Genomic DNA, 72,089 nt, shown 5'->3' with positions numbered 1-72,089 from the left:
AATAAACAATATTTACCCGCTCGACAAACAGAAATAAACAATTTTATGGATAAATATTTTTGTTATATACGCACCAAACATACGACCGACAGCAATGTTCGTGAACAAATTTAAAAATTTCACAAGTGAGTTTAATGAACAAAATTTAAAAAAAAAAAAAAAAAGTATAATTATACTATCACCAACGCACGTTCTTAATCATTTTTCAAAAACAAAATTCTGTCACTCATGTTGGTAACGTCGCACCTGTGACGCGATGAAAATATAAAATATTTCTTATCAGAAAGTCTTTGGTGTCCGACATTTGCGCTTGCTTCACTGATGTGTCAAACGTGATTGGTTGAGGAAATATTTTATTCGCGTCGCGTGAATCGCGTCGCGCCCGTCGCGTTGTTGTGGTTATGCGCGCGCCTCGATCGCCATTAGGATTCCTGAGGCCGAGTGCATTCGAGAGGAACGCACTGTGGAAGAAACTGATATGTGACAGGAGAATGGACTTGACAAGGCATTTTTTTCTGTCTGCTTTCAAGGGGAGTTCATCAAGATTAGACTAGTATTTAAGGACACAAAAATAAGGTTTTAGGTGTTGTTTCCTAATGGTATTCCTAGTGCACGATAGGACACTGCAAGTCCCTTATTTTTAGGGAACGGATTTCAGCGTCCTATCAGTGACCGATCTGTTGCCCAAATTCCACGCATGCGCAGAGCCCACTTTTTCCTTAATTTCGTCCAAATGGCGGACCTGCGTCTGGCGCCTCTAACTCGTATATATTCAACTGTTTAATATTGGGGTACGTACCAAACGTATTGATGTGCCAAATAAAACTTTATTGTAGCAAAATTATCCTGGAACACCTTTTTTATACGTTATTGGTCATAACAATAAATAATCGCAACTTAAAAAGTGCTTGAGAAGATGTGAAAAACATTTAATTCGTGCGACGGTGCTGCTATCTCTAGGATTTTTGCCGTAACAATTGTATCGATGTTTGCCAAACTTCCGCTAGTGTGCGTTGAAAACATATTATAGCCTCGCGAAGGGCACTGTTTATTAAAACGGCTTCCGATATTTTTCCTTACTGGGATTCGGTTTGGGCACGTTCTGGAATACGGCCCACGAGTTAGGTTACGTTTTTATCACAACAAGGCAGTATTATTTCGCTACCTTACGCGAACGTCTTGGAATACCACAGTGATCCTATTCAAATTTTAATATATATTTTAAAAAAAAACAAATGTTTTCCTTCTTTTCTCTTCATTAAGTTTGTGAACAGATGTGGCGGAGCAGTAGAACAGCAACCAGATCTTACGAGTTTGTGCTCTCTCCACATATTTACTTTTTTTTTAGATTACATATGTCTTCAGGTGTGACCATGTGATTATTATCGGCAACGCCGGTTCAATGAATAGGTAGAGAACACTTCAAAGAACTTATTGTAATAATTGATGGTATAGTAACTTTAATGTTAGCAACAGTTAGCACCATTTGCTATGTAGGGAGACCGGGGTCGAATGTAACGAGGGTCGATTGTAACATCCATAGAATTTGTCGCAGAGTTAGTTCAGAAAAATACCGCTAAATGACAGTGAGAGCCTCTTCAAGAACTCTAACGCGTCACAAGTACTCGAAGATCTAGCGCTAGTCGTGTGTTTGCTATTCAGCGCGGAAGATTGTTGATGAGGTAAGTAAATTTTATTCATTGCTTTATTTCTTTTATATAATTATGCTGTTATAGTAAAAAGTTTTCATTTATATTTCATTTTGAAGAGGATTGAATGTAGTTTATTGTGGCTATAATAGTAAAGGAGTTAAACATAATGGATTCGAATTGTAAATTTTATTTTGTTCTTAAATGGTTTGGGGACGATTGTAACACGTACTTCGGGGACGGTTGTAACATGTTACAATCGTCCCCATCGTACGCATTGTCTCAAACAAAGTGTTTAAGATTATTCCATTGCGGTAAAAAAATGTCACCGCGTTAGAGTCTTTTCATTCTGGAATAAATCAATATGTAGTACTTAAATAGACTACAGGAGAATACATAAGAAGTTATTGGTGTGTTTTTAGTTATTTACAATCCTCTGCTTAGTTGTACAATTAAACAGTGAACATTTCACATAATTTATTTTAACCAAAAGATTTATCGTATCTCTTTCGATAGTTTTTTTTTAATGTTATGTCCCGATATTAGGCTATATCTTTGTTTTTTTCTAGCATACAATACAGCCTTGAAAAAATATGAAGAAAATGTTAGGCTTATGATTTATTTTTACTGTGTTGCAGAATGCCAAGTTTTCGAATCAGGACAACTAACAGAGGTATTCCTCAGGCTGTTATGGATGCAGCCTCTCATGAAGTAATATAAAAAGTAAAATCAGTTAGGTCAGTAGCAAAGCAATTTGACATTTGTCATGTAAGCCTGTACAGATTTGTAAAAAAAAAAAAAGTACGTGCTGCTTCGGAGAAACAATTGCCTAGGCCGATAACTGGATACAAACCACACAATAAGGTATTCACAGGCGAGCAAGAACAAACACTCAACAAATATATAATAAATTGTGCTGATCTGTATTTTGGACTTACTCCTAGAGACGTTTGGAAGCTAGCATATGAATGTGCCGTTAAGCATGACTTGAAAGTTCCATCTAGTTGGACAGAAACAGGGTTAGCTGGGGTGGATTGGTTCACTAGTTACCTCAAGCGTAACAAAGATTTGACTATTCGCAAACCAGAGGAAACCAGTTTGGCAAGGGCTATGAATTTTAATAAAGCCAATGTGAAGTCATTTATGGATAATTATGAAAGTGTTCTTCAGAAATACAAATTTGAAGCTCAGCATGTGTATAATATTGACGAAACTGGAATCACCACAGTACAAGCTCCGAATAAAATTGTGGCTGCTAAGGGAAAGAAACAAACTGGTGCAATAACTTCTGCAGAACGGGTTAGCCTCGTTACAATGTGTAAATGGTACGGGAAATTCAGTCCCGCCAATGTTTATATTTCCTCGCGTAAATTATCATGAATATTTTGTCAGAGGTGGCCCTACTGGTTGCATAGGAACCGCCAATAAGTCTGGATGGATGCAAGGAAGTGATTTTCTATTATTCATGAAAACATTTTTCAAACCATGTTCACCCTACAATTGAAAGAAAAGTGCTAGTGTTATTAGACAATCATGCGTCACATTTATCTCTTCCAGTGATAGACTTCTGCAGAGATAACGGGATCGTTTTACTCTCATTTCCACCCCACTGTTCCCACAAGCTACAACCATTAGACCGTAGTGTTTATGGTCCACTGAAGGAATATTTATCCCGAGCTATGGACTCTTTTCTCAATTCTCATCCTGGTAAAAGAATTACAATTTATGACATTCCTGAAGTAGTTTCCTCTGCACTCCCTGAAGCTATATCTCCTTAAAATATTATAAGTGGCTTTCATGTTTCTGGCATTTGGCCTTTCAACAGAAGTGCTTTTCAAGATTCTGACTTTTCCCCAGCATCTGTTACAGATCAAAATTTACTTGAAGATGTGTGTATCCACGATGTTTTGGAAAGAGAAATTGGAACCCCACAATCTTCTGTGGACCACCCACAGGCAACCACTCCTGAGCGGGAATCCCCCACACCCCAGCCAGGAACATCAGGATTGAGAGCGGCCAAATTTTCACCAAAGAGTGTCCGCCCCTATCCGAAGGCAGAACAGAGACCAAAGAGTGTATCATCCCGTGGCAGGAAAAGAGGTAGAAGTTCTATTCTTACTGATACGCCAGAAAAGAACATACTAGAAGAGAAAGCGAAAAGAAAGAGCAATGTGCCTGTATTGGGTAGAAGAGGCGTAGACAAAGAGATAAAATCAAGGAAAACCACATGTGAAGATAAAATTCGTAGACCTATTCTGACCCTGAATCAAAATGATGAAGATGTTTGTCTCTGCTTGGTGTGTATGGAAAAGTTCAGCAACAGTCGTCCACAGGAAGAATGGATTCAATGTACAAGCTGCCACATGTGGGCACACATTGCATGAAATGATGACAATTCCCCATTTTACTTGTGTAATGAATGTTCTAATTGAAATTAATATGTTTATTTAATATTTTATTTTCCTAAGAATTTTAATATTTGAGTTTTTTAAAGATATTGTTTTATAAATCTGTACATATTGCCTGATTTCATACTGATATAGTGATTGTAATGTTAAATTTGCCAGTGTTATTATTGACCCCACCTCTGTTACAATTGACCCTATTATGGGGTCAATAGTAACAATACTTTTTTCAACTTATTTAGTGTTACAGAATTGTTTCATGTAAGGAGTAAACCCTGTTATATTTTTTTTCAGGTAACATGATGTCCAAACTTTCATATTTAGTACATACATATCTTGTATATGGTAATGTGTGGTATAAAACAATGCAAATGTGAAAAATGTTACTTTTGACCCCGGTCTCCTACTGCGCCCTGGGCGTGACACAGACTATAGACGGATGAAGGCAGGACTGGACTGGAGTCCGGAGGGCAATGGGAACACAGGCAGGAATTCAGATCGATGCGCTTAGGACGCCACAAAGTCGCCCACATTAACTGGAGAAAGGAACGCAAATGACACCGGCCATGCTTTAGATCTACTCGTTCGTCTGTAAGAATCTACACAATGCCACCCTAAACACTGAATTAGAACTACACAAGAACTTACAAACAGCGCCACATAAGGCACATAGTAAAACAAATAATAACGCCCCTAAACATATAATTGAAATTATTGACAATAAAATCAATTACGAAGCATTTTTTTAAAGTACTAAACTGACTTGGTCTTTTTATATTTTATTCTTTAAATTACTTTTTATATGATATTTCTGCCTGTTACAGTGTTCTGTAGTATACTGCTATATTTTCAGTGTTGAATTATGTTACTCTGTTTAAACACGATGAATTGTGAACAAGTCTAGCGCTCAAATTTGTTCGTGTATAATCAGATAAATGAATGAATCAATCAATAAAATTCTGATTATAAAAAAACGTTTCCATGCATGAGAAATGTGCCATAGTTTTGGGGGTAAATCTCCCATCCATTTATAATTTAATGACTTAAATAATATATTTTCAGTAACATTTGCATTATTATTTTTTTCATATTTATTATTAGCATTGACAGTGTAGCTCTGTAGGTTTACCAACACCTATGATGTAAATAATCTACTGAGTGTAAGCTTCTCTCTCCCACCTCCTCTTCTACCCCCCAAGTCGTGTCGATCAGGTCTTATAAAACTCGTCCAACTCCAAAGGGAAGATTTTCCCACGTAAATCGGCGGACTGTTTGTAGTGGTGGTCAGGTGAAGAGGGGGAGAGAATCTCCTGAAACACTCTCGTGTCGCCCGGCGTGAATGTGTCCTTCCCAATACCCCCTCCTCCTCCTCCCCCCGGGTCTACTTTCCACTCATTCCTTATTCCCGCAGGAGGATATTGGCTTTGCCGTCCATTACCACGGAACCAGAGAGGGCCGTCCCAGTCTTCGGTCCTGGCGCCAACCCCCCCCCCCTACTTTCTCCTTCTCCCTCCCCCGCCCTGGGTCTTCGCCAACACCGAGATCTGGACCGCTTTATTGACTCGGCCAAATGCAGCCTAGACGACGGTGCGCATTACACCGAGTAAAATTTGCACTGATATTATTGTGTTGGCTCAGTGGTTGCCGACCTCCAAGACTATGGCTTGTCTCGTCTTCAGTTTGCTTTGTGCATTTTTTAATGGCCATGTAGCCTACTCTCTCTTTCCAAAACAAGATTTCTGCCATCAGCGCTGTCCTTGTTTCGATATAGGAACGATATAAAACACAAAAGATTTTAACCTAGTTTATAATGTAATAAAAGTTTGTTTTAATATATCAGAAACATTGTATTTTTTTTTAAGACCATTTGAAACGAGACTATTCGAAGTTCGTTTTCTTGTTGTTGTTTTTTTTATCAAGAGCGTCATATAATAATTTCCAATTTTTATTTATAAGTAAACGTAACCTAAAGAAACAATCTTGGTATTAACGGTGTTTGGTTTTACCAAAGCACACAATAAATTGTAACTGACTGCTACAAATAGTTTCTTCTGTAAAACAATAATTTATGTTTATAATTAATATTTTTGATGTGTGACATCTTAGCTCTCGGTATAGTATACGGCATTTGGTAGTAGTAATTTCGTGAATGGCTCGGAAATGTGTAACTACGGTGCTGCAATATGTGGCGTATAGCACCAAACAAAGTTCACAATAACAAAGGGAAACTTTAACGTATTAACTGTTTAATGAATTTTAACAAATTGGGCAGTGTTTCAATAAAATTCGTTATCGAAAATTTAGGTCCAAAGCTAGAGTTTACTTAAGTTGTTTTTTTTTTCAAGTCTTTTTTTGCGTTTATCGGAACCGTTTTATTACATTCATTATATAATTAAAAATTTCGCTCTACAAATGGAATGATTCGTTAGTGGACGTAGCTACTCTGGCAGCGAATTCTAGCGGTCGTTGCGGAAACTACATGTGATTCGCGTTCAGAAATGTACTTCATAATTATACAAAATGGACTCCAGGCGCAGGGTGTGCCAAGTGGGGGTCTGTCTACAAAACACAAGACGATGCTATATTGTTTTGAACACACAACAACTAGCAACACTAATGAAGTTTAAAATATTACATTTTCTTTATTTTTAAAACTTTTTTTCATTCAAATTTATTTGTTAGAAAAATAACGTATGCAGCCTTTTCGGCTGGCTAATACCATTTGAAGAGGCCAAACATGGACTCCCGTCCTTAGGCGTCAAGTGAGGCACGTAAGGTTGCAAGTACACAGCTAAGTACTTTTTTTTCACTCTTATTTTACTGAAAAAGTATACTAGTCATTGGTAGAGACCGGAAAAATTCGCGAGTTCAATGACCTTCAGGATAGACTCCAATATCCACTACACACTCGGGAAAATGCCAACTGTTCATTGGGAGATGACTTGTGAGTCGTCTCGACTGGGTGGCCTGTGATTCGACACTTCTATGAGTGAGGGTCTCTTATTGGCCCTCAGTCCTCCAGATTAACAGTGAACCAATGACAGAAGCAGCTCTAAGGTATAATTATTTGAATTTTAGCATAACACGAAATGAATCCGCGAATTTTTGAGGTCTCTAGTCATTGGTAGAGACCTGAAAAATTCGCGGATTCATTCGGTGATAGGCTAGAATTCAAACATATACCTCTTAGATAATTTTGCTATTGGCTTACTGTTCATCTGGACGAATCTCAACCAGTTATAAACCCTCAACCAAAGAAGGGTCGAATCACAGACAAACCAGCTGAGATGACTTACAAGTCGGCAGCCAATGAACTTCCGTTATTTGCCCGAGTGTACAGGGGTATGTGCAGTCTATCCTGAAGGCCATCGAAACCGCGAATTTACCAGGTATCTAGTCATTGGTGATCGGTGTGAGTTTACCTAGCTGAATGGGTAATGTATTCCTGAGCTACAACTTTGCTTCGCAACTATTCGTAACGTAAAATTTTTAGGTTAGGATGACAAAGTTGCTGCGTGTGACTTGTTACACGCAGGCCTTGTACCAGTTGAGACCTGCAGCTCGGTGTGCTTGCAGTCTTGTGTTGGTAGCCTCGACACCCCACTGTCGCGGGCAGAAGACGACAGGCTGCCTCGCTGACTCGTCTGTAGGGACCGGAAATATTCGCGGATTCAATTACCTCTAAGATAGCCTCCATTATCCTCTGCACTTCTCAAATAAACACGCGTGTTCATTGGTTACTAAATTGTGAGTCATCTCCACTGGGTAGCTTGTGATTCGACGCTTCTTTGGTCGATAGTCTCTCATTGGCCCAGAGAGCTCCAGTTAAACCGCGAGCCAATAGCAGAACAAGCAGAATTATACACATGTTTGAATTTCAGCCTATCACGAAATGAATCCGCGAATTTTTCCGGTCTCTACTCGTCTGGCATGGCCACGCGTGACCTCGCTGGAATAACGCGCGGTGTCCGAACACGCGCTTTCACCAGCCGCCACTGTCACTCACCGCTCGTCAAACACTTTTCCACTTCCCATGACCCCTCCGCTTCCAAATCGTGGCGGTAACAAGTTGAGGAGTTGGCGTGTGCAATCTTTGAAAATTATAATAACTTAATTTCAAATTAATACAACCCCCCCCCTCCCCGATTCTCATCGTCACTGTAAAAATAATTTGTAATCTCACACTAGATGTACGTGGTAACAGAGTCTCTGCCGATGTTAGTGTAATTTTTATGCCTACATACGTTGCTGTATTTTTCCTCTTGTGCTCAAGTAAAAATACTATCAAGAGTGTGGCAGTACAATATTGATATGGCTCGATGAACATGTCATACGTAGTTAATGATGTATTATTACTTTGGGATACAGAAATTTAACATATGCATGTGCATATTTGCCACAACTGTCATTTAATTTTACTGCATCGTTGAGTAAATTAAAAATAACAAAGTGTTGACTGACTGCTTCCAAAAATATTTTATAGCTAATAACTGTTAATGTATAAATATACTTCAAAGTTATTGTAAAATTTAACACTTTAATTTTTTTGAATATTAACTCCTAAAAATGTGTACGGCTTTTTGGAGTATCAAACTCACAACTTTATGAATATTATTCTACCGTCTTAACGTCTCGTCCATCGTGCTCACTAATATATAACTGTGTAATGTGAGTACAATTTTGGTAACAATGTTAATAAAATAGGAGTTTGTGAGTACAAATTGAAAAATACATTGTTTTCTTTTACAGTTCCTTGGTAGTTTAAAATTCACTCTGAAAATATACTTCACTTCTAAAATTTAGTACGCATGTACCTACCAAGTACAATGTGCTGATATCAACCAAGAAATGGATTTATTTAATACTTGTTGCAATGTACCTTCATCAATACATCCAAATATTCAAAACGTGTAATTTAACACATTATTAATTGTAATAATAGGAGTAGATTCTTAAATTTTTACCAAAGCCTGTATCAATTTTTTATTCATTCAAAATTACGCAACAAAAATTAATATTAATTTATGCTTTGTGTACATAATTTTGCGATTTTTTAAAGCTAAACTTTTTTTACGTTCTTTAAATGATTCATTCAATGGGGAATTTAATTTAATGCAGTTTTTTGGACATACGCCATGGCAGTTTTGCACTGTTTGTCATGGGACAATTTCGAAAATCAAAAAATTATTTAAAATATGAAGGTAAAAATTCCAAAGAAAACAAGATTGAATGAGCTTATGTCGTAAAAACGGAACCAATGATGAAACTAAAAAAGTATTATGGACAACACATCGATGACAGCAGGACAAAAAATGTTCAACACATAAATATCATACAGCACAAGAATTCCGTTGAGGGAACTTTATCATGGAAAAAATTATATAACAACGCAGACAAACAGTGGGCTAACAACGACGAGACAGATTAAATGCAGGCAGACAACAAATCTGGACAACGCAGCAAACATATAAACACAACTATGAAGATAAAAATGTGTTAGGAACAGACAACACAACAACGATAGCACTGACGAACACAGAAGATTTCCAGTGACAACAGTTGCGACGTTTCGGGAACTGACATCTGTTTTCGTCATCAGGCACAAACAGATTTTGATTTTCAGAATTTTTCCATGACAAACAGTGAAAAACTGCATTGGCGTATTCCCAAAGAACTGCATTAAATCAAATTAAACTATTTTGTTTAGTTTAACTCTTATACATTATTGTTGTGTTGTTAACATCTTTGTGCAACTTCTTGATAGTTTTTTTATTTACAATTCTTACGAGCGATTTCATTTTAAGATATTTAACAAATTTCTAGCATTGGTCTTTATACAGCTACGATTTAGTTTTTAACCAATTGCTAGTAAACAGAGTGTCTTCATTTTTATAACTGACTCCCACTTCATTGACTAATACCAACATGCTTCAAATGTTTAATGAAATTCACTACTAGGTGCTTTAACGTGAAGTATGAATTGTGGTTGTATTATTATCATCTACAGCACACTTTTATATCTCTTGTACCGAAATTCCATTGAAAATGTATGCTGTTTTCACAACGAGATATTTATTAACGCTCTGTTTAAGATAAGTTTGTCCTATTTGGACATGTGCTTTACCGAACGTTTAGACTTTGACAACTGACAATTATTATAAAATTAACAACATTATTATTTATACATGATTAGCTAAAATGGTGCATCATGAATTTGTTTTAGTTTCGTTTATTTCGTCATAGTAACCAGCTGTAAAATTTTATATTTTTATTTCTGAAGCAACTGTCGCTTTATCTGGAACACAGTGAATGTAATTGGAATTTACAGGTTTATATAGTTTATATTGACGTTCGTGCGTCGTGACTTTGTGACAACTTGTAACACTGGCGTGGAATGTCCGGGGACAAATCAAGTTGACAATTGAGCAGAGGATGGAGGTCACGTGGACTTGAGAGGCAGGGACCAGTCAACCAATCAGCGTGCATGCACAAAGCGATTATAAGTCCATGCTGGCAGATTAGTCGCGAGAGGTCTGAAACCGCGTTAGCGCCAAGTGCGACGCTGACTCAATGTGAAGCACACTAAACTAACAAGCAATTGTTTGTTGGAAACTCACTTCTATGGGATTTTGGGTTGTGACATGACGTCGCAATTTTGTAGCTGAATATTAAAGACGTTGACTTCCTTCCTTCAACTATACTATTTATAATATTGCGTGCCATATTATTCGCATATAAGAACGTGTGTGAAAACATCTATTTTGGCATTTATCGCTGTCCATAAAATACACATCGGATTATTATAGTTACTAAAATAAATAGATAGCAGTCAACGATATTCATTTTTCATTAAAATAATATTTAAATTAATAAGGTTTTGAGTTGAATCAGTTAGTTCATAATCGCCAAAGTTATCTTTTGAAAACGAAACTTAGAAATGAAACTTGAATAGAACGGTGCAAGGAAAGCTTTTGAATGCTATTCATATCAAAAACCTTTCAGAACTCTTGATCAGATTTTAAGAAGCGCGATGTTGGGCGACCCAGTCTAAATTATTTTGCTGCGTTTATTTTATTTTTTGCACATGATTTTAAAGAATTTCATAACATTAACATATTTAAAAGTTATCAGAGGGGTTTTTTTTTCGACTCAACAAGACCTTGTTAAATAGCTGTTATGAACGAAAGGCAAAATTTTATGTCATTCCTAGCATGTGCTGACAATATGAAATAATGTGGTGAACAGTTTTCAATTAGCCGTTAAACTCTTAAAACTCTATATCCTTAGGAATTCATTCATAAATTTAAAAAAAAAAAATTTTCCAAAACCCTGAAAAACTGAATTTTTACTGTTTTAACAATGATATACAAGAAATAAAGAGATTTAATTTGAAGGCTACATTTTAACAGTTATTCCTAAACTATATACAACGTGATTTCATGCTTTCAATATATGCTAGCACTAACATAAAAGTTTGCATTAAGTTCCTGAAAAACATTAAATAATTATTGATTTAGTAGAAAAAATCCTTTTATAAACAATTAACTGTGGTAATATTAAAATTTATTGAAAATTATTTTTGAAAACACGACAGAATAAAAAGAAAAATAATTTAAAACAATACTCCTTAACGTTCTTCCTCACCCAGTGTGATTATATTTTTAGTTCAGTAACTATTTTTGGTTCACTAATAATGCATTACTTATCATTACGTTTTGTTGCGAAAAAATTTTTTTTCTCGTTGTACGCAATAATTTGTAATACATGAAGCGAATATTCGTGATTGAAAGTATTGCATGATGTTGACTAAGCTCGGTGATTGCCGCAGCTCGTACAGACTGAGCAACCAGCGAGCACCTCACTCACCGGCGGGTCGGTGAGCAGCGCTATGGCTTGGCTGAGGTGCTTCAGGCTGAGCACGTCTCCCCCCGCGGCGGAGGCCTCGGCCGGCGGGGGCGGCGGGGGCCGCGGGGGCCGCGGACCGCCGAACGGACACAGCGACATGCGTCCCGCCTGGCCCTGCCGGGGCTCTCTTCACGGCCACGCACGTGCTGGCGGCATCGCCCTCCTCCCCTCGCACACCAACCCCCGGAGCGTGCTCGGCTGCGCGCCTGGCGAGCGACTGGCCCGCAACCCGCGCAACTTCCTGCCCTTCCCCTACTGCGCCTTTCCCCCTCCTCCTCCACCCCTTCCGCTAGGCTCTCCCGCGCGTGCGCGTCGCCACCGAGCCAAGGAGCATGCAAGTAGACAGACATTTCACTACACAACTCCGTGGAAGTATGTATGTATTAGTCTATGGAGCGGATGTCTCGTACAGAGAAGCCTAAGACGTCCATCAAGTTCTGTCCCTGCCCGAACACGCCCGACTATATTCACCTTCGGCCAACCACGGGATTTGTTTTATTTTTTGCGCAGGAAAAAATGAATTCAAATAAGTATTAAAAGTGGTCGGTTAGGTTGGCTACATTAAAACACTTTAAAAAACTACGGACGGTTAGTTAGGTTAGTATAGCTACATTAAAATAAACAGAGAAATATAAAAATATATATATAAATAAACACGAGGTTGGCCGAAGGTGAATATTCGGGCGTGTTCGGGCAGGGACAGAACTTGATGGACATCTTAGGCTTCCCGTCTCGTATAATGTCAGAACACCAATCAAAGTAATTTAAAGTGCGGAAGCAAACGCGTCCTGAATGGTCAGTTCAAATAAGGGAATGGCTTCTCTAGCAGGCGGCCGCCAATTACAAGGAAGACGCATTTGGCGCGGTCTAATGAGCGTTCAGGTTTTTTTTTTTTTTTTTTTTTTTTTGCGAAAAATGCCTGCCCCTACTTATGAGGTCTCCAGTGGGCTTTATTAGCGATAGACTTGCAATTTTTTTCTACTCATTAAAATAATATTCTCCTGGTGCCCGAGCCCTGAGAACGTTTTTGCCCACCCCATCCCCCAATCCTCCCCCTCGACAGCCCAGGTTGTTTGAAGGGCAGCCGAGCACGTGTAAGTTAAATTGTTGGTAGGAGAAAATTATTTTACTAGAATGGAAAGTAAGTACTTAACTGGTTTATCTTTTTCAGTAACCTTTTATTGATGTAACTAACTATTTGAGAAGCATGTCTGTGGGTTGATATTTTACTCAGAGTTTGAATTTAATTTGGCACATATGACCTTCAAAACAAGATGATGATGGTTAATGCCCACACAATAATTGTGAAAAATTTAAAAATCACCCCATTACCCTTTCCCACTTTTCGTTTTCGATTATAATAGTATCGATAATTCGCGGTTTCGTTTGGTGTCAGGCTAAAACCCACGGTGCTTTGGCGTAACCTCTCCTCCTGACAGTCGAGGGTGAGTCGGTCACTCTGCTGCCAGCTGACAGGTGAGTGGCGGGGAGTGGCGAGAGAAACACGGACCAATCACCGGAGCAATGCGACCAAACAGACTTAACTCAATTACAGGGTTGGTCTCTAGTCGTAATCATGCAAGCACGGCAATGTATAATCGTAATAACAATGAATAATTATTAAAAAATATCAATAGTAATTTTCTTATTATACGCCAAATATGTGAATACGCACACGCATGATTCAACCTAATTTTCGATTACTTTCTTTTTTTTTTACATCTAGTCTGCGTGAATTTGTCATTCCTTTTGTGTGTGTGTGTGTGTGTGTGTTTTCCATTTTAGATTGTAGCTTGCAGATCCGTGCTATTTGCGCGTTCCTACCCCGTTTGCGTGCTATTTGTGTGCAACAATCAATAAATTTCAGCCCAGCCTTCAAAGTCTGCGAGGACGCCAGTTGGGAAACCGGTGCAGGTGCAGGGCTGTTTCTCTCGCCCGACAGGAAGAGGACCCTTGAGAGCGGTTGCGGGCGCGGTGTGTTCGGGAACGAGAGGCGCGTGTTTTGCCGCGCGCAAGGCGACCGGCCGGCCCGTGACTGCTCCAGCGGCGAGGGTCGCGGGTTCGATCTTTCTGCGGGGAACCAGTTCACAAGCACCGAAACCACCGAGGTCCCGTTTGTCTCCAAGGGACAGCATTCTAAATTATTTTGCTTCAAATTAATCGAGTTTTTGCACATCATTTAGAACAAGTTCCAAATATTACCAAACTAGCTGAAGTACTCGGCGTTTCCCCGGCTAAACACATCATAATATAAGGAACGTCACTACCGAGTTTCAAATTTATGTGACATACACTTTTAAAGCTGGAAATTTTGATTTTAAAGTCCCATTGATTGCACAATCTCGGTGCATCAAAACTACGCATCAGCAAAACCGGGACACCAATTTTCAGCTTCGTTTTATGTGAAGGCAGGTGACGTAACGGACGCACAAAACGTGTTACAAATTAAAGGAAATGCCATCTATGACGAAGTTTTAAACTAAACTGTTATTAGCACCTTTAGTTCGCTAGCAGCCGCGAGATTCACTCGGATGGGTTTAGCCAAGGAGAAGGATAGGACGTATATGACCGTGTGGCGGACATAGAGAAATGACACAAACCCTATGACTTACCTTCTATGATGTGTTATTATAAAACAGAATTTACCCCTTTTAAACTCCCTAAGCGATGGAATTTTGAAATTATATATAGTACAAGTCCTTGCCAGAATTGTAACGGGAAAGGAAAATTATTGATGGTCCGAAAAATGAAAATTAATTAAAAATAATAAAAATAATTCTAGTAAAAGAAAAAAAAATTAAACACAGAGAGAGGAGAAAAAACAATAGTTTAGGTTTGCGATTTAAAGTGATAAAAAGTATTTAAATACTAATTGAACTCTTATGAGGGTACTGATTGCTTCGTTGTTAATATCACAAGGGTGTTTTTACTTGTATGGGAAAATTAAGAATGATAAGGCATATAGTGCGTGGCAACAATGTTAATAGGCAATAGGAAATAAACTTCTAGCGCCTGCGGCATTGTCAACACACACTTCGTACGTGCACTGCATGTTGTATCTAACCCCCTCCAACGCATTTTATTCTAAATTGGACTTTTAGTAAGGATCCCTAATGTAATTGATAATATAATATAGCCTATAGCCTTCCTCGATAAATGTACTATCCAACACTGAAAGAATTTTTCAAATCGGACCAGTGGTTCCTGAGATTAGCGCGTTCAAACAAACAAACAAACAAACAAACAAACTCTTCAGCTTTATAATATTAGTATAGATTTAATTGCTTATAAAATTATTGTCATGAAATTAAAACAAACGTTTTATATCAGTTCTGCCATGTATTCATGAAATCATGTCGTATACACTTTTGAATGAATCGTTCGTATGCATTTATTTTTAGTATAACATTCATCAAATCGATAAAAAAAAATTAGGTTTTCCCATAATCACGAGAACCTGAGATTTTCCTGTTTTTGGGGAAAACCCTAATTTTTATTGATTCATGAATTATATTACAAAAACGTACATTTTTAAGACGAAGGTTACATATGAACGGTTTATTCAAAACTGTAAACCTCCTTATTTCATGCTTTCAGTAGCCCCTGCTTGCTACGCCATTAAGTTCATAAAAAACATTAATTAAAGGCTTGTTTGGTTTCAAAAAAAATTATTTTATTAACAATTCAATGTGGTTAAATTATGAATTAACTTAAAATCATATACGAAAATATGTTTTAGAAGCATCTGCACATGACAGTGCGAAGTAAAACCCTATCGAACAAAACAAATATCTCTCCTTCGGTGACCTTATGGAGTAAATGTGAAAGGAAAAGGTTTGCTACAGGTTACCTTGAAAAAAAATAGTTATAGCAAATAAAACTTTGCGACAGCTTACTTGATGAAAATTTGTTACGTTATGCGTTAGTTACATCGAGTGAGTCCACAAGCTGGACAAAATCTCTCGACGGAGTAATGCTTGACTTGCTTACTCGCCACTCGCTTGACCACAGCGAGTTAAGCTGAAGAGCCGATCTACCTTTTTCTCGTTACTCGCTTGACATTATTTGGTTATGAATGAGCGTTGAAGTCTCGGTGATAAATTGCAACACGAAATTCAAAATAATAATAATAACAATAACAATTTCCACACTCCGTGTACAGTTGACACTCGCTGATCTAGTGACATCACGACGCTCAGCGGACAAATAGCTTGTTAACTGAGGCATTTTTACAGGCACTTTATCATGTCGGCTTGCACCCCTCAGCGAACATAGTCTATGTCAAAAACAATTTTATTATTTTAATAAATTAAAATAATAATGAAAAGGATAGGTTACGCTGAATATTTAAGAATTAGCTGACGGTAAGAATTTGTTCATTCATTAAAATATGATTACGTGTATAAGAGTATATGCAGAGTCATATTTTAAGAACAAGACTAATTCTTACTGTTATTGCTTAAGTTTTGTATCGTAACTTATACTACTTTTAAATTCGTTATGAATTTTTTATATATACTTTTAAACACACTGATATTTTTCCAGCTACTGAACGAGTATCTGAAGAAGAGTTTCGACTTCCACTCAGTCTTATTTCGTATGCCATCGTTAATCATAGTGTTTTAATAAATGTTTTATTGTAATATTTCTTGATATTTCTAAGGCCATAAAATGGCGTCTACTGGCAGTATTTTTGAGTACAATTGTATTTATTCTGACAGAAAAAAATTAAATTTTAAACACTAATTATTATTTCACAGGAGAAACTATTTGTAAAAGCCAATCTCTATTTCCACGAAATGTGCAATGCTGAAAGCGCCAAACTTATTCGAATTCAAAAATATTAAAAAAAAGTTAATAAAACAGTTGAAACCAAGATGACGTATTTTATTTACATCTCAAAAATAAAAAATAAAATGAAATTGTCAGATGATGCTCTTGATTAAATACACCAGGAAAGTATATGTCCAAGATTTTCATTCCAAATTTTACCGTACAAAGTACAATTTTTTCCGATACATTAAACCAATATCCATTACATTAAAAAGTTGTATCTGAAAATTTGGCACTCTATGGCGTGCATCTGGCAACAGAGCACGCTTACACGAAGGGAAAATTAAATGCCCATTTGAATGCACGCTGCAATCCAAGGATGAGATGCGCTATAGTCGGCGGAGTCTGCGGCCCGAGGGGTGGGGTTTTGTGGAGCGCGGCTACGGCAGTTCAACCAGCCCGGATCTGATTAATAGAGCGAGCTTGTCTCTACTCGGCGGAACGGCGTGGGAGCGGATATCTGTAGGGGAAGCAGGGTAGGACACTCGTCTCCCCTACAATCCCCCCCTCACCCCTACCCCTGGCGGAGTCTCCCTCGGGGAACTTCGTGCGGCGACCATTCCGTTTTACTGCGCCGTAAAGATAGAAGCTGTCTGTTCCCTAACTACGTGCGATATTCGCGCTCTTCTGCGGCGGAATTTGTGCCCCTGGGGATTTGTCCGTTGCCGACGACCGACGTTAACTAAATTTACGCCTCTGAATCTTCGGCCGTGCATTATGTACTAGACGTGGCGGAGTGACACCTAGAAGTCGCGCTCAGGAAACATCGCACAGAGAGACCCCACCACGGGGTCGCATGTAAGCGTGTACGGCTAGAGAGCCAGAAACATATACATGAAAATGGATGTGAATACCTCTCGCTTATGGGTGCGCGCTTGCACTTCCAAAACCGTAAATGTGAAATGGTAATGACAAAACGTACTCCCCCTGAGAACTCTATACATGTTGTACATAAAGAGTGAGTCGGAATTATGCCGATAAACGTCGGTTGCAGGTTCATTACGACAAAATTAAATTAAATTTTTCCACGCGACTTATGGTCCAGAGTGGTTCCCAAGTCTTTGAAGTTGCAGGTGAACAACATTTTTACTGTAAATTATAGATAAAGTATTTAAGATGGAACACTGTGCGTCTGGATTGTTTTATTGAATGAAGTGTTAAAAAAGTATTAAAAATTATTTAACATGAATGTTGTAGATAATACCTACGTTAAGGTTTTACAATAAATAAAAATGGGTTTAATGGGGTACATGGTACGATAATAATAATAATAATAATTACATAGTTTTAATTCTACCTCTGTATATCTAACCCCTTGGAACATTCGTTCATCTTATCAAAAATTGTATCACACAAAAGCTTTAGATAAAACTTACAAGATTTGAAAACAATTTGAATGGATTCAATGGTGTGCCTACTATGGGTGTTATGATAACTTTTTTTTGTCCTCCAACCCTTGTGTTTTTCCACCCCTTGCATTTATGGTTAGCCGCACCAAAATTACATTCAACCTTCTGTTTGATTTTGCTCATAAACGAACTCGACCGAGATTTTCTATTATTATATTTTATCTATCAGTTTGGAAGTGATTTGTGAAAAATTACGGCAGTTATTGTGTCCATAAAAATGTGTTGAGTTGACGAGGGTTTTTGGGTCTGTGGAGCATAAAACGTAAAACAATATAAGAATTGTCTGGAAGTTGTACCATGGTCACGGCTATAATAGGTAGTCCTGCGAAATCTTCCTAAAAATTATATTTAAAAAAAAATAGTGTGTGGACTCGCCACAAGGCATCTAGTAGAATTATTTTATTTAATACATGTTTGATAAACATCCCGCTATTTCTCACTGGCAATGCATGCATTACTATATGGACACTGCTTGAAGCAGCATTTTTTTCCAGTTTATGGTCTGTCGCCATGTTTGCGGGACTCCCAACACATTGGTTAAAGTTAGTGTTTGATTAGTGGAAACAGCTTTGGAGGATTGCATTCTAAGAAGTTACTGTGTTTAGCGACTTATTAGCCATCACTAGGTGTTGTCAAGCACCGTTTCTGTAATTTTTTAGGTGTTGCAATATGGTGATGCTGAGATAAAAAAAAGTGACTTAACCACGTCAAAATATACCATCTCCTGACAATTCATATTTAAATGGCGGTTACATACTTGAATTAATTTGAACCTTCAGGGGGTGGGAAGTCGTATATTATAGATATACTAGCTAACAACCTGCGGCTTCTCTCGCACAATATCTAAGTATTGCTAAAATCTTACCATTAAAAAAAATATGAGATTAATTCCAAACATTTTTACTGAATAAGTAGACAGAATAAATTGTCATATGTAAAAAATATTGATTTCATAGCATAACTCTTTAAAAATTGGTAGGAACAATATTTTACTATGCTTGATAATTTAACTCGGAGATATGATTATTAATCAAAATATAGCCTCCATACCTTTTTTTATTATTGGTTGAATTTCGCAAAATATAATAATTATTGTGGTTTCAAGCTGTATGTTTATTATTGGTACCCAATATCACTTACTAAGCTTTATTAAATTTGGAGGTATGTTTATTAATATTAAAAACTTTCTCCTTTTATACATCTTAAGGATGGAATTTCTAAAAATATAAATACTGTGGATAGTAGTTTTCGTATGTTTATTATTGTACTCAAGGTCATTTATTACGCTTAATTAAATATGATATATATAGGGCCTATATATATATATAAAATTCTTAAAAACATCCTTCTTTTTCACCCCTTAAGGGTTGAATTTCACAAACCAAAAAAAACTGTTTTTAGATTTTTTATTTTTATTATTAGTACCCAAAATATTTCATTACGCTTAATTAAAAACGGAGTTATAGTGATTAATCTTTAAAACATACTCACCCCCTTTTCACCCTTTAAGGGTTAAATTTCAAAAACTATAAAAATTGTTGTACTTTTTGTGTTTATTATTGGTACCCGAAATCATTCATTGCGCTTAATTAAATTCGGAGTTATAATTATTAACTTTTTAAACATTCTTACCTTTTTTTACCTCTTGGGATTTGAAATTCGCATAATATAAAAATTATGGTGGGTAGTTTTTGAATATTAATTATTAGTACAAATTATATTTTCTTAAGCTTAATTAGTTTCAGAGAAATAATTAATTATCGTTAAACTATATTAACCCCTCCTTAACTCATTTAGGGGTGGAATTATGTATTTATACATAGCCTAGTTTCTAAGCTAGCCAAAGAGCTTTCTATTAAAGAAAACTTCATCAAAATCCTTCCAGCAGTTTTCGATTGATGCTCGAACAAACAAACAGAAAAACAAAAAAATTTTAAAAACTATATTTTTGAGTTCTCAATGACGAAAATAGCTGTTTGCAATACATTTTTCATCGTTTCATCCTATGTACAGACTTTTCTCCTCCAACAGTTTTATTATTAGTGTAGATATGGCAGAGGGGAGATAATAGAGAGAGATAATAATTCCACGGGAACTCGAAAGCACATGGGACATCCAGGAAATTAAAGTGGTACACAAGACGTGCTACAGCTTTACTACAGAATAATTTAATAACTGAAATGAAGCTCTTTCTTCTGACGCAGAAGAACTTTGATTGTCTATGCAGATGAGCTGAAGAAAATTGTTTGTTGTCCGAAGTAAACTCGACAACTTCTGAACCGATTTCAAGAATTCCCTCACTGTTATAAAGCTTATTTATTGCAGATGGACGTATGCTAAGTTTTATTTTTATATAATTATTAAAAATTTGATAGTAAAATATTTAAAAATTACAATATACAAATACGTCATAGATACATGTATAGCAAGCACACAGTTAGGTAATAGCTTTGAATATAAACAATATTTATCAAGTTCTTTCTTTTCCCAAATTTGGCTGGTGTAATCAAGTTTCACACATTCGCCTTTTATTGTGTTAACTGACAAACGTAACATAATATCAGCTAGAAGCCTATATGAAAACATGTGCTGTTTCCTTAAGATTTTAGTGTTTTGCGTTAAAATTACTATGTTGTTATTCGTATTCCAGAGGATTAAATATTTAACAAAAATTATAAAGTTGATTATTCCGAAATCTGAATTAGAGTAACAGTAATAAAAATATAAAAAGCGTATAATTGTTTATATTTTAATGATGACATAGCTGGTATAGTTCATGGTGGTTTATTCTTGGATAGTCACTGGCGAATTGTGATCCGTCGCCTAGCTCTCCAGTTCGGCTGTCTTGTTGACGTAAAATGCTGGAGCTCACGATAAACAGGTTGGTTTCGCTTCTATGGAAGCTTAGCCAACATTAGTTTGAGTTCCATAAGCGGACTCCTGAAAATGGTGCTTTCCATAATTATTAAGGGTATTATTAAGTCAACGTTTGGATTCACACACGACCCGTCAAAACTCCTACATGTGATCATAAACCATTTCACTAATAAGCATATAGTCATATTTTAAGTAAACTACTAATTCTTAATTCTTATTTTTGAATCATTATCTCACCTTAAGAGATAATGTCCTATTCCAGGCCATTATTTGATATTTACGTTCCACACGGTTAAACTAACTGAAAATTCATAAAATGAAGAAAAAAAAATATTGCCTATATTGCATACTTTGCTGGCAAAGTCGCATTTTTAATGTTTTCGTGCAGTATGTATAAGGAGAATAGGCTAAAACGGAAATTAAAAATGGAACTTTTTAGATTTAAAGTCAATTTTACTGGCTAATATGCTATAGGATACGGTTTAGTTTCTTCCAGAAAAAAAATTAATTTTACCCAGCCTTTTAAATTGTTTAAAATAATTATTATTTTCAAGGGCTGAATAAACTTTAATAATTTTTTCTTAAACTATTTAAACCATATCACGGAGTATCCACCATCATTGCCTTTAAACAGAAAAATTAGGAGTTATTTATTCAATTTGGTTCTCCTTAACCATATTACACAAAAAATGTTAGAAATTCAACTTTGCCAGCAAATTATGCAAAAACGTATGTACAATATATTATATAATATATTCGTTTGTTGAAATTTGGCCATTCAAAAGACTACGAGTTTAACCATGTGGGCCGTAAGTATAAAATAATGATCTGAAACGGGACATGCTGTCAACACGTACCTGTAAACGAATGAGTCTGAGCACTAATAAATTGTGATTTTTACGCACGAGCACGGACACACACACACACACACACACACACACACACATATATATATATATATATATATATATATATAACTTTTCGTAAGGAACGCCTTAAGAACCATACAGGTATATAGTTTATGGTGTGGATGTCTGCTCTAAACTTGAAGACACTCTGGCTAGTAATTAATTAGCAAACTAAACTGTAAAAGTATTAAAAATACTAATGACAGATGACAGAATTTTTTTTTAATAGCTTGAAAGGAACACGCTAGGAAGAATCATGAAAATGTCATCAGGAAGAGAGTGTTAATAGCTCATCAGCAAAGAATTAGCGTTAAACTTCCTTGTTACCAAACAGACGGGGAAAACGGGGTGAAGGGTTGTTTTCATTGACTTCAGTTATTAATTATTGACATCAAACGCCAACTAAATAACTTTTTTTAACCCCCGTGATTAGAGAAACTTAATTTATTCGAGAGGAAATGCGAAAGCAATGGTGATGGAAACAGGAAAAGGGGGGGGGGGGGGCTGAATTGTATCACGTGGTAGTAGGGTAGTGTAGCTGGGTAGAAACTGGAACAGTAACCTTTCCGATTTCTTGGTTATGTTAGGTTAGGTTAGGTTAGGTTAGATTATGTCAATTATAATTTTTAAAATTAGGTTAGTTTAGGTTATATTAGGTTAGGTAAGTTAGGTTAAATTAGGTTGGGTTACGTTAAACAGAAGTAGCAGTCTCGTCAGCACACTGGGTCACGAGATGCAGAAATTTTTCGTCATTCTTGGTTTTTTTCGTTAATGGTTATTTTTGATAATTTAAAATAATTTCACAGATGAAGGTCTCCCTTGCCCAAGAAGCTGTGGACGAAATGGTATCACTTTCCGCAGTTTGGTTTTCAATACGTATCCTCTTTAATAATTGCGACTCGGTACTTCGACCCCTCTGCCGAAATCATTCCCTCGGCGATCGAGGCCTCGACACCCCGGGACCTTTTTGTCTACCCCTCGACACAGTCATTTCGGTTATTAAGGATAGGAGAGGAGAGGAGATGAGAGGAGAGGAGAGGATAGAAGAGAGGATAGGATAGGAGAGGAGAGGAGAGGAGAGGAGAGGATAGAAGAGAAGATAGGAGAGGAGAGGATAGGATAGGAGAGGAGAGGAGAGGAGAGGATAGAAGAGAGGATAGGAGAGGATAGGATAGGAGAGGAGAGGAGAGGAGAGGATAGAAGAGAGGATAGGAGAGGAGAGGATAGGAGAGGAGAGGAGAGGAGAGGATAGAAGAGAGGATAGGAGAGGAGAGGATAGGATAGGAGAGGAGAGGAGAGGAGAGGATAGAAGAGAGGAGAGGAGACAAGAGAGGAGAGGATAGAAGAGAGGAGAGGACAGGAGAGGAAAGTTTCTACGCCACCAAAATTATGAAAGGTACCCTTTCCAAGGGGATACAACGCAAGCCCGCGCTGTGGAATCATGGACTGGTGCAGTAAAGCACGGGGCTTACGAACTTGCGAGGGTTGGGAACACTGCAGGGCGAAACAAGCGAAGGCGCCGTGGCGCCGAGGTTGGCAGGGGTCGGCGTTGGCGAGCTCCCAGCTCGGCTCCTCAGCCCTGTTCCGCTTCCTGCGTCGGACTCGACCCGTCCAAGTGCAGAGTGCGGCCTTCCTCGCAAAACACAGTCAAGCGCACAGGGGAGGAACTCTTTACTGCCGAGGCTGAGACCTAGTTATATGAAGTAGTTTTGGGCCCCCTCCACTAGGTAGTAACTTTCATTATATAGTACCATCAAATCATGGCCCCCCACAAGGATGGGACTGGATGGTCCCCGGGCCTGAATGGGTTCCGGGCCCAGCCTTGTTTATTTTGAAATGTTTAATTATTATAATTTTTACATACTATAAAAACATATTGAATATTATATAAATAAAGCTTATTTTGGACTTAATACTAATTGTATATTCTGGTTAAATAACATTCTAAAAATAATGTAGGTAAGAAATAACCATGCAATTATAATGTAGCACGTAACTGAAAAATTTTTGTAATGGGGGAGGGGGGGGGACGTCTCCGATCCTGGTTCCAGAGCTCGTTATCGAATGTGGGGACCATGCATCAAAGCTATATTGTGAGAAGTAATGAATAAGCTATTATGATGTGAAAAATAATTCACTACTAGTTAACATAGAACATGCTTTATTTTTTATCACAAAACAACAATGAGTGTTTCTCGCACAGGACGTGATTGTAGGGGCTTTTGTTTAAGAAAATGTACAGCTTCCCGTAACAGATAAAACCATCACTTTTTTTTGAGCTGATAAGGAAAGGATGAACGAACATGTCTTAAAATTTTATAATGCTTGTTTAAAGTTTAAAACATAGGTAAAAAAAGGGGGGGTTGTCTGTAAAGTCGGTTTACGGACGATAATTTTACGTGATAACATCATATAAAATTTTTTTAATTGCTGGTTTTTAAAAGCCCGCACTACACCTATTTGATATTATAGAAGATTTTCTCGCGCGGTGGTTGGCCGGTTCTTGCACGCTCGGCTCAGGCGTAACGTGACAATGAGTCATGCTTTTTCGTGCGTGCAGCCGGCGTTCATCGATTTATAAGACGTTATCACGTCCAAACATATTCCTGAATGTATGGATTATACAGTTGTTTTATGGTTCGTGTTTAATTCATAATAAAAATAAATAAATATTAACACAGATAATGTATAAAAAGCTGATTAAAAAGGTATATAGAAATACACTAGCTGTGCTCATCTTTAGCCAAAACATAAAGATTTTGCGGATTTGATACACATGAGCATGCCACATAGAGTTGCCCATGGGAAAGACTTTTTTTTTTCTAAATGAACTCCTGCAACTTTAAGCGTATGTCCTTGAGCTTTATTAATTGTTATTGCAAATTCTGCTTTCAGGGGACACTGCACTATTTTAAATTGAAATTGCAAATCAGTATCCTTTTGCCATTCCAGTCATGATTGTAGCTTTTATAATGTTGTGCCACAAATGTGTTATTTGTAGCCGTGTACCAAGACATAGCCTTGGCGCGTCAAGATTTATCATTAATAGGACTGGAACACCAACTTTCAGCCTCAACTTATGGGAAGGCACTCATGACTACTTTTGACCATAAACACAGAAAACAAAACTTCCTCTTACGAAAATAACTTATTTACATTTATTCAATTTTATAAGAACCTAAATTATATTTAAAAACCTAAATGAATTAGTATTCAACTACTTGTATTGACCCAAATAAACAAAATCTCTATACTATAACTTTTTACACTTAACTTAAGAACATAATCAAAGCAAAATAAACTTACTTAATCTTTTAAAGAACATAAAGAACGCAAAAGATTATGAAAACTACGTATTACGAAAATACACACGCAAACCAACTACAAAATTAATGACAATGGTATTTTATGTATGATTCACAAAAACAAACAAAAATCTTATAAAAAAATTGTACTGAGATTGTTCGTTATTACAAAATAAACAAAAGGAGTTACCGTTCTCAGCTAATATTCAAATTTACAACAAATAATAATGGCGTAATAACATTTAACTAAATTCGAAAGTACCTAATCTACTTTTGACGAATGAAATAAACAAAACAATGACCCAACTAAAGAAAAAAATATTTAATAACCTAACCCAAAAACTAAAAGTTATTTGTATTTCACGAAGAACATTAATTAAATAAACAAAAAATCGTGTAAGCAAATCGAATTGTAATCAATTTGCAGTGAATAATAATTAATTTGCAGCGGAAAAAATCAGTATTCGCTTGCGTGTGGCACAGTCGTCTGCCCTCACGCGTCTGCATATTTCCCCACCTACACCGCGCCGTGCCAATCTATGGTGCCACACCGCGCTCCCCCCTACCGAACGACCGTACAGCGGTCTTTGTGTACGGCGCGGTGCTTGGCAAGTTTCTTACTCGCGTTAACTTCAGTTTCACATTTTGTAATGACTCCGTAAATGTTACGCTAATATTTTGTCTCTTGTCGCAAACTTATAAAACATTCACATAAATCTTAAATATTTCCATACAAACTTTCATCCCCTATTCCCTATTGTTATTTTACACCCTTGGTGATAAAACTTTTACAAACTTTGAATGTCATTTTATTTATATCGCAGGGGCGTAGGAACCGGGGGGACAGGGGGGACGTGTCCCCCTGAAATTTTTGGGTGGAGGGGACTGTCCCCCCCCCCCCCCCAACTTTCTAGACCGTAATATTTTTATTTTATAATATTATTCTGCCCAACTTTATTTGTAATTTCTTCACTCTCAAATTTTATCTTAAGGAAACAATAATAATTTTAACATCGATGTATCCAATGGTTAGATACAAAAACTGCTTAAAAAGTGCTATTTTGCACTTTTAAAATCAAAATTTTCCGGTGGAGGACCCCCGGACCCCCCGTCTTAGTAAGAGGGGAATGGGTTTACATGACATAAAAATCATTATTTGTCCCTCCCAACTTTATGAACACAGCTACGCCAATGTTATATCAAATCAACAGCCTACAAAATAAGTTTCAAGCTTCTAGCTCTAAAAATGACGATACTTACATACAACTTTTCATCCCCCCCCCCCCATTTTCAACCCCTTACAACCCTTCTTTCGCATTAAAAAGTAGCCTATGTCCTTTCTCAGGCTCTAGACTGTGTACCAAATTTCATTTAAATCGGTTCAGTAGTTTTGGCGTGAAAGCGCAACAGACAGACAGACAGAGTTACTTTCGCATTTATAATATTAGTAACGATTGGTCACAGCTGAAAAACTCGCAGGGTTTTCTTTAAAAAAAAACGCATTTTCGCGCATTTATTTTGCCAGGAGGTGTCTCCCTCGCGCGGCATATTTTCCAGCCGGCCGAATGGAGTCGGCGGTGTGGGGAGCATAGGGGATGTTCATCTGCCACCAGCTCCGTCTGACTGGCGCCTCGCGGTGTCTGGTAGCGCGATAAGCATCTGCTTTCGCTGAGAGTGGCTACAGCCGAGGCCACATGGTCTCGACGAAATAAATGTTGAGAGTCAGGAAAATAGTTATTTCGTGAGAAAACTTCAATCATTCTCATGCCCGCGCTTTTGACGGTGCACTCGGAGTCAATCGGAGGTTATCTGCAAGCGGGAATTAGTTGAGTGACTTTAATTTTTACCGCTTGTTAAATCGATAGTTGGCTTTGTATGCATAGTTAAGATTTTTTCTCAAGAATGAATGGGAAAAGTAACAGGAGAAAAAAGATCGTTATGGTTATGCAGTAAGAAAGGAAAGAAAAATAAAGCCACTCATTTCAAAGCATACTGGAGTCAAAGGTCAGTTTGTATTGTAATATGTCATACAACGTACAGATGACATTCATTAGCTTGCGTAGTCGTTAATTACCTTGTGACCCCTCCCCAACATAATGTGAGTTATCTTAGGTATACACAGTTGCATATTGAATTTTTTTTTTTTTATCTGTAGGTGGGAAAGTAATTTTATATAGAAACAGTACAGTTTTCGATAGGTTGTCAGTTTTCATTAAGTCAAAACATATAAATAATAGTTTAAAAGGGCTGAACTCCCTCTAGACAATGAGGGGTTTGAAGGTGGGGCAAATAAACACTTTAGCCCCTTACAGTCAATGCATATGATGTTATTTCTCCCTGAATCTCTTGTGGTTCATAACGAAACACATACCACACCAAATGGAGTACCTACGTGTTTCGGTGGAGCATGCAGAATACCAAAAGTCTACTTCACTCACCTTATTTACTGTAGTAGAGTCTAATGTCACCTAGTTTAATTTTTTAAGTGGGTAAACATTGGGACCTTTTAGATTTTTATTATGTAGATACAGTTTTATAAAATTTTGAATAATGTAAAAGAAAAGAATCAACCAATAATGTAAAATAATGTAAAGATAATATAATTCATGTAATAAATACTTTTCTTGCAGAATTAATTAATTTCATTTTGTTTTTGAAGCTGTAATTCTGTGTGGGTGATCCCTTGTTTCGTTGCTCTTGAATCAGCTCAACTCACGAGTCAAGGAACCAAAGATGGTGGAGGTTTTCATTAGTTATTTTGATGAATTATGGTTTGAAAATGAAATTAAATATTTTAAGCCAAAGGTTAAATAAATATTATAATTCCCAGTCCTACTATTTTTATTCATGATCATACCAAAAAAATAACGTGTAGCAAATTAAAATAATTTAGTGTCTCTAGACAATTGTTTAAAATGTTTGTGGAGCATCTGTTCTGTGGAGGACTCTAAACCATTCTTCAAAGATTGCATTATCTGTATCAGACTATATGTACTTCAGTAGCTCACTGAGCTATAGCAATCATATCTCCCACTAGAGAATGTTCAATGTACTGCTTGGATTCCAACGCACCTAATAATTAATACCTGTAATCTGTGGCTTTTTTTATAAACCATGCATTGGCGCATATGTTGTGGCCAATATAGGAACACTGTTTTCAGTGAAATATATTTATAACGTTCTCAATTTAAAATACGTCTTACATACATTATAGTTACATTAAAATAAAAGGTTGGCATAAAATTAGGATAAGCAAAGTCATTGAAATAAAAATTAGATCCTGAAACTACTATCATAATGACTCTGCCATTTGTTCTGTAGCCAAACAATTAGTAAAAACTTGTGTTTATGTTTTTTGCACGTGGTCAAAGAGTACCTACATAGAGGCTGAAGCAGGACTTGCTGAGCAAGACATGAAATAACCTACAGTTTCATCTCTTTTCTTTTGTCTCATCCACAATTAAAAAACTAAATGAAAAGGGATAGAAAACAAATTTCGCTATCTTGGATTAAATAGTTTTCTTTGTTCATAATAATTTATTTTAGTCAATTAGAAATTTAACCTTGTTCAGGCATAACACACAATTTAATAAACAACAATCAGATTCGTTCATCAAATCATTGGTGGTCCAGCATTCAATTAATTTTTACAAAAGATTTCAACAGTAAAACCATTATCAACAATCACTCTCTTATAATCTCAAATATATATTAATTTGTGTTCTCTGCTTTCATGGAGCACTCAATAACAGAACTCTAACATATAGTTATGACGGAAAAACTTTATGATTCAAGATGGCATCTTTCGGCTACTATCTCGTCCCCTCAAAATCAACTGAAAGCAGGAAATAGTATGAAAATAAAATAAAAAGTTGGTGCAGCAAAAATAATAATTTAATACAAAATTCACTGGCACAATTAAAAGTTTTTAACAAACTGTTACATTCAGAAAATATAGAAGCATATGGAGGCAGAAGTAAGTAAACAGCGACTTCACTTCAGCACCTGGCAAAACCATCTCTGTAGTGTTACTTCACCGGCTTCATCTGCCAGAGGCCATCATTCAGGTAGTGATAGTTCTCTATTCCGATTCCTTTGTTCACCTTCGCTCTGGAAAAAAATAATAATCCCAGGTAAAATCAAACTGATAATGCAATAATTTTTCAAAACACCCGAAACTAGATATGGTTGGGTGACCTGGCTAAAGCTAGTTGTTTGTACTATTGTGTGATTGTTTTTTTTTTTTCGTGTTTGAGTAAGGTTTTTGGTAGCTTTGGTGGAGTAATTGCTCGAGTTGTCAGCACACTTAATCTTACTGCCTGATTCAAATCAATACTTTTATAATGATGTAAAAAAAAAACTATGATAATACGTAAAGAGAATTTTCTGATATTTCATCCAAATATTTTGAACTGACAAAACCTACTGTGAATGCTTTAGAGCAATGATATAGCTAAGATGTATAATAGTGGTTAAAGATTAGTTACTCTCTGTGATTAAAACTATAAAATGCTGAGAATCACACAGTTTTCAATATAAATCACAAATTAAATTATGCATAAATTAACCACTTTCTTCACGACTGTTGCTTATGCTCTTTACTGTATGGGTACTGTAGCAATCAAACAACAACTGTGATTGCTAAACAATCATATTATGGTTCTATTGTTATATTACACAAACACCACACTCAGAGAGTCTTATTCCTAAGACGTAACAAAAAATTTGACTGAAATTAACTTTTCAATTAACTTTAATGATATATTACTATGAAAGTCACATTTTCAAAGGCATTTAGAACTATCGACACTTTCCTAATTCCGACATAAAAACACATTATTTCCAATTAAAGTCAAATTATATTGAAGTGAGACTTTATCAAAACTAGTTTCAGATGTTATATGTACAAAAACGTAATGAGTGAATTCTCAAAATGTATGTAGATAACAACTGATATCCTGTATACTTACCTTAAATCATTAATTTTTCACATTGGTTTTAATACTATGCTAAAAAAATCATTCATAGCAATTGCACAATTAAGTACCAAGAAAAAAATTACGCGATTATGATATAGGTATCTTATATTATTAAACAAGTAATTCTTGTATGTGTTGAAGTTCTCAAAAGCAGCTCTAACAATTTTATTTAACTTTACAGAACAGCTGCATTAAAAAGAATTTTCAGGTATAATTTTAATTTTAAAGTACATAAAAAAAAGCAGTAAAAATTTTAAGAGCTGTATATATCAGAAAGCAAGGAAGATAAAGAGTGACAACTTAATGCTACAACTAACGTTCTTATTTTCTTTGGAAACCCGAGAACAATGTAGTATTCAGAGGCAACCTAACAACCTAAAAGTTGTTTAACTTTATGAAATTGTTGGCAACCTTGATTTTTTTTGTGGTTATTTGTTGCTGGGAGTATTGACCGTATAACATTTAAGATGATTTATTTTTCAATACGGAACAACCAAAACACTATGTTAAAATGCTTATCTATTGTTTCAAATTTTGAAAACTGCAAAGAAGCAAAGTTTGAGCACTGAAAATCATAACGTCATTTTCTATCCTTTCATTGTATATATGCTTTCAAGTTCATTTTATCTGCTATTCAAATTTTTTATTTATACAACATGAATATTAAAATAATAATTGGCAAAAGAACATTATATTTTCAGCAGATCACATTTCTGTGTTTAAAAACAAACTGATCACATTGGCGACATATTGTATCACTAGGTATCACCAAATGATCATGTGATTGGCTAAATTTTCCACAGACAATTGTACATAATGTAAGGTTCTGGTGGACCTAAGGGGCCTAACTTCTGATACCATATAGTAATGGTTCAATTAATCAAGATTCTGACACCACCAGATTACTCTGGAAGGAAAAGAATCCGGTGGGAGTAAGGATATGGTAGGGGGAAGGTAAGAGAGGGGTTCACGTATCTCATTGTGCTAGATTCCGATCAGTGGATCCTGGCACTTATCACTCTATGGCTCTGCCTTAACTTAGGGAGCTATGAGCTGTTCATAATAAATAGTCAATATCCATTCTGTTCCATTATATACTCCATTTGATTTCTATTCACAGCTCTGTCCTGTACATCTTCTATCGCTGGATACTCGAACCGAAGACCTCCAGCATGTGTGACATGTGCAATACCATCTAACTACTTGGGTTGTTCAACCCACTATACTTGTTGATAACTAGGTATCACACTGTTAAACCAGTCCATCTTATGCTTGATAGAACTACTTTTTCTCTAAACTCTCATTAAAATATTTTTCTACACGTCTAACTCCAAGGACGCTCGTCAGTGAATTCCCTCTCACTGTCGACAAAGTGGAAGGGGGAAGGGGGGATGTGGTAGGTACAGAAAGATGGCATTTTTTCACAAAGCACGGTTGCGCTGACATGTATAAACAAGGCCAGTAGCGGCTCTAGACCTTTCCGGGCCCTGGGCTGTTTACTTTTATGGAGGCCCTCCCCCCCGAAAATCTGAAAAATTTACTCTTTAAATCCTTTTTAACCCAACCTGGAATGAATTTTGACTATGGTATTGTTAATTATCTTAGGATCTTTTGATAGTCTTTCCTGATTATTTATTTTTTGGTCAGATTTATAAATGCTTAAGATCAAATTTCCAGTATTATCACATCATTATACGTGGGAATAAAATCTTTGAATGTGTTTTATAATAAGAAATCATGAATTGAAATAGGTATGTATTGACCACCACATTAAGTTTCAAGATAATAAAAATTAAATTTTCCTTTTTCTTGTAACATCCATACTAGACCAAGAAAACCAAAAATTAAAATGAAAAGCACAAGCGCGGGGCCCGGGGCGACCACCCGGCTTGCCCTGCCCTGGGACCGCCCCTGAAGAAAGCTCACCGGGAGGAAGGATGGGAGCAGCCCACTTATCTTCTGACACGCCAGACGCCCGCATCTTCCCGCACATACTGTCCCAGAGATATGTATTCCAATATTAAGTTCCCTTACAGTTAAGTCAAAACCAAAATTTATTTGGAAGAAACAAGCAGACTACTAAAACTTGCACGGAACATTCCATACTAGTGATCAGGGCAGCTTACAAGGAACCTCCCATCACGGCAAACTCGCATCAGAAAGTTCAAAAACTTACATTTCTTCTGTTGACAGTGCAGTAACACCAACTGCTAAGGCATGTTGTTTGCCTTCAGCCATTACTGCCTGGTAAGCAAGAGTTAAGGTCATTTAATTGATCACCAGCAAAAAAAAACTGCTTTGCTAAGCTGTTAAATTCAGAAAATAAACAAGTAGAAGTAAGTACATACAGCTACTACATAAATTTGTAATGATCGGTAAGTCAGTTCCATTATATTTTTGAGGTTTGATTGAACACCTAATATTTCAAGTAATATAATAGCAATGTATGCCAGAACAAAATATTAATTATAAACATTTAAAAAAATTTATTTCAGTAATTTTGTAATTCATAATTGAATGTGTCAATCCTTCGGTATGAACAACACAAACATAATAGTCTTTTAAAAGTGTATATTTAAATAATGGAGTTTTCATAATCAACAATATGTAAAAAAAAAACCAATTAAGTAAATCAGTGTTAGGATAAAACAGAAGTAAAAAATCAATTTATTCACAATTTTACATTACTTAGAATTAATTAAAATATGCCATAATGTTTGTGAATATTAAAAAATACAAAAATATTTTACTACAAAATTAAAAAAAAAAAAAGTTGTATCCAATGTTTTATAATACTGTATCTAAATGAAATAATTTTACTAGAAAATATTTTTCCTTAATTTTTCTTTTTCGGTGTAAGAGTTTTTCCATACAATACTTTTGGTTTATTTTTGAGCATCAATTTACCCCAAATTTTTAAAATGAATAAAAATAGGGTTTGAAGCTCTTATCTTCTTGAGATATATAGGAGGTTTTTAAATTTGCTTTTTTTTTTATGGAATTTTTTTATATTAAAACCATGTTAGTTTTGTACACAAGTGGACTCTCCTAAAATAAAAAATTTTATAATCAAAATATTTTAAAGTATGAGCATTATTAAAAAAAAAAATCCAGCTTTTATCCGCTCATGCCAAATAGTGCATAAAAGTGAACAAATCAATTACATGATATGATACTGAAAACAATATAAAGAATTAGACTGAAAGGATACAACGATGGTCCCCTTCACTACAGCACTCATTTGTGCTCCTGGCGAAGTGAGGCCAGGGCACATGATGTTGGCCCCACTGAGCACAAACCTTATAGCACCTTTGTCCACCTGCTCCCAAGGTAGGATGAACGGGTCTGAAACACACGGCAGTAGCGCTACACACACTTCAGTCAGTTGGCAAAGGTTAACTGAATAATAAGATTCAATTATCTCTGCACGTAGAAATAATTTGGAATATTTGACAAAGAGGTTTTGCCTGACTTGCAGGTTTGGCTGATTTAACCCACAATGGTTTAAAACACGGTTTAATCTAGATGGTTTTTTAAATAATTTTTTTTTTAATAGAATATCTTAATTTTTTTTAATGAAAGGTCTAAATACACTCTAATAACAACAAAAGTTGGGTCATTAATGTTTCTCGTGATTTACAGGAACAGAAAATTATGTCATAATCAAGATCTTATCATTTAAATTATCAGAATAAGTTGTAAATCATACCCAGCTAAATACTACTCTAAAATTTTAAAGTATTAAATAGTTGATTCCTATTCTGTGGGAAATCCCCGACGATACTGTAAATCCCCTTTCTGTGGGAAATGCCCATTCTATGGAGAATCCTCCTCCTTTGGGGAAATACCCTTTTTGTGGTTAAGTTCCAGTCAGATGTGCAGATTAGCTGAACTTCAGTTCTTTGATATTATAACTTTTCTTGTTCAACATGAGTGGCAGAAAGCGGGATATTGTGTGGCTTTTATTTGAACATGGTGAGAACCAAAATAACTAAAGTAATAAATAAAACCTGGTTTAAACCTAAAAAAAAGGTTGTTTGGAAATAAAAAACCCTCTTCCCCCCCCCCCCCCCACCCTTCTGACTTAGCTGGTATTGCAAAATAATGGTGTTGTATGCAGAAAAATTACAAATGAGTTAAAATATATATAGAACCACTCACAACAGTCTACCAATAAAATTATCATTATCAAACAAAAATTAAAACAAAAACTCACATTTGTGAAGCAAACGTAACGTTGGTACCCAAGGGCCTTCCCTATGACGGAAGAAAAGCAGTTCACCCGCACTATTTGCCAGGATCTCTATGTGGTCATGGCTGCCGAACAGAACAAAATTAACTGTTAGAATATAGACTAAGTCCATCTTTTACATCCTCTCTTACCATAAAATATTTAGTTTAGACAGTTAAATATAAATCCTGGATAATTATAAAAAAAAGTTTATATGGGCTTAAAAAAATTCTTTCTTGTTACATTTAAATAACGTCCTCTAAAATATAAGCAAAAGCAAACAAACTAGAAAAAACACTTCAGTGAATGGTATATTATAAAAAAAAAAGTTCAGTCTTTAGTTCATCTGTGAGACAGGAAACTTAAAGTATAACAACTCACACTCAAACATTACAGAACAGGGTTGCTAAAAAAAAAAAAATCAGCTTTAAATTATTTCTATTCTTTCCAGATTTCATGGGCAAAAACAAAAAAAAATTATTCTCAGCTAGAACTGAATAATAAATATTACAACCGAATATGCATGCATAAACATGAAATGCTAAGCTGTTTTTGAACTACAGCAGTAATAGAAATTTAATCACAAGTTAATTCATTCTCACATAGAACATTACTTTTTATCATATACGTGAAAAAAAAAAAAGGTAGGTAATTGCTATAGTAGTTGCTAATCCTAATTAACAAAAATCAGAAAGAACCCTTATTTAGCTACAATGTAATAACGTAGTTAATGGCATATTATACAACATGCCACAAGACAAGGTCAGCTCTTCAATAATAAAATATGTATGTATTGTTAAAAATATATGCACCTTCATGCAATAAGCAAGGCCACTGGTCAGGATCATAGAAATAGCGCAACCTTATTACGTTATTACCCATGTCCCATGTGCAATCTAAATATTTCTGGATGGCATTTTATAGGTTAAATCTGCAAAACTAAACTAGTAATTCCTAGTTCAATGACACTTCATTACAAAGTATGCTGTAAACCTGTAAGTATTTAAAAAAAATTGATACATATTTGTGAATAATTTGATATTCATTACTTATTTATGAATACATAATTTGATATTCAACATTTCAAATCAAATAACGTTTAATTATTCATTACAATAAAAGGGACTCATTAAGAAAAATGTAACTAGTACGTACAAACTTAAGATTATTTATTAATAAAATTAAGTAATTTCCTTCAATATTCTTTTTACATGTAACACATAATTTGTGATTATTTCTAATAACACATATATTTTTTTGTATATAATTCATTGAATCATCACAACAATTTTCAAAATTAGAATTTTATTGGTTTAAGAAAATGTATTGCAAGGTTATTTTTTTTTTTAATTTTCTCTTTTAATTTAACTGCCGTTTGGATAAATTTTGCTTGGACTAGTGTGAAGAGTGAAAAAAAATGTTCAATGTATGTTAAAATTCAATATGAAAAATATCTGCTGGTTAAGAATAATTTGATATTAAATTTTAAATTTGATTCGAATACAAAAAGCAATATTTGCACAGTACCTCAGATCCTTAAAAGATGTTTTGCATGTACTAGCAGTTCAGTACCTAGCCAGTGGAACTTCTGTAATCTGTCGCCTATCAAATCACTCATGTTTGTATTTATTCTGTTGTATTTTGGCTGTTTATTTTGCTGCTAGGTCGCATTACTGCGCTGCCGGGGTTTTTAGTTCGCTCTGAGTTTTATCATTTCTGTCAGTTTTTATTTCAGTACAGTGTTTCCTTTTTTTTAAGAGTTCCCTCACGATATTTACCTTTGGTATTCCCGTTAAAAACTACGTTCAAGTTTAATAATCTGGCAAAATTGCTAATCTGGTACGACTGTGTACCCAATCGTGCCAGATTAAAGACCTTACTGAACTTTTCTTCTAAGTATTTACTGTTCAGGTCCCTACAAGAGGTTTTGAATTTAAACAGTACTTTCATTATTAAGTACAAAAATTTGTGGGTTTTTCTAGGTATGTCATCATTTTTATTTAAGATTTGTTACTTGTCTACCTACAGCTGGTAGCCTTAGATAGTAGAGGTATAATACAAAAATACTATTACATAAAAACAAAGACATAAACATAATACGGGAAAAAATAAATAAAAAAATATAACATTTACAGAAACAGTGTAAAGGACATGATAATTTGATACTATACAATAACACAACATAGAATAAACAACTAACCAATTTATTTGACCCTCTAATAAATTGTAATTTAAATTAGTCATAATTTTTTTTCACTTTTATTTAATTAACTGATAACGGAAAATGACTTTCATACTTTAAATTTGTAATGATTCTGTAAAAAATAACATTGGTTTTGGTTAGTGTACGAATGTTAAATGAAGGTACTCCAATTCCAGTGGCAAAGTACTTTTGATAGCAGTTATGTACAAATATTTCATTTAATATTTCTCTACTTGATGGTAAAGACCCCACTAATTATATTATAAATGCACAAGTGTGTTTGTCTGTTCGTCCTACTTTCACGCAGCAACAAGCAACAAATTGACATGTTTTTTTTGTTGTTTTTTTTTCATATAGATAGTTTATGGGCCCGAGTGTGACAGACTACATATAATTATGAAATTCCATCCCTAATGGAGTGAAAAAGGGACAAAGGAAGTTTTATAATAGAAAATAATAGGAGGTAGGTCATAGACACACAAACAGCGAGTTTGTGTCATTAATTTCCCGTTTTTCAAGTGCACGTCCTACAGACTTGACTCTCGGTAGTGATGTTCGTTATGTCATGCATCTAGCCCAGGCAACTCCGGATACTTCAGCCAGCTACACCAGGCCTGTAACTCTGCACAACAAGGAACACCGACCACTTGACGATGCGGTACGTGTCCTTCTTGGGCAGGACCAGGTCCACGTAGCCCTCGAGGTGAGGGTACTGGTCCACCAGCTTGGTTCGGATTCCCTTCTGCACGGAAGACTTGAGCTGCTGCACGCCGGACACGCTCTCCTTCTCCTCGAACCTGCCACCAGAACAAGCCACGTGCCACCGAGGCAGCCCAGCTGGTCCCGTCCCCAACCCTCCTACCGGCCGCGGAAACAACAAACTGTTTTCATTAAATGAAATTAATTAGTTTAAGGTAAAGCCCACCGAATGAGTGCACTCTTCCAACATGTAACTTCCAACATTTCTTAGGTAGATTTCAAAGAAAGGCTACCTGATGTAGTAGTTTCCACAGTGCCACTTCCAGATAATATTTATACAGATTTTTTCTTTGTATCATGGCCTAAAAACCCCAAAGCCATTGTCATCTCCAAAGTTAACATAAATTATATATCGTCGGTATACTGCCAAAAGTGACCAAGTCAAAAAGTAGCAAAAATGAGATTAAATGACTATCTGCCTAATAAAGGGCAAAGTATAACTCAAAAAAATGTCCTAGTCAGTATTTCAATAAGTAGATAAGGAATTAAGGAATTAAAATTTCATTATTCTGACAGTGTCTCAGTAGCTAAAATATTGTTTAAAAAATTTTATGAAGTTAATTTATTGAATTTTGCCACTTTTTGACTTGTTCTTCTACAGTACATATATGACAATGTACATACATACATACACAAACCTTTTTTATGGACACAATAACTGCGGTAATTTTGCATAAATCACTTTCAAACTGATACTCAAAATATATAAATACAACAATCTTGATCGAGTTTGTTAAAAGAACACATCGGACCAAAGGAGTCGAAACGGGGAAGGTTTCTGGATAACAGAAAAATGCCTGTTACCTCCCTTGCATATGAGTAAACACAAAAACTTTTGCCTAAATTTATTTTTGATACGACCAACCTTAACTCCAGGGTGATGGGGTGGAGAAACGAGTTGAAAGACAAAAAATTCATATCTCACTTAGTAGGCATGATAAAAAAATCTGTTACAATTTATTGCAAACTGTCTAAATATTATCTAAACTTTAGTCTGAAATAATGTTTGATAAGACAAACTATTACTGTGAAGGATTGTAAAAGTATAAATTTTAAAAAAATCGTAACTTCCTTAAAGCATCAAATCCATTCTTATTTATTATAAACTTTTAAAATATTATCTTAAACTTTGTCTGAATTAATTTTTGAATTGAAACCATTACTGCTAAGGGGTGGGAAAATAAGGGGTTGAAGGACAAGACAATCAGTCTGATTGAAAATTTTGTAAACCTTATGAATCCTAGATAAATTAATTTGGTTCAACCAACCATTGCTGCAAGAATAAGAAAAAAACAGATTGAAGGTCTAAAAACAGCATAACTCTATAATACATACACTATCAAAACCATTACAATTTATTACAAACATTATCTAAAACGTTTGGCTGAAAATTTTTGGTAAGATTAACTATTTCTGCAAGAGGTTGAAAATACAGGGCTTGAAACAAAAAATTTCATAACTTTCTAACTATGTACAACTGTATACTATCAAATCCATTCAAACTTATTGTAAATCTTTATGTAAAACATTGATCCAAAACCAGTTTTTACACGACCATATATTACTTCGCAGGTTGAAATATGTTTGTAGGTCAAAAAAAATTTGTAACTCCATTAGAAGGCATAGTATGAAATTTGTTCTAAATTATTATAAAACTTACAATGGTATATCAAATCATTATAAGTTATTTTAAAAAAATTTATCAAAAATTATTTTTGATATGACAATTTACTACTGTTATGGATGGACAAAATTGGGTTTGGAACACAATATGTTAACTCCATTACCAATATATCTGTTCTAAAACATTTTTTGTTAATTGCAATCATTGCCAGGGGTGAATACATTTTTAAAATTATTTTTTATTCTTAGCCTATGGAACAAAATGTTTATGTTATCTTCATCAGAGCTTTCACTAGCAGCGCAGTACAGATCCCAACTACCTGCACCAAGCCAAGTTCAAGTTTTTTCATCATGTCGTTCTTATTGAGAATGTTTAAAGATTCTATGAAAACCTGGATGCAAATAACAGAAAAAAATTCAAAACATTTTCACTACATGGAATATGTAAAAATACTTAATCAAACACTTTGAATGTTGGCGAATTTTTTGAAGGATTTTTTGTTTAGTAAGTTTTTTGTGTGTTTCAAAGGTATCTAGAATTTTCCACACAAAATAGGAACTGTGAAATCTACCTGCACCTGTAAGCTTTGATGGAAAGGGAATTTTTTTTTTTGTTGTTTGTAAATCTCATATTCTTGCATCGTTTAAAAAAAAATAATACTGGTAAACGTTTGGCTAGCCAAGTTCTTTGGAAAATAAACTACATATAGATACTTTCATGTTATGAAACAGTGTGAAATGACAAGCTTAATGACTCACATGAATCTGTCAAAAAATTCACCTGTTTGTGGTATAGACTATATATATTAATTACCTCACTGCAAGAATGACCTTAATTGTCAACAACATTTAGTATCACGAGAGATGGTGTAATAGTGAAACACTGGATTTGCATTAGAAAAGACCCAGGTTAGAATCCCAGTCTAGCCATCTTAATTTTTTTTTTTTTTTTTTTTTTTTGATTACCAAAATCACTATAGGCAAATGCTGGGATCATCCCTTATATTAAACTATTGCAGATTCCTTCGCCAATTTCCCTGTATTACTCTTAGTATGCATTTGTATCCAATGAAATTGCTTTCAGTAAGAGCCATGTTTGAGGAATACATGCATAGTCTAATACAATACCTAAAATATTCATAATTTTGTTTTGCTTCAGTGCTTTACTGTTTAATGTTTTAATGTGTTAATTTGAACACTGTAAAATTTTATAATTTCTGCAAAGTAAATACACGTGAATCGTTATGGGTATTCATCTATTTTAAAACAAGAAAACCGGTCAAATGTAAAATGCACTCCGCCTAATCCCAAATTTGCAAGTTCAAAATTTGTCTGAGGTTGACTGATTTTAAAACAGATTGCAGAAAACCACATCATCGTCTATATTGCAACAGCCTTTGAAATCTAAGGTGTAGCCCAAGTAGTTACGACACACTCTGCTGAAATAATTACAATTAGGCTGCATTAAACCTAAGGCTCTCCTAGCAACGAATGTAAGATGCAAAAGAATAAAATTGCTGTATAAATATTAAGCTTTCTATGTGAATGCTTCAAATAATGATTTATTTAAAGTCATTGCAGCATATTCAATACAGGATGCCTACAAATACCTTGTGAACCAATTTTATAACTTTTTTAGAGCATTTTGTTAATAAAATTTTTGGTAATCATTCAGAGTAGAAGCTTCTGGGTAAAAAGATGAGTAATTAATAAAAACTTAAAGTTTGGTTACATTATGTCAGTTACTTCAATAATTAGTATTACATGGCAATTACATATTAAATACGTGGTATTAATGCAGCTGACCTAACCAGCCTTTCTTTTAAGTTATTTGCCATATTTACAGAAGCTGCTACTCTGCAGCATTACCAAATTTTCTTATAACCATAAGGTTTTCAAAAAGACAGGGATGTTATATGTCAGTACGATACGGCCAGGACCAAGACTGTTTACTGCACTAATTGTACCTAAGGTACAAAGTTTTTTATTCTTTAAAAAAAAAGCCTCTTCACTACACAATAAAAAACCTAACCTCGAATCACATACATAAAACTATCCTAAGCCTTAATATCCTCTTCCACACTTAATAGCTTGTTGGCAAATGAAGTTATGTGTCAAAGAATTGCAATCCACAATGTTGCATTGCCATATGGTTACACACATTAAACAGCACTAATATAAAATACCAGCAAATAAATTAATAACAAAAACATGCGCAAAATATTTTTAGGTTAAACTAATAAATTAAAAAAATTACTTCTTAAACATTATTTTAGTTTTTTCACGAAGTGTGCATAAGAATTTCTAACAGGTCCTAAAATGATTTCTTGTAATTTTTGCGTAGATTTATCTGCAGTTGCCGGTATCAAATTCTTAGTTCTCGTCGTTGTACACTGCTACCAATCCAAATATTCATTACAAAAACGAGCAAACCACCGATCATAGGCCACTTTCCATTTTCTACTTTCAGAATCATCTGCACAGAGCTATCCGGTATTAGTCAGTAGCATAGTTGATTTAACAGTTTAAGAGGTACAAAGAAAATATTTCTGCTTTTGATGCTATCAGTTGAAATAAAGATATCAAATAAATAAATATAGAAATTAAAAATGGTAGCGACGGTGGACTTTATTACTTATTTTATAAATATCGATATATTCTAAAATTGAACATTTTTGTAACAAACGTGATAAATTATATTTTCGGTTGTTCGATTGGGCCTTAAGTATTTTTTATCATTTCATCGTTTTTAAAATAATATTTGTTATACTATTTAGGATTAAAATAGTTTAGATGTATTGTTTTAATTATTGTCATATAACTTTTAGTGTAATATTGTTGGTACTTAAAAAGGGGTGGTTCGTAGCTCTTGTCAAATCTTTCAGTACGTCTTTGGTTTGTAATCCGTCATCGGTTGACCTGGATTGTAATTAATAATCAGGTAAGGTGTAAAAGGGTTTTAATACGTCGTAGTAATGATATTCATTTAGACTAAATAACGTAATTAATGTATTAGTGGAATAAATCATGAATAATTTGATTTAATACTGGTTGTGTTTCTGTTACAGACATGGATGGTTTCGTCGACAATTTTGGAGATGCCGATGCTGACCCAGCGGCAGAATTTCTTGCTCGTGAGCAAGACCAGCTTGCTGGTTTGGAAGATGAGTTAAAACCTGTCTCTTCGACACAACCTATTATAGGTATATACCTAATGCTAGTATTGGTTTATCCATTGAATGGAAGAAAAATATATGCATGTTTTAATTGGGCTGTTGACGTCTGTTACTCAGTTGGTACATTAGAATTTTGCCTAATTATCAACACACTGCGATTACGTATGCACTTAGTCAAGGAGGTTAGGTTTTAGAATCATTAGAATATATTTAAAATATTTATATGATAATTTGTTGACTTAGGTTTTGGAATGGAGTTTTTGCCATCAATAGATTAAAAATCATAACCATAATTATACATGATATCAACATGAAAGCGCTTATTTCATAACTTTTAACCTATTTTCGTCACATAATCTTTTCCGTATTCAAAGAAAATTACTTGTTGGGTATCATAAAGTTAACTTGATAGTGTTTTCTAGAATAATAGCTTTGTAAATTTCTATTTCAAGTGAATCTTTCTCAATATTCACTTATGATAAAAAAAAATCTTTGTCCCAGCTGTAATGTACTAACATTAAAAATACGTCATTTTGAAAACAACCTCGGCTACGATATTGCTGAGGATCTCTGGACAACCACATGATCAAGTTGCAGCTAGAATAAAGTAAACAGTTGGCCAGCGACAAGAGAATCAAAAATATCTAGCATGGAAAACAGTCTTGTCTATGCTATTAAAGCACAGTGAAAATAAACATCATTAGTTACATTACGGTAATGTTAAAAAATGTTACAATACCAAATGTTAACTAGTAAATGTGATAGAATTTTTTACCTAACTGAACCATTGAAACTGTCATTTCTGCTAAATTACTTGGCGTATTGCAATGTTTTACACAGTGATTAGGAAGAAGGTAAAGATATAAAAAAATGCATGTTCAAATTTTTGTTTACATTTTTTAATGCATCCCTGTGCTAATTAACCCTCTAAAAGCATCATTTTGAAACGCCAAGTGTTTTAATACTCGAGAGATTTTTCCGTTAGCATATACAGTTGGTTAGGTTAATTGCATTTCAAAATATTTAAAAACTGTTTAAATTATTAGTTAGGGCAATGGCATTAAAAACTTTGCAAAACCGTTTGATAGATTGGTCAAACCTATAAAAAAAAGTTGGTTAGTTTATTTTTGTGACAGTTAATATACTGTTAAGTCAGTTAAAAGGTTAGGTAATGAGGTTAGTGTGAAGTCACTATTGAAGGAAATTACCTTTTCTTGTATGGATGAATCCAAATAAAATTGATTTTCCTTAGGAGTTCAAAAATAGGGTCTGAAGCTCTGTAGTTCCTTGATTTTCTCTGAAAAGGGCTTGTTGAAATTAATACTAGATTCTGAAAATACTCAGTGGTGTGAAAAATGTCTAAGAAAATAATGCAGTGAAAGTCATCGTAAAAAGACATTCATTTTTAAATTATTAAAATTGCTTAGTGAAATATTACAGGAATGGAATAATTTTCTTTCGATAATTGCTTATTTTTAACATGTTCAACCACGTTTTTTGCTTCAATTTTGTTCTCAAGTACTGGGTTTATGAGGGTTCTGTTGAAATAAATAAAAAAAGATTTCTGCAAAAATTTCATAATTTTAAGGCATTGCAAATGTAGCTGACATAATTTATCAACCTTTTACTTAAAGAGCAAAAATTACCTAGGAAATAACTGATCTCAGGAATACTATGATAGGTATGTTACTTTAGAAATTAAATATCATTTTGTAGACAGATTTAATAATCACATTTAGACACTTATTTCTCCTTTCCCCTCCCCAACTAGCAGGTTTAAAGTTTCAGGAACTAAACTATAGGTACGTACTATGGAATGTTTAATAATTAAATTGCATTGGTGTAACCTACTGAATTAAGTTGACTAAACTTTACCAAACTCAAGAGTTATCGACCAGTTCTTCAGCTATGGCAAAATATGTGCGTACTGCCATCTGAAAAATACTTCTGAATCCATCAAGATTGATATTCAAATAATTTTTAAATAGAGAAAAAAAATTCACAGGCAACAAATAACAAAAACCACAATATAATGCATGTTCCTTTATTTTCTACATTTGATAAGCTGTTTACTAACTTTGAATTATTTATAAAATACTTAGCATGTAACTGTAAAATGAAGATAAAAAAAGAAAAATATTACCAGCTTAAATAAACTAAAAATATTAAAATCTATAATAAATGTATGTATGAATTTCAAAATATCACCTATATGGCACCTTGTGACCACAGATATAAATGTTGAAAGGGCCATATGGTAATGTAAATTTTGCCAACAAAATTGGTAACTGATTCTAACATCACATGCCTCTCAGCAAAATAACACAGGTTTATTTTCATAACCAGGAAAAAAATTTGAGTTTAGTTTGACGTTGACCAGGGCTATGCCCTCCCTAAGCCCGATGTGCCTCACACTGCTGCTGACCCCTTTTCCACCCACCGACACCCTCTATTTCAAACCTCCCGCCAACAAGTGTTTGTGTACGTGTGTTCGGTCGCCCTGCGCAAACCCTTTCAGCGCCCACCCCAACTGAAGCAGTGGAGACTGTATCTTTTTTAAATAATGTGCTAATACTTGAATATCTATAATATGTAATCCTTAAATCTAAATTAACTTGTCATTTTTAAAAGGTTTAAATAGTTATATGTTTAACTGTCTGTCATATCAATTTACTAACGTTAAGTTCAGCACTTCCTGCGGCCATGACACCCAGGGCCCGGGGCAGTCTCTTCCGTTCACCGTGCAGGGTAGGATGCATCTCAGCACCTAGTCGATTTCAACTTTTGCTCGCAACTGATCCGTTAACATACGCCGTCGTAACTATTTTTTAAACTTTTTTTATTATGCTTCGAGACCTACTGCGGTGGCAGACTGTGTAACTTAATTAATTAAAGCTCCCCAGAGCATTTTGGATTAATTGGCAGACTTGTGCTTTCTGTTAGTGTATATGTCGACGCCAATAAAACTCAATATTCACCCGTTGCACTCAATTCCCGACCACGAGTTTTCCAGCACAGAGACGGAGGTGTGTGGGGCGCCTCAAAACCCCACAAGCAGTAACATAGCGTGAGTGCTAGCAGGGGAAAGTCGAGCCTAGCTCCACATGGATCACGTCACGGCCCTGGGACAGTCTGTAGCCGGGTCCACGTGGTGGCACCCAAGGTATACAAGTACGCCGATTCGAAACCCCCTCTCACGACAAGTTAACTTTTTTCACATTAGTTGGTTAAAATGTGCAATTAGAAGGTAATAATAGCATCCAGAGTTAAGGTTTTTCCTTGTGGCATATTGCAATATTGTTAGTAGAAGTTGATTTGGAATATCTTGCATATGTATTATGATCTTCATTACTTTATTTTCATGAAAATACGAAACAATCCACTTAGACTGATGCATGTCTATGGTAAATAAATGACATTTTTACTGCAGAAATATAGCGTACATACCATTAATTTCTTTCAGGCTTTGTTTTTAGTATATTAAACCTAGAGGGTTTTTTTTCCCGATGAGTTCAAAAGTGCCATCAACAAATATAAACACCTAAGGACCTTAAGTCATTCTATTTTACTTGTTACCAGACATCCATTACCATTTAAGTATTTGGATTTTTCGAAATGTCATTATTATTTTCTCTTTATAATTTTTATTATGGGTTGCCTACCATAGTGAAATTCATATATATGTTGTGTGTTCAGTGTATATATGCATAAATAACTGACTCCTGACCTTTCAGAAATAGCATGGAGATAAAAATTAAATTATGTTATTATTAGGAATGTAGGGTTTTATGTTACATATATGGCTATGCACAGAAAGTATTATGGCCAGTGGATTTGAAGGACTCTGGAAATTGCGCAAAGTCTACTGATTTGTATCCAAAGAGTCATTTTCACGGTGTGCAAGATTTAAATATCGCCATTTTGTGAATAATTAACTAAAAAAAAATTTATGTCACTAATGTAGTCTGTTCATGGCAATAAAAAAGTTATTTTTCTACAATGTTTAGAAAATCCCACCATTCAGAAACTTTGAGCAGACTTAATGAACAATCTGTGTTCAATTTGCAAATTTTAGGTAACTTTTGTTGCAGACGGTGCTTTTCCAGTGGATGGTTCATTTCTTCCTCAAGATGTGAATCATCAAATCGATCCTGCGAGTAGCTTTGAAATGATTGACAGCTTCGGACAACAGAATGGCTTTCCATCAGCCATGGGCTCTGGTGAGTTATTATATGGATTAAATAATCATTCATTCCAATATGGGAAGCGATCAGCAGTGACAGACAAGTCATAACTTGTGTACAATTTTAATCTAATACATATGTAGTCACTTTTTATTACCTCCCAAAATCAATAACAAGGTTTTGAATGGGATTTGTAAAAAATATTGTAACAATTTGTAATTATTAAAACCAGATATTAAACACATCAGTATCATGTTAAGTAACAAAGATTGACTTCAGTAGAAGACAAGTGTTTATAGTTCAGTTTCTCAGAACTTTTGCCAAAAAGACTTACTATAATTTGAAGCAGAAATTAGCAAGTTCAGGCTTTTGTTATATGTTGTGCAAGTAAAGCCATATAGATTGAATTGATTGTGAAATGAAAATGTTGCAAACTAATTTGAAGTAGCCAGTGATATTTGTGAAGAATAATTAAAAATAATACATTGAACCAGATTTCAGTGCTGCTCACATCTGTTAGTATTATCTTTCTGTGGATGTAGCAGTTTTGAAAGAAAAATATTTCCATTAGTTTTCTGAATTCACTTCATAAATTGCAGTATCTTTATGCCAGCTAATTTCTAAGAATAAGAAAAATATCCTTCTTTGTGGGTGATGAAAAAACATAATTTCAGTAAAGGATCTGGGTGAAATTGAAAACTGTTCAGTTAAGTTTTATGATGAATTGATTTTTTTTTTTCCTTGTCATTACTATAATTGAGATCTTTTCCTGTAAGTTGGTCATGATAGCTCTTGCATGTTGTTGCTTTCCAAATTTTGTCTCTTGACAAAATATTAATGTCGTAGCTTTAAAAATTACTTTTTTGCATGGCCTTTAACATAAGCTCAAAAAATCACAATGTACATGAATGGTGAACAAAATTTGGAACTGAACACAAAATAAGTGTGTTATCATAAATTATCGACAATAGTCTTCAACTAATAATGACAAGAAATTGAAATTACTAGCCTAGCCTTAAAGACCATATTAACTTTTGATTGCTTATGTATGAATGTTTGTGAAAATTGCAATGACCAGTGTCTCTTTACTAGACAAGATTTTGTGGTGAAAAGTTCATACCATCCTATCCACCGACATGCAACTAAATTGTGAAATAAATCGGCATTTGTATTTAACAAAACTTTGAGTACCTACAGAAATTTTTGTCTCTTTTAATATATTAAATTTATTCATGTCATTTATTTAGCATGGAGATTGTACCTAAATATATGGACTAAATTGATATAACTTTTTTTTTGTGTATTTTAATTACTTCTTGTTTTACTTTACTGAAATTACTTAGTACATTATTAAAACATACAATTATGGCTTATTTCCATTGTTCAGATTCTGTGTACTGATTAGTTTTCTTTTTTGTGTGTGAAATTAGTACTATTTTGAAACCTTTTAGTTTTATATTTGGTGAATAATATATATTTGTTATAAATCAATTTTAACAACATTGGCCTTAAAATAAAACCATACAATATTGTCTCTGCTCATAACTAGCATGTGGATATCTGTGTTGTAGGTACTAGCTGCTGTTAATGCAGATTTACTACATGTTTGTTATTTATGTGTGTGCAATTGTGTGCTCTTATGCGATGCTCATGTTCTGAGGATGATTGTGTAGGTGATGAAATTGTAATGCTTTTCTTTCACTATTTTTACTACTGTCTACTACAATGTAACTTGCAGGTGAGTCTTTGCTTTCTTTTTCATTCATGAAACTTGTAAAGCTGTCTTGAGAGTCAACAAATTGTGATAGATAATTTTTATTTTCTGTGCCCAGTATTGAGGGTTTTATTATTATTATTATATTACATTCATTAAGTTTATTCAGATGAAATGAGTTGAAATTAATTTTATTGTATCGATGGAGTGTTGGTGCTTATCATTTTATTCACAGTACAATCTTTCACAATCTGTTTTATACACAGTACAATCTTGCACAATCTGTTTTCGGTCTTGAACATAGTTTTAATAATTATATTCTAATCTATAAAAGGAACAGAATAACTGTTCGAGAACATAAGAACATTATTGGTACTATGTATTCTGTAGGAATAATGTGGCTGAATTTAGCACAAAGATATACTACACACATCTAATCCTGCAGATTCAAATCTCTGACTGTTATCAAGTGTTTAATGTATTGATGTTGGAAAATTCAGAAATATGCTTTTTAAACTGCTCAGCTCTTCAAAACATGAACTGCCCTGAATGACATCATGGAGTAATGTCTCACAATTGGAGCAGCTATGACATAAAAATCATAATGTTGAGATTCTCCTCAGGCTGCCATACAGTAAGATGTCTTGTGTTACTCTGCACCTGTAGAGAATAGAAATATCACATTGTCAGGCTAGAGGAGTCTGCAACAAAAAACACTCCCAACATTTCTGAACGTCTATCGTTCAGTGCATCTGAGTAACAGTTCTTTTAGCGATTAGACCCCCCATTTTATAATTCTGCTGCAAGATATGACAGTATGCCAGATGTGTGATTTCACAGGTGGCTATGTCTGCGTTGTAGCTTGCCTATGCAACAGGTGCAGGTAGACTAGATAATGGCTGCAAGAATTTTAATAAGTCATCTGGAAAAGTTGATTTTGTACAAAATAATTTAGAAACATTAAGTATCATTGCTAAGCATTTGTCATAGTCATGTTGAATCTTCACGTATTCTAGAAATACATAAAAACACATGTACATATAATATACATACATGTGTATGCAAATGCACAATAAGTACATACATGTACATGCACAGGATAATTTAAGGGTGTGTGTTAGTTTCATTATAATTTTATAATTAATGCTTGTACTGGATCTAAGGCCGGAATTGCAATAGCCCATCATGTCCGTCCAATTTCCTCCCTTCCATCTTTCGTCCAGCAGGGGCCGGGCAATTACAACACTTTGCTTGTCTGTCATGATATTTTTCTGTTTCAATGCTGCTAACTGTTGGGAAAAAAATTTTAATTTTTTATTAAAATTCCTTTATAAATATATAAGTTTGACAATCATGTAAGTTATGCATGTGATAACTAATTAAACTTTTTTTTTCACTCTAGTATTTTTAACATGCTCAAGAGTTATTATGCGTTGTTAATTAAACTTCTGTGAATTGAAAGATTTTTGTTACAAAAACAGCCTGTAAAATATGTTTAAACGTAAGTTAAAAATAATATCTGAAACAGCTTGACAGTTAAACTTAAAAACCTTATAATATAACAAACCTTGCAGACATTGGGAGATTAAAATGTAATCCGTCAGAAGTATGAAGTTAACAAATTTTTGACAGATTGACCCATGAAATTATTTGCTCATCTTTTTGACTGCGGTTCTTGTGATTGATGGACGCAGGTGATAAGACTGTTGTAATTCCTGCTTAAGCTTCTAATCTGCATGTTACTTCCAACTAAGCTGTTGGTCATGATTCAGGTTTGAACAGCATGTCTCGTGTATTTACTTGGTGTTATCGATACTTCTTATACTATCAAAACTTTCTCGGCCATCAAGCATCTTGAATGCTGGAGCTAACTGTGTGTAGTGCGTATAACTACTTTCCTAACCGTAGCAGCATGTACAAACGTGTTGCATTGCTTTAATGGTGCATTGTTTCCTCTTGTATTTAGAAGGAGAGAATTCTACCCCTGAAGAGAGGGTAGCCACCGAGCTGGATGAGGGTGAGTACACACTAGACAGCTTCTTGCACTGCTGCATGTTGCTGGCTTGGCCCCTCTGAGTGCTGGCCTCTTTCTTGTGTGGAGTGAACTAGCTGCACTGTCTTACTTGCACACGTACAGTGTAAGCAATCTAAACTTGGTCATAGTGCATTTTGATAGTAGCACATTTTAGTGCAATGCTATATTCTTAATCCTACACATATTGGACCTTGGTCATGAGTGCATTTTGATAGTAGCACATTTTAGTGCAATGCTATATTCTTAATCCTACACATATTGGACCTTGGTCATGCTGGTTTAGCGATTTTGCCAGATTACCGAACATCAACATAGGTTTAATGGGAATACCGAAGAAAAATTAATATGTTTTACAGTGATATTTAAAACAAGTAGTCATAAGCTGCTATGTGGCAAGAAAAAAAATGCACATGAGCGATAGCGCAGCTCAGTGGTTGGGACGGGATTGGCTCGATCAGATTGCAGATTGTTTCAAACAGTAGAATTGGGAGTAAAGAACGTAGACTGTACATACCTTTATAAATAAAATAAAACTAAATTGGTTCTCTTGAGAAAAAAAAATAGTTAGCACACAAACTTGTACTGCCCATTTCCTTTGCACACTAGCTATTACTGGAACTGCTGTTCACTTTCTCAAGAAAGAAGCCCTTACGCTATTGGTTATGTTGGTGGTTGGTTCTCTCTTTGTCTGTTACTGATGCAGAACTTCTTGCTTGCATGCAGCTGTGATTGGGGAGCCTGCAATCGTCGACAAGCCACAGAGTAAGTTAACACCTTTCGCTTTTCTAATTGCTTTCTATTGCTTAATGGAAGAGTGTACATTTACATTTCATGTTCAGTCTCTTGAGGCAGCTTATTCAAAGCACTGTCAAACTTCTTACAGAAATAATTTCTGATATATTTGAAATGTTGGTTTTGTTTATTATTTCATAACATTACTGAATTTTAAGTTTGTTTTTTTCCTTTCCTATTTTGTGTACACACAGCATTAGTGCACACACAATTTTCATCCTTGAATTGGTCAGTTTTTAAGTGTTGACATTGGTTGTGTAAAAAAAATGCTTTGGTAATGTTTGCATTTAAGATGGATTTCCATCTCCTGCACCAGCTGTTTCCAAGCCTGTAGTCAAAGAAGAGCCAGAGAAGATCAAGAAGTGGCGTGAAGAACAGAAGAAACGTCTCGAAGAGAAGGGTTCGTGTCCTTTTGCATGCCTTGGTTTCTCATAAATAAGGAAATTGCTTGTCTTAATGCGGGGTTATCATGCTGAATAAATAATTGGCATGTTTACAAAATACGTTTGACGTGTTTAGACAAGGCTCATCTCCTAAATTGTTTTATCACACGAGCACAATTATTGGTTCTACCTTTACAACATAACAGATCTTTGTTTCCTTATTTCATTAGAGCTCCTTAGAAATAATCTGACTTATTGGATTTAGTTGTGTTAAAATTATCCTGTGCTACTGTGGTTGATTTTGTTGTCACTGATAATTTGCTAAAGAAATAATTGTCATTTAAGGTGCTTATTTTGTCTTTAGTTTTGCCTATTTGGTAAGCTCTGCCTTCACCCTTAAAAAGTATGCCTGAACACTTCTCAAACTTCATGTGTGTTAGTTATTATTTATGTAAGATATGTTTACATGCACACAGAATAATATTTCTCAGAAAGTTGTTCAGTTTTGATGTTGGAATGAAAGATCATAATTAAAGTTTCTTGTTTTTGGTTAATAAGGCTATTTGACCAAACTTGTATTTTCTTTTTTATTTATATTAGTGACACTGAAGAAATCTTTTGGCACAATACTATGAAAGAAAGAGAACTAAGTGAATATCCTAAACAGTGTTCTAAGTATGAAGGGAAATAAATGCATTTAAAATATTTTTTTAATATTGAAAATGCGGTTTTCTTGATGATTTAAGACTAATTTATATCTTGCCAAAATAATCCTTATCGAGCTAGACAGTAATATTTTGCTGGTATGCAATATGGTGTTTGGGCCTGTGTGATCAATGTATCTCGTCCACAGTCCTGATGTGCGGGAGATAGGGAAGAGCACATATTGAGCAGGCATTGAAGTGAAGCAGCTTTTATTTTGCAACTTTTTCTCTCTTTATTTGCACAATGTGGTGGTTGGTTGTTTACATCTGTAGCTATGGTGTTAGTCCTCAGTTTGGTGACAGTAATTCCAGTCTGAAATACATAAGACTCTGGTATTAATTTCAAGAACAGCTGATACACATGCGACATACACAGCTTGTAGCAACCCACACTACTGTCCTTCCCACTATCTAAATGAGTTTTATTAAAGATTTATTATGTTGTCTGATATGATTTAAACAATGATTTATCCTTTTTGAGAAGTATTTGTCTGTTTGCAGTGTGTTTTATAATCATAATTTACACTTTCATGCTTTTCTGTGTATTTCCTTGCATTATGATAAATGATAAATAATGATAAATATGCCACTTTAAGTTATTTTTATGTTTTTTAGTTGTGTAGTTACATTTTTGTGCTTTTATGTGTATTTTTAAGTATTGCTTGTTTTTTTAATTAATGTTCACATAAATGTCAATAGTGGTATTCTTTTTTCTTTTTCTTTTCTCCCCACCATGGCCTTTTGTTTGAAAACTGCCTGATGCAATAGTTTTCCAGTCATGAAGAATTACAGATGCTTGAGCGTGAGATAAAGGACTAGTGACTTATTACGTTATTACCATGAGCCAGTATTGGTTGTTCTTGTGATTAGGTGGAAGGTGAATTACATGCACATCCTTGTTTACTCTGAAGAGAAGGGCGGTCATGGCAGCAGTCAGCGTTTGTATGAGGTAGCGATATGTCGCGGGTCAAGGGGTAGCTCAGATTTAATCAAATATGTATTGTGGTGAAGAGAGAATTTTGCTGCTGTTGTCTGTGCTTCTCGAACGAAACCTTTAACGGAACTTTTAATTAGAATTCGTTAGACCACAGTCGCCACTTACAGCTCACAATGATGAAGGTACTTTGTCTTTGTTCTGAGTAATTTTCCTTCAGCTTGTACTGCGAGTTACAAGTAACCAAAGGATTTATTTACAATTGGTATTTAATATTAATTTTTTGGTACCTACGAACGGTAAATTTGTGTTTTGGTGTCGCTGGTGGTTGGAAAATGGTGGCCATGGTTACATGGATATTTTAAAGTATTAATAAAAAAAACTTTATGTAATTTTGTGTCTGAGACATTATTTTAGTAATCAATCAACAGTAACTGTTGTTTAGCAACTAAATATTTTTTTTCAGGACCCGACTAATTTAAGTGTTCATAAGTGTGTACTCTAGACCAAACATTGAGCTCGCTATGTCTGGAGTATTACAAGCTCAATTGGTACGTGGTATGTGGATTTGTTTCACTCCCTTTTCTCCTCAACTTTGCACTCCCCTCATCTAAAAACAGACTTAATACTTCAAGTGCATACTTTCCTTAGCTCTGTATGGGAAGTGACATTTTTGTTACTTGTGAAAGGCAGCTGGATTCTCTCATCCCATTCAGTTTCGGGTGGTGGTTTTCTCTTGCAATTTTCGTAATCTCTATATTATTTTTCATAGATGCCAACGAAGAGACGCGTAAGGAAGAAATGCGTTTGGCGGCAAAGAAGGAATTGGAAGAGTGGTATCGTCATCATGAAGAGCAGATAACGAGAACAAAGACAGCAAACAGGTATGAATGTGTTTGTGTTCTGAGTACAGACTCGTGTGATAATTTGCAAAACTTGTCTGCCACATTCAGTATTTTAAAGACCTGCAAAGTTTGTGTTATTTTCTGGTACCAGGCTAGACTCCACACTCGTACACAAGTAAGTCAACCGTTTCTGTTCATTGGCTGTTACGATGTACTAAAAGTATTTGTCAAGCTATGGCTTAAATTTAAAAAAGAAATATTAAAAAAAATTTGTCTGTGCACTTGCTATTCAAATTAACATATAGTACGTGTATTTGATTAAAATTTGACTTACAGCATCAAAAAAAAATTGAAATATTTTTGAAGTTATACTTCTTTAGACACATGAAAAAGTGATGAGAATGAATTTTTATGATGTGAATTCAGCATGGAACAAAAATTTACAGAATGAAAAAAAGGCTACATACAAATAAAATTTATAATTGTGCTTTTAAATCTTATACAGTAAACTCTCGCAAATCCGTGGGTGTCGGGGATTTATGACCTTCGGATTTTTGAAAACTTCGGATTTTTGAAAAAATTTCATTAAAATACAAAAAAAATTCTAAAAGATAAGATGGTAGTCAATGAACATGTAATACTACCACAGGACGTCATAATAAACAAGACACTTGAGAAGTTAACAGAATGGTACGTAAGCAATACCAGTATAGTCCATTCATAGTAAATGAAGCACCCGAGAAATTTTTTTTTCCTGAAAATTTACAGCCTGGCCTGATTAAATTTAACACACCCATTTATTCAAGTTGGTAGTAAATTGTGTAAAAAGTAATTTAAAGTCATCTTAAATTAAATTAATGGCACCCGAAGTCGCACTTTGATGTGAAAGAGCTAGGCGTAGCAATGTGGCGTGCGCTGAAACGGGAAGCCCCTTGATAAGGGGAAGTGAATTTAGGAGGGGCGGGAGAGAGAAGCGATACGTAGCTGGCAAGAGACTCAAGGCCACTCCCTCACAGACACACGGCCAGTCCAGTTAAACTAAAGAGAAACGGGAGAAATAAAAAAAAAAATCATTAGTTAATTGTACACTAGAACCATCAAAAAATATGAAATTTTGGCACAAAACAAAAATAATCGGGGAAAAAATGGTAAAACTCACAATAAAAGCTTATACAAAGCTATTATTTAACATGCAGCATATATTTTGTGTTGGTTTATAGTGCACTTACTAATGTTCGTATAAGAAGAGAAAAAAAATTGGACAGTCCGTTTAAAAACACGGCAGCAGTAGCTTGTGCGACGTAAGTGGGAGTGCGAGAATCTCGTCTAGACAGGCTGGCGGCTGCAAAGGCAGCGGATGCATGACGTCATACGGCTTACCTCTCCCTCCCAGACAACAAACCATCTCTCTCCCTCTCTCCAGCCCTCTAGCCATTTTCTGCGTGTGAAACTGTCAACATCCTTCCTCCCCTACTCCACACTGCATGCGACGAAACTACAGTCGTGTGCCGCGCACAGCTAGGAAACTTGTCACTGGCAACATGTTTCACACACTGACACACGGTGCCCAGAGCTTCAGGAAAACCTACGCGATTTCCAACCTACTCTAAATATCCGACAGGAGTCTGTTTACGAAAAGCATTTAAGAATTTGCTAATGCCCAACTGTTTTTTTATATCGGATTAAGAGGAGTTAAAATGGCTAAAAGGCATGGTTTTGAAGTTTTAGGTGTAAAAAACCGTTAAAAAATTTCTTGAAAGCACCAGAGGAAAAGGCATTACACCTTTATCTTTATTTTCCCGCCATATAATGTTACGGTCACCGCTCAAATTTCACAGTTATCTGACGGGAACGAGATGACTGCGCGCCAGTTCAGAGCCTTTTACCGCGCTATAAATATCAGTGAGCGTCGCTCTTATCATCCACTGAGAATAGTGATACATACATCTAAACAGTAACGATCATGTCACTTCGGAAATACCCCGGATTTCTGAGAACTTCGGATTCTCGGGCCACGGACTGGCGAGAGTTTACTGTACTTAGCAATTGATGTTGGAATAATGGTCCTTATAATTAAAAACATTTATTTATTGTAAATAAGAGATAGGAATTAGGTTAATAAACTTTTTAAATGTTACTGTATGTATAATTTATTTGCATTATAAATTATTGAAAAAAAATTTTAATTAAATAATTTTATAAGTGTTCATATTAATATTTAATACTGAGTATTTAATTTTTTTAATTTGATTGAATTTATAATTTTATAATATTATTCCAGTACTTTTATTTTATTTAAATTAGTTATTGCATATTAAACTTAATTTTTTACATGCCAAGTAATTAAAACTTAATGAGAATACATAAGTAGGTGCACCCTTTTTTCTGCAGTCTTGCTATTCAAATTCAATATTAATATTAAAGATTTTTTTTTGTGGTTGAATAGGAGTTGAACTAAAAAATCTTACATTCACTCATGCCTACTAAATACTGTTGCCAAGGTTTTATTATGCACCATTTGTAAGCTGTAAGGTGGCTTCATACTGTCATTGTGATTCCATTGTGTTATAGGATCAAACCAGTTATCATGCTGATAACTGAAATTTTAGTTTTAGGGTTGGTGCGTTTAAATAAGTGTTGAAAAAGTGTGTGATCAACTTACTCATTTTTTAATTTTTTTTCTTTTGTATTTGCTAACTCAGGGAAGCTGCTAAGTGAGTACAGTATTTTTACTATATAAATGAATATAGTATGTGTATTTTTAAAACTGCTTTGTTTTTTTAAACAAATCTGTAATTCTCTAATTGTTGTATTTAAGTGTTTGCGGCAGTGCGTGAGGTGAGGTTGGTGCTGCAGGAACGCGGAGAAGCAGTTCGTGGCAGAGGCCGGGGAGATCGAGCCGGGCACGGAGTGGGAGCGGATCGCCAAGCTGTGCGAGTTCAACCCCAAGTCGAGCAAGACGAGCCGGGACGTGTCGCGCATGCGCTCCATCATCCTGCAGCTGAAGCAGGCCCCGCCCACGAAGAAGGCTTGAAAGCCGGGCCGTCCCTTCCGACAGTCTCATCTCGTGTTTCGAACTGCAGGCGGGCGCCCGTCAGCGTCAGCAGAGTGAACCATGTGCGAAACAACTATTGTATGTAGAAGTTGTGAATAATCTTTGTTTTCAAAATATCAATTATGTATATTGTTGAAGTTAACCGTAAAATATTTGTACGCAGGGCTCTAACTCGGCTCTCTTCGAGAGTGATATTATGGAACAGTGGTTGCACCTGAATCCTTAACTGTTGTAAAAACCGTAAATTATTTGTTTCGTCACCTCCGGAAGTGTTTGTCACGTTCTCATTTTGTATAAATATTTATGGCAGATATTATTTTGTGTTCGTATTTGGTACATCAGTATGTTCTAAATAAATATATCACAGATTCTTAGAATGGATATTTTAGTTGTATTTGCTTTATGTTTGGGGGTTGAAGTTTATGAAGCATTATGTATTACCTCTTGTAAAGTATACTGAAGGTTTTTCTCATGTGCAATTAAATTAAGAATTACTATAAGCCTTGAGCAAGAGGTACATGGTGTTTATAGCATCATGATGGTATGCTCATAATTTTAGTTAAGAGGTACATCACACAGAAATCTAGAAAAGCAAAAATTGTAGAACAGAATCCCTAGGGTAATAAATGCTGATGTTTCTATGTGTGTTGTATGTGCCGTAAGCACTGGTGTGTAGATTTTGAAATAATTTTTTTTTACACTTCAGTTATTTTTTTGTTTAGCTTGTTTGCCTGTGGGACTCTAGATTAGTTGATATAAATAGTTATAACTATTGGTTTAATAGCAGTTTGGAAGGCTTCCTAACCCACAGTACTGATTCACTGTGAAGATTGCAACTGTTTTGACTATCATTTTGAAATTTACAAACTTCTGAAAATAAATTTAAAAACAAACCCTGCCCCTCCCCTCATTTTTTTTACCAACTTTGATATTGGGCAATGCCAGTGTCTTTTATTAGGTGGGAAACTATATACATTCCAAAAAATTGGGGATTTTGGAAATTTAGCACAGGTGTAATTTTTCGAATTCAACTATGGAGGATTTGTTTTTCTTGCACATAAATTAGTTTTATGGGTGACTACAAATTTATGAATTATTGAATATTCATGATTGTCATAGTATCAAGTGTTAACCCCGTGGTCTGTTTAGCTGATCTTGCCATGTCTTCGGTCCTCCCATTCTCCTGGATTGATATTAATTTAAAGAAATAAAAAATAATTTTTGAAGTTCTGATTCATTCACTTTTGGTATTTACATTTTTTCTATGATTTCAAACAAAGGTAGAACCTTTTGCTACTGTTTTTTAAATGCAGTGTTTAGTTGGGCCAGTAATCTGCAAATACTTATTTCAGCCTACACATCATTAATGAGGATAAAATATTTGTGAATATATGTTTGCTTTTTTTTTTTACAATAGCTCATTTCCATTTCTGCTTCCTTTGTCTTGAATGCTTCTTACTTAAAAATCTTAACTTTAATTTTACTTGTGAAGACTCCAAAAAGTTTATTTTTTCTTTGCAGTGCAATATGTTTTGAAGGCAACTTCTAAAAATTATATCAAGAAATTGATAAAATAACCTGGTCAAAAAATTATGTTATAGAGATAGTTCTTGTGTTAAAGGTATTCAGTGAAGTTAATTGTTGTTGAAACAATTTCATGTAAATATAAAATTAATAAAAATAGGTTTTGAAGATCAACCTTGCCTTACTCCCTTCTATGCATTCTGTCTATTTCGTAATTACTAAAAAAAGTCAGCATTTAAGGGAAATGGTGAAAAGTTTAAAAGGTGAAAGGAACTAGCATTTTCAAAACCATTCCTGGTGTTAGAACAGTGCATCTTTTTTGATATATACAAATATATTTTTACTACAGTTACATCAAAATTAGCTACTTATTCTGTATTCTGAGAGGAGTGCTGTTTCAGAGGGTTCGACATTTGGTTTCTAGAATAGAATCTAGTACAAGCATTTAGATGCCTATATAACTTTTAAATAAGTACAGATTTGAATGCCTAAAAATTAGTCCTATGGAATTGGTTTCAAACTAATGAAAGCTTATTTTCTGGCTTCAGTGTTGACATTGTACCTCCTATGATGGTAAAGCATGGTCTCCACCCCGCTAGTACCATTCCCCACTGGCGGAACGCACCGTCTAGTCCGCACGAGTCAAGTTAACAATTGTGTCCGCAACTAAAGTGCTCTGTGCTTTGTGTTAGGCACCTGTAAGTGTACCAGGCACCTGTAAGTGTACCAGTGTATTTAATTCCTGTGATAATTTATGTAGTCCTAAGTACTTCAAGTATGTGTGTGACACTTAAACAGTACCTGGTTTCACGAATGCCTTAATATCTTGAGGCCCCAGGCCAGGTTTATCACGTAGTCCTCTCTGAGTGTATTTAACAATATAGTCTGGCTCCAGGTAACGGAGTAGCCCACTACGAACAGTCTTTGGTTTGACAGGTGGTTTACAAATAATTTCCGTATAGATAATGAACACACATTTAGACCTTCTGTCAGTCGTTTCCCACATGGTTAATTTAACTAAGTAAATGTAAGATGATTAGATGTTCAATTTGACGTCTGGTATTTATTATTGCTTTATGAATGTGACGCGCGAGGGTGCTGTCACTCCCTTATCCAGTCGCTTCCCTCTTGTTGCAATCTTCAGGAGTTCGCGGTACAAGGCGGACATGACTTCCACGCGTGGAAGCTGTAACGCTTGCATTACCGAGTTCTGCGTGCCAGTAAATCTTATTAATCAACCGAAACCTTCGGTACACTTAATTCACCACAAATGCATGGACCAGTTTGTAGTGCAGGGCGTGACCACTTGCTGTAACTTCTCCTTCGCTGCACGTTTTAAAGAGTACAGGGCCGACTGATTCGGATCGCAATCTTTCTGTAGCGGGACGGCCACCAGAAGGCATAGTCGAGTAATAAGTGAAACATGTGTTGAACAGTGTTTCCAGTGTATTTTGTAGCATACAGACTCTGGCTTAGTATCTGCCCATCGGCTCATGTGAATAAAACCACACCCACAAAAATGTTTTATACAGTAGTTCTTCGCCAAACCTACTTGCGAATCGACTACCTATGCGGAGAAGGGAGCTCTCAAGGATGTCGTTAGTAGGGCCTCAGGAAGAACAACCTCGAAAAGACAGCTGAGTCGTGGACCATTCAGCCCATGTGGCTTACCGAGGAACGGCATCCATGCTGGAGAACAATTAAGTGCAGCCTAGACTGAACATTTGCCGACCCAATACAGCCCCATGGGTATGTTCCTTTCTAGGATAAACACACACTCATTAGGACACACGCCAAAATGGGATAATGATTAGGGAAAACGATGTTTTATATACCATGTTGCCCTGGCAATACAACCCAGAAAAATAACAGACATTATATATATATATATATATAAATGATTTTTAAGTTACATCTTTTAACTCCGTTTTTACTAGCGAGCTGCTGACAACGTGGCCGCACGTTGCGACGATTGAGCGATAACTAACTTGCACCACGCAGTTACCTTACTTTTACAAAACCAAAACAAAGGGAGGCAACCCCATGGGCCAACCAATCACAATGCAGAACCTAGTACCTGACCATATAGGGAAAAATATTGAAAAAATGTTTCTCTTAAAGTCTGGGAAGATGCCTCACACCACCTCAAGGCTCACTCTGATTGGCTGGCGAGACAGCGCCCAGCGAAAGTTCTAATCTATTGCTGCGCAGTCATGTGTCCACGTGCTAGGTTTTTCCAACAACGCACTAACTTGAGATGACAGTGTGTGTCGCACCTGTCTTCCTTTCTTTTGAACCCTTCTAGAATGTTCTAGGATGTTAGTCTCACTACCCAGAATATGCCTTAAAATTTTGACAAAACATAATTAATACACATGTTAATTTTAAGTGATAAATAACAATAAAACACTACATTCAGCTTTATACAAAACATTCAAATCAATAATAATCATTTGACGTCAGCCGGGGCTACGCCCCATGAGCCTAGTCAGTCTCCGTTTCCTCAACATTCCTCTCCCCTTCCCCGGCATTTGTACCGCCATGTACGTAGTCGTGTGTTTGAATTGCGCGCCACGAACTACCACAAGAGGGCGCTTAGAAGCAGTGCGGCGATCCCTAAAATTGCTATGTTAATATTAATTGTAAGCCTTTTTGTTGTTTTCATCCATCTTCGCCCCAGTGCTGTGTAGTTTACTTGTGTTTCTTTAATTTAAATAAGTTACCTTAAATAACTATAGACGTTGCCCGGGCGGACCCGAACAGGCACGGACTTGGACGAGGATAGGAATGCTTTTATATGAATTATCATTAAATAAGTAAATAGTAACAAACTTTCCATTGTCAGTAATTTTTATATATTTTTAATGTTTATCTGTAATTTACTCAACTTTCGCCGGGGCACGGAGTCGTAGAATACAGTAACGGTAATTGTGTTGGCGCGAAGGGCGCCATGTTGCCACCTGCGAGCGATGAGCTCAGCCCAGTCCATCTTCATCACTGACCGAGAGCAGACGCGCCAGCACCCCGGGGACTTCACCTTTGTTCTGCACTGACCAAGTAATTCTGTCTCGTTAAGTATTTCTGAATCTCTTTCGCTCGTCATCCTCGGGGCAGCTCTCGGCCAGCGGGCTGTTTAATTGATTAATTGTCTCAGTCGAGTTTTTTTCATCACCGTGTAATAAGTATACTTTGCAGCATGGCCACGTGTGTGGGCCATGCCCTCACCTAAACCGATTCGTGCCTCAGGCTTTTTAACCGTGTAATGTGTAACGTGTAACGGGCGTGTAGAGAGACGTGTTAGTGAAATTAAATCTGGAGAATAAATATAAAGTGAGTATTTATTTAATCACGTGGTGAGTGAGTCTAGGAGTGTGGCGTGCCCGACGCCTAGAGCGGGCCAGGTCTGGGTAGCTAGGATAGAAAGGGCTGGTAACTCGTCCCCACTTGGGCTACGTCACGCCCTGAGTGAGAGACTCCGCCGGGTCCACGTGCCCTTCCACGTGGTGGCGCCCATAGTTAACATCTCGAAATCACCGGCAATGCGCGATCAGCCCTCAAATGGCGCCCAAGAGCGTGGGGCGAGTTACATCTTCCGCGAAAACCAGACCTGTACGAGCGTGTGAGATAGGCGGTTGTTACGCGGAGCGCGCGGAACTAAAGTTCGCGCTGGAACTATTGTTCGCGCGGAGCGCATAGCGGGACTCTGGCGCGCCGGCCACGTGACCAGCCGGGCGCGCGCTTCCAGGAATTCGCTGCGAGCAGCCAGGTGGCCGCATTCCTCGCGACAACAGCAGCCGGGCCAGGTCAGTGTGTGTGTGTACCGCCATCCGCGTCGCGTCGCGTAGCGAAGGGAAGAGGGGCAATCGACCGGCCTCACCACCACACGACCATGTCGGACAACCACGGACTTGACAAAAATCCGGGCGCGATTAAGGCAAGTGAGTTGTTTCAAAAGAATAGCTTATATTGTGTTATGTGCGCGCGACCGCGCCAGGTGAGCGGGACGGCGATTTCTTCGTGGACGGACACGTGCGTGTGCGTAGGACAGTATGAAGCGCAGCCGAACCACGAGCAGGCAGAACGGGCGGATCAGTTTGAGGCGGGACACGGGAAGTGCACGGATGCGGAGTGTGAGGGCAAGACGCGGGAGGGAGGCTGGTGCCGGAACTGTCGCGCGTTCAAGCACACGGCGTGTTTCGCGAAGTCCGAAATAATCTCCTTTCAAGACGGGTGGTACACGTGCCAGTGGTGCCACCACGTGAGAATAGCGGGCCCGTCAGGCCGCAGCCCGGTGAGAGACGCCGCCGACACACCACGGAGCAGGGTACCTCTCATAGGACACGTGGAGCTACCGGAATTTGCGGGCAGAACCAGCGACGATCCGCGGAGATTTGTACACGCGTGTCGGGAACGCCTGAATCGCTACGGAGTGCCGGAGTGTGAGTGGGCGAACAGGGTGAGCACCGCGCTCAAAGGCGACGCCAAGACGTGGTGGCAGATCGTCCAGGAGTATGACATGCCGTGGACCGAGTTCGCGAGATTGTTCGAGGCCAGATTCGCGGACGTGAAGACAGAGATGAGAGTGCGGACGGAGCTGTATTGTCTCGAGCAAGGCGCGACGGAGGCGGCGGAGGCGTTTATCATGAAAAAAATACGTCTGTACAAGCGGCTGTTTCCCGGAGAAGAACCTACCGGAGTGCTGGAGCGGGTAGTTGAGCTGATGCGCCCGGAATTTCGCCCGTATTTACGCCCGATGACGCGGCGTCCGGCAGAGGAGTTCGTCCAACAGGCGCGCGTCTTAGAGCAGGACCTACGAGCTGTCAGACCGACCAGGATCCACGCCACCCTGAGCACCAAGCAGGAAGACACGACGCCCGCCGACACCAAGGCGCTGGTGCCCTACACGGCGCCCACCCGAGACCAAGCTAGGCGCGACGAACCCGGACCGAGCGGCCACGCGCAGCTGACATGGCGGAGACGGACTACCGGCGGCAGCCCACCACCTCAGTGCCACACGTGTCCACCAGGCACGTTCCATTGGCACGAGAACTGCCCGGTGAGGAACAAGTTCCGGCCTGACTTCGCGGCGCAGCAGCCGTCGGGAAACGGACGGCAGGGGGCGGCGCGCTAAGACAGCCCACCTCCCCCGCCTCACCTAACAACAACAGACCTACGGCGGCGGGGCCTCTCCTGGGTCACGTGGGAGCGGCGGAGGCCGACCTGTTGCGCATTCCGGTGGTTGTCAACGGGCGCGCAGTCCACGCGCTTGTTGACACCGCCGCCAGCCACAACTGTGTGGCGGCACGCGTGATTGGCCGTGACAACTTCGAGTACCACCCGGGCCAACTCCAGCTGGCTACCACGGGGGACGCCTGCTACACCCAGGGCGTCGCGACGCTGGAGGTGGACGTGCGGGACCAACGGTCCGTCACGACGGCGCTGGTGGTGGAGCAGTTACGTGATGACGTCATTCTGGGGCTACCCTGGCTCTACGAGCAGCACGCAGCCATCGACATCCGGGCCGGCTGCGTCCACGTCGGCACCCAGGGGCGGCGGACCATCCACGGGCTGGGTAAGCCTACTCCACCAGCAGTAAACCAGGTCAGTCTCGACGAGTTCCAGCACGGAGTTCCCCCCGAGTTTCGTGCTACCATCCAGCAGGTCCTCGATCATCAGTGTAATGTGTTTGCGTCCGCGGACCCGCTGAAACGTACCACCATAGCTGAGCATGCCATCCCGACCCATCCTCACGAGCCAATGTTTATCCCACCCGGTAGCTACGGCCACGTTGGTAAACAGACCATCCTAGACCAGGTTCAGGACATGTTGCATGACGGGATAATTGAGCCTAGCGAAAGTCCGTATAATTTCCAGGTCGTGTTGGCAGAAAAAAAAGACGGGAAACTACGCTTCTGTGTCAATTTCAAACCTATCAATAGAGTGACAATTAATGCCCCACCCCCCCTGCTGAACATGGCCGACACACTTTCAGGCCTGGGTAACGCCAAGATATTTTCTTCCCTCGACCTAAAATCTGGGTATTGGCAGGTGCCGATACGTCCGGCGGACCGACCCAAGACGGCGTTCACAGCCCCAGACGGGCGGAGATTTCAGTTTTGCGCGATGCCATTCGGCCTACAGGACGCCCCCGCTACCTTCCAAGGGATGATGACACGGGTCTTAGACAACTACTCGGGCAAGTTTGCGGCCGCGTATCTGGACGACATAATTGTTTGGTCTCAGACGTGGGAAGAACATGCGCATCATTTAGCATTAGTCTTGGAACGCCTGGCGAGCCATCGTCTGACATGCAATCGCGAAAAATGCCACCTGGGGACCACAGAACTAGATTTCCTGGGCTTAGTGGTTAACGCGGACGGAAACCGACCCACGGAAAAACAGCTGAGTGTAATTATCAACAAGGAGCCCCCACGCACGCGCAAGCAACTGCAAAAGTTCTTGGGGCTAGCTAACTGGCTGCGAGCCTTCGTCCCAGAGTTCTCGGTAGTAGCGGCGCCGATGACAGAACAGCTGTCACCCAAACGTCCGTTCAGGTGGACCGTGGAAGCCCAGAACGCTTTTGACGAGCTAAAACGCAGATTTCAACAGTGCCACTTACTCGCGCGGCTGGACCCAGGCAGACCCCTGATCGTACAAACAGACGCGAGCGAGAAGGGCATCGGGGCCATCCTGTTACAACTCGGCGACGACGGCGAGCCTCGGGTGATTGAATATGCAAGCGCCAAGTTCGGCGACGTCGAGCAGCGGTATAGCGTGAACGAGCGTGAGTGTCTAGGCGTAGTTTGGGCCCTCAGACGCTACCGCCCACACCTGGAGGGGCAGAAATTCGTACTGAGAACTGACAGCCAATGTCTCAAATGGCTGGCCACGATGCAGGGGCGACGTTCGAAGCTGACGCGTTGGGCCATGCTTCTACAGGCCTTAGATTTCGAAGTCGAGCATGTACCGGGAAAACAGAACGAACTAGCGGACGAGCTGTCGCGAGATCCGGACGTCACCGTCACAGCCTGTGACGATGCGGAGTGGGAGGAGCTTTTGCCACCACCCAGCGGGCGCATACCCAGGACCCCGCGCACCCCGACAACCCAAGCCGCATTGTGTGCCCTAAACCTTAACGTCACACCGACATTACCGCCAGGCGCGGAGCTTGATGACTTAGACGCCTACGTGCGAGCGGCCCAACTCACGGACACAGACACACAGGAGATCGTGCGCCGTTGCGGGAGCGGAGAATGTGAAGGCTACCGTGTATTGGACGGGACACTGCAGGCGCGACCTAAGGGGACAGCTGGCCAATGGCGGACGTTCGCGCCAGCCGCCACCCGCCGGGAGGTGTTTGACATGTATCACGTGAACAGGCTAGCCGGACACCCCGGCGCAGACCAGACGCGACGCGATCTGCGGGAACAGTTCTACTGGCCAGGGGTAAACAAGTTTGTACGGGACTGCGTGAGGAGATGTAAACATTGCCAGAGGCACAAGGCGCGCCGCACCGACGGGACAGCCCAGCAGGTACCCAGGCAGCCCACCGAGCCATTCCATACAGTCGCCATAGACCTAATGGGACCATATCCCCGCACGCCCCGAGGGAAAAGATTTTTGTTGGTGGTGACAGACTGCTACACGCGTTGCGTGGAGGCCTACCCCCTGGCGAACATCCGCGCCGGCACCATTGCACGCAGCCTGGAAACGGAGTTTTTTCCTAGGTGGGGGTACCCCCGGGTCCTGTTGTCGGACAATGCCACCCAATTTGTCGGGCGCCGGTGGGCGCAGCTGGGGAGAAAATGGCGGGTAATCCTACACACCACCCCCGTGTACCACCCCCGCGCGAACCCCACGGAACGACGCAACCAAGAGGTGAAGGTTCAACTGCGGTTGAGGCTCGCGGATGACCACGCCCAATGGGACACGCACATCCCGGACGTTCTGTACTGCATCCGGCGACGGGTGAACGCGGCAACCGGCGAAACACCAGCCACCATGGTCCAGGGGCGGAACCTCACCCTCCCCGGGGAATATCACGTGCGGCAACAACAAACGGACCCGGACGTAGAGAGCCCCGAAGGACGCCTGAGGCGATTGGCCGAGACGCACGATAGGGCGCGACGTAACCAGGCAGCTTACCAAGCACAACGCACACCCGAGACGACCCGCCCGCCCCCTGAACTGAAACCAGGCCAGCTGGTTTACGCGAGGCTCCACCCCCTCTCCTCCGGCCGACGCAACTTCTGCGCCGGCCTGGCGCCAAAGTGGTTTGGCCCGGTGGCGGTGGTCAAGGCGGGGCCCACGGCGGTCGTGATAAAGTTACCCTCAGGCCGGGCCGCGAAATATCACCGGGACGATGTGCGCTTGGCACAGGAAGAGACGGAGGCGGCGGACGAGGCGGAGACGGGGCAGGAAGAGACGGAGGCGGCGGACGAGGCGGAGACGGGGCAGGAAGAGACGGAGACGAGACGTGACGGAGCAGGGACGCGGCAGGAAGAGACGGAGGCGGCGGACGAGGCGGAGACGGGGCAGGAAGAGACGGAGGCGGCGGGCGGGGCGGAAGAGACGGGAACGAGACGTGACGGAGCAGGGACGCGGCAGAGAGAGACGGAGGCGGCGGACGAGACAGACGGGAGGGCGGCCGCACAGCTGGTCACGTCCACCCCAACAGACGGGGGCGGGTTCAGAGGCTTCCCGGACCTGGGGGCGGGACAGGCGACGCCCCTCGCAGTCACAGATGTCCGGCCGAGGCGGCTGTTCGAAGACTCGGGGAGTGACGTCTCGCCTTTCAGGGGATTTCTCAGGGACACGCCCGGAGTGACGGAGGGCCAGTCGACATCCCAACCACTGATAAGGTGGCCGGAGGAAGTAGAGAGTAGGCCGGGTTCGCCGGACGAGCCATTATGGCCGCTGCATTACTCGTTGGCAGACTCCACGTTCAGGGTGACAGTAACCGAACCGCAGGAAGACGAAACACCGCGGGAAGAGAGGGGAGACCGGGCGTCACAAGACCCAGTTCCGGCTCCGCGATACACGCTACGACCCCGAGGGATCGCGAGGAAGCACAGCTGTTGTTGATAAGGGGGCGACCACGCCCACAGGCGACCCAGCGGAAACGTCGACATGACCGGCTATTCGAGGGGGGGGCAATTGACGTCAGCCGGGGCTACGCCCCATGAGCCTAGTCAGTCTCCGTTTCCTCAACATTCCTCTCCCCTTCCCCGGCATTTGTACCGCCATGTACGTAGTCGTGTGTTTGAATTGCGCGCCACGAACTACCACAAGAGGGCGCTTAGAAGCAGTGCGGCGATCCCTAAAATTGCTATGTTAATATTAATTGTAAGCCTTTTTGTTGTTTTCATCCATCTTCGCCCCAGTGCTGTGTAGTTTACTTGTGTTTCTTTAATTTAAATAAGTTACCTTAAATAACTATAGACGTTGCCCGGGCGGACCCGAACAGGCACGGACTTGGACGAGGATAGGAATGCTTTTATATGAATTATCATTAAATAAGTAAATAGTAACAAACTTTCCATTGTCAGTAATTTTTATATATTTTTAATGTTTATCTGTAATTTACTCAACTTTCGCCGGGGCACGGAGTCGTAGAATACAGTAACGGTAATTGTGTTGGCGCGAAGGGCGCCATGTTGCCACCTGCGAGCGATGAGCTCAGCCCAGTCCATCTTCATCACTGACCGAGAGCAGACGCGCCAGCACCCCGGGGACTTCACCTTTGTTCTGCACTGACCAAGTAATTCTGTCTCGTTAAGTATTTCTGAATCTCTTTCGCTCGTCATCCTCGGGGCAGCTCTCGGCCAGCGGGCTGTTTAATTGATTAATTGTCTCAGTCGAGTTTTTTTCATCACCGTGTAATAAGTATACTTTGCAGCATGGCCACGTGTGTGGGCCATGCCCTCACCTAAACCGATTCGTGCCTCAGGCTTTTTAACCGTGTAATGTGTAACGTGTAACGGGCGTGTAGAGAGACGTGTTAGTGAAATTAAATCTGGAGAATAAATATAAAGTGAGTATTTATTTAATCACGTGGTGAGTGAGTCTAGGAGTGTGGCGTGCCCGACGCCTAGAGCGGGCCAGGTCTGGGTAGCTAGGATAGAAAGGGCTGGTAACTCGTCCCCACTTGGGCTACGTCACGCCCTGAGTGAGAGACTCCGCCGGGTCCACGTGCCCTTCCACGTGGTGGCGCCCATAGTTAACATCTCGAAATCACCGGCAATGCGCGATCAGCCCTCACATTATTAAAACACTAACAAAATACTTGAGTGCCCAATGTATAATAAAAGAAACATTATTAAAAATAATTATAAAATATTCAAAAAACATTAACAAAAAATTCTTAGTCAAAGTGTTATTGGTAGTAGGGGGCAGGAATTCTGCAATGTTACAAATGCTTACATGTTAAGTGGTAGTCATGTCCAGTAGCGGATCCAGAGGGGGGGCTAAGGGGCTCAAGCCCCCTCCAAAAGCATCTGGGTTCACTATTGTTTTAGTGTTTGCCTTCATAAAGCCTAGCCTCAGCTGGGTCAAGCCCCTTCCAAACCAAAATCCTGGATCCGCCACTGGTCATGTCCAGGTTTAATCTATTGCCCGCACATGCACTGTACCACTGCTCAAACACTCCTCGCTCGTTGATAATACAGTAATGTAAATTATTAGCATAGCTTTGCTCTCAGGCCAAAACGTTGTGGCCGGCCTGCGTCCGTGCTGGGAGTGCTCCCATCTCAGGGAGTGTCTTCAGTAGCTGCTTGGTGTCGTTGCCTGGCACCAGCTTTCTCGGGATTAGCAGCCTTCTGCAGGGAGGCAGGTCACAGACCATTCGGCCTGTACAGCTTACCGAGATACATGACCTACACTGGAGAATTTTAGTGTGCAGTTATTCCGAACTAGATAGCCAACTAGATAGTCCCTACCAGACTAACACTTAGTAGTTCACTTACTAGGACAAGACGGTGTCTAAGAGAGTTCAATAATTACAAGTCCGTTCCCAACAGTTTAGTTTTAATTGAGGTACTCATGGGCGCTAGCAAATACACTATATATGAATATTATCAGACAATATGGCAGGCACACGTCTGTACCGTGAACTCGATTAACACACAAAATAACTTACAAGACTTACTTAGTAAACAAAAATACTAGTATAAAGTTCATGCAAGTACAGTGGCAGCACTGTGAGGCATATCCATTCTTGGCGAAGTCCTGAAGCAACTGCTGAATGGCGAACCAAACGACACTCCCGCCCTCCCGACGCTGAAAGTGGGTGAGCGCACTATATTAATAAAGGCAAGTCAGGATGGGATAGCTGTTAAAGAATACATTATTAACCCTTGATGGCTTATAGTCCAAAATAACATAGATGTAAATTAGCACACTGCACTGCTTGAGTGATAAGATTTGGCGGTATTGCTCTTGCCTCAATAGCTGTCACGAGCGACAGAAAGTTATGGGGGGGCAGTCTTTGCTACTGCCTTGGGCAGAACAATGTGAAAACGAAATGCCGGAGTCGGCCGGGATATTAAGCATCAACAAGCATACAAGCATTGTAAGCATGTCTGCCTGTGTTCCCTACGATATGAGGCGGAGAAACTAAAGTAGGGTGGAGTTCAGTCCCCGGCTCAAAAAACACGCGGAACTCCAGAAAAAAATTTAAAGAAAACTTTGTAAAAATTAAGTTTACTGATCAGTTACAGCAAGCAATTCTTGGGAGCTCTGTGAGACAGCATCCATCTGGCAGATTATAGTTATAAATAAATATTTTTTAAACACAGCATAGGTGACGATCGTCTGTGATGTCACAGGGTATTTTCCTACAGTGGTAGATAATACTAGTACCCGGGCTTCGTATACTGCCCAAGGCAGTAACACAAAACAACCATACACGTAAAACAAGAAAATTGTGAAAGATCTTGTCAATCGAAACTCATCGGCTGAAGTTTCGAAGGTGATTATATTCTGTATATTAGTCATCGTTAGGTTGTTAAGTGGAGCGCACACATTTTTTAACTGCCGCGAGTGACAGGTTGAAAATGTTGGCCCTGTAATCGTAAATACATATTCCAACATGCATATTTAACATATTAATATGATAGTATTGACGTCGTACCGCCGGAGGCCATCCGAGCCCGGTCTCAGCACGCCAGTATTGGCTTCCGCTGGTGGAACGCACCCCTAGCAAACCCAACCCAGGTCAAGCACGGAGCTGTAACGCAAGTACTCCCAGTGTTACAATTTCGCCACAGAACTCCACCTAGCGCGAACAACCGTCAATTAATCGTTGAACGCACTCGTAAAACAATCCCATTTAATCAACACGTAATTCGAAAAGTGCGTTGTAGCACACGAGTGCAAGCCCCCTCAGGGCACAGTAATTAACGAATGCCCTTTAGTTTCACCACAACCCAAGGGCTTAAATTAAGTGTAAGGTAAAGTTCTGAAGCAACATCCAGAACAAACCACAGACATAAACAGAACCAGTGGTTTTTAGCATTTAATTGCGAGTCTTTCTTTTGACTCATTTTTTTCAAATAATAAAGTTTCAATGTTAGCAATTAAAACTTAAGTCAATGTTTAGAAATGAAATCATCACCTGAATAATTAATCACACAAGGGTCATGTACATTTAGTGAGTAAGTTATCAAATATTAAACTGAATAACAGTAATCTCTTTCTTGACTCATGACTTGGCGCGCGGCGGAACTGTTCCCCCCGCACAGCAGCCCCCTCCGGCAGTTCTGATCAGCTCGCGGCCCGGGGCGAAAGTGTTCGTTCTGTGGGGAGCCTTCAACTTGCAATTCTATGATTCTTCACACTGGTAATTATAGTCATGTCTCAAACCTTCTTTAACATCAACTCCCCACGCGACCCCGGGTCGGTTTTTACGGTGCAGGGATTAACCCGGCCGTTGTCACTTTCTGCCTTAAAGCCACGGGCCACAGTGCCGCCTTAAGGACAGCCATTATCCGGACATGGCCGGCTCCAGGAGACAGAGCTTTAGTTAACGCAGCCGAGCAAATGTCTGCCGGCCTCAACCACATCCCCTCGGGATTAATTTAATGTGAATGTTTTGACTGTGGACTGATAACACCATCTTCCTGACGGAACGACTTACCGCGGCGGCGCGATAACAAAGACTGACTAGTTGCCGGCACTGCCAGCTAGTGGCGCTACCGCAGCCAGTAGCGCGGGAAGTTCAAACACAGTCTTGATATAAGGAATATCTCAAAGTCCCAACTATTTACACAAATTTAAAAACATCACAAGTTCAAACATACACAAGTCCAAACATAACCGCCCACCTTGAAACACTGTTTTCAAAATTCAACTGGTAGGGGGCAAAGTTTTACAGCAGGACGCTTGACCATCCCATTAGAGGTGCGGACAGTCGCAACACGAGGAATATTGTCATTTCCTGGATGCAGTTGAATTATGCGTCCTAAACGCCACTGCAAGGGGGGGATCCTGTCATCCTTGAGCAGCACTAGTTGATCTGGTACCATAGGTCTGTCTTGTCGAGACCACTTGCCACGCTGCTGCAGCGTGTGGAGGTAGTCTTGGTGCCAACGCTTCCAAAAGTCTTGGTGCAGACGTTCCACCAGTTGAAAACGCTGCAGACGGCCAATGGGGATGGCTT

General features: G+C 38.1%; 2 protein-coding genes across 6 annotated transcripts; one reads left to right on the top strand and one right to left on the bottom strand.

The window, feature by feature from the left end:
* Positions 1 to 29,163: 29,163 nt before the first annotated feature.
* LOC134533998 (malignant T-cell-amplified sequence 1 homolog) lies at positions 29,164 to 41,521 on the bottom strand. 3 transcript variants are annotated; one of them, XM_063371883.1, is made up of 6 exons: positions 41,344 to 41,521; positions 37,349 to 37,501; positions 34,487 to 34,587; positions 33,482 to 33,615; positions 32,447 to 32,514; positions 29,164 to 29,401 (listed from the first exon to the last, which is right to left on the bottom strand). In XM_063371883.1, the coding sequence occupies exons 1-6, from the start codon at positions 41,352 to 41,354 to the stop codon at positions 29,320 to 29,322; spliced, it is 549 nt and encodes a 182-aa protein (XP_063227953.1). In that variant the 5' UTR covers positions 41,355 to 41,521; the 3' UTR covers positions 29,164 to 29,319. The 3 variants fall into 3 exon arrangements, with proteins under 3 accessions (XP_063227953.1, XP_063227955.1, XP_063227952.1); XM_063371885.1 differs by having other exon boundaries at positions 41,133 to 41,504; XM_063371882.1 differs by lacking the exon at positions 41,344 to 41,521 and adding an exon at positions 39,901 to 39,950.
* Positions 41,522 to 41,917: 396 nt separating this feature from the next.
* On the top strand, positions 41,918 to 58,606 carry LOC134533999 (clathrin light chain). 3 transcript variants are annotated; one of them, XM_063371886.1, is made up of 8 exons: positions 41,918 to 42,027; positions 42,155 to 42,289; positions 46,354 to 46,482; positions 50,127 to 50,177; positions 50,919 to 50,957; positions 51,280 to 51,387; positions 53,781 to 53,892; positions 56,710 to 58,606. In XM_063371886.1, the coding sequence occupies exons 2-8, from the start codon at positions 42,157 to 42,159 to the stop codon at positions 56,885 to 56,887; spliced, it is 750 nt and encodes a 249-aa protein (XP_063227956.1). In that variant the 5' UTR covers positions 41,918 to 42,027; positions 42,155 to 42,156; the 3' UTR covers positions 56,888 to 58,606. The 3 variants fall into 3 exon arrangements, with proteins under 3 accessions (XP_063227956.1, XP_063227957.1, XP_063227958.1); XM_063371887.1 differs by lacking the exon at positions 50,919 to 50,957; XM_063371888.1 differs by lacking the exons at positions 50,127 to 50,177; positions 50,919 to 50,957.
* Positions 58,607 to 72,089: the final 13,483 nt, after the last annotated feature.

The sequence above is a fragment of the Bacillus rossius genome, chromosome 7 (assembly GCF_032445375.1).
Source record: "Bacillus rossius redtenbacheri isolate Brsri chromosome 7, Brsri_v3, whole genome shotgun sequence".
In the NCBI taxonomy this organism is placed as follows: Eukaryota; Metazoa; Arthropoda; class Insecta; order Phasmatodea; family Bacillidae; genus Bacillus; species Bacillus rossius.
Note: the sequence above shows the minus strand (reverse complement) of the source record. Positions and strands in the feature narration are given on the sequence as shown.

What these genes read in the sequence shown, in the direction of transcription:
- LOC134533999 (XM_063371886.1), top strand. Translation starts at nt 42,157, where the DNA reads ATGGATGGTTTCGTCGACAATTTTGGAGATGCCGATGCTGACCCAGCG. An exon ending in TTCGACACAACCTATTATAG is followed by an intron (nt 42,290 to 46,353) that starts GTATATACCTAA and finishes CTTTTGTTGCAG; the next exon opens with ACGGTGCTTTTCCAGTGGAT. An exon ending in GAAACGTCTCGAAGAGAAGG is followed by an intron (nt 51,388 to 53,780) that starts GTTCGTGTCCTT and finishes TATTTTTCATAG; the next exon opens with ATGCCAACGAAGAGACGCGT.
- LOC134533998 (XM_063371882.1), bottom strand. Translation starts at nt 39,935, where the DNA reads ATGTTGTTGACAATTAAGGTCATTCTTGCAGTGAG. An exon ending in AAGGTCATTCTTGCAGTGAG is followed by an intron (nt 37,502 to 39,900) that starts GTAATTAATATA and finishes TTCTGGTGGCAG; the next exon opens with GTTCGAGGAGAAGGAGAGCG. An exon ending in ACGTACCGCATCGTCAAGTG is followed by an intron (nt 34,588 to 37,348) that starts GTCGGTGTTCCT and finishes TCTGTTCGGCAG; the next exon opens with CCATGACCACATAGAGATCC.